At 38.5% G+C, this 66,258-nt stretch overlaps 2 non-coding genes across 2 annotated transcripts; both read right to left on the reverse strand.

The window, feature by feature from the left end:
- Positions 1-41,495: 41,495 nt before the first annotated feature.
- Positions 41,496-41,599, reverse strand: LOC130948748 (small nucleolar RNA R71). The gene has a single exon (XR_009073189.1). It is a non-coding gene; the product is annotated as a small nucleolar RNA R71 (small nucleolar RNA).
- Positions 41,600-50,141: 8,542 nt separating this feature from the next.
- Positions 50,142-50,245, reverse strand: LOC130948752 (small nucleolar RNA R71). The gene has a single exon (XR_009073197.1). It is a non-coding gene; the product is annotated as a small nucleolar RNA R71 (small nucleolar RNA).
- Positions 50,246-66,258: the final 16,013 nt, after the last annotated feature.

Below are 66,258 nucleotides of genomic sequence, written 5' to 3' on the forward strand. Positions count from 1 at the left end.
AAGGCTTTTCCATTTGCTTTATCTGGTTATATAATACAGTTGTTTGACTCTTTGCCTTCAGGTTCTATAAGTCAGTTTTTAGATATCACAAGATTTTCAACAAATTTTTTAGCCCACTTTACCACACGAAGGACTCAAGCTTAACATCCAATATTCCTCTTAGGTATTGAACAATGACAAGGTGAAACAATTCAAGAATACCTGGATCACATCAATAAAGCCTTGCAAGAAGTGAATACCTGAGTTCCTCTGGTGATTAGTTTGTGTCTTATAGTTGGTTTACAAGAGGGTGACTTTAGACGACACCTAACTTCTAAGGACTTGACTTCCATAGAGGAGATTCATCAAGTTGCCATAGAATATATGAGAGATGAGGATGTTAGTAAGGTAATCTCCTCGAAGAGAAAGAATGTTGTACAATTTCCAAAGGTGCGAGGATCCCAAAATTTGACACCTCAGTAACAACTTCCCTATCTGGGCAAGTTTAACAACTACACAACCTTGATAGCCCCTATAGTTGATGTCTACCAACAAATTTGTCAAAGAAGGTTCTTACAAAAGGTGCAAATGATCAAGCCCAGGCTGAACGTTAATCAAAACCTCTTCTGCAAATATCACAAAGCTCATGGCCTTGGAGCAAGTCGTTCACGAAGGGTAAATTGAATGAATTTGTCCAATATGTCAAACCTCCAAGGAGGCAATAGTGCACGAAATTGCAATCATACTTTTGCAACTCCGTACAACTAACCAGCAAGTGCACTGGGTCATCCAATTAATAAAACCTTACGCGAGTAAGGGTCGATCCCACAGAGATTGTCAGCTTGAAGCAAGCTATGGTCGTTCTGTAAATCTTAATCAGGCGAATTCAAATGGTTATGAGGTTTTGATAATTAAAAGATAAATAAAACATAAAACAAAATAAAGATACTTATGTAATTCATTGGTGGGAATTTCAGATAAGTGTTTTGAGATGCTTTGTTGCTTCTGAACCTCTGCTTTCCTATTGTCTTCTTCCAATCATGCGTGCTCCCTTCCATGGCAAGCTGTATGTTGGTGGATCACCATTGTCAATGGCTACCATCCGTCCTCTCAGTGAAAATGGTCCAGGTACGGTTTTCGCATGGCTAATCATCTGTCGGTTCTCACTTGTGTCGGAATAGGATCTCTCTATCCTTTTGCACACTGTCACTGTGCCCAACATTCGTGAGTTTGAAGCTCGTCACAGTCATCCCATCCCAGATCCTACTCGGAATACCACAAACAAGGTTTAGACTTTTCAGATCTCAAGAATGCTGCCAATTGGTTCTAGCCTATACCACGAAGGTTCTAATCTCACGGATTTGAATGCTCTGTTGTCAGGAGAGGCGAGTCAAATCCGTAGATCATAGACCCAAGAGATTATACTCCGGCTGTCGTCCAATGACTACGTTGAACATCATGTAGACCGCTTGTGGTTGTCAGGCACGCAGTTCTTGGCTAAGCGAGTAACGAAGATAGTGGGTGATTGTCACGAGTCACCCCTTCATTCTGACTTAACTGAATTAAGAATGAGAGTATATCTTGGAGAAGAAGTAGGCGTGAATTGAAAGAGAAACAATAGTACTTGCATTAATTCATGAAGAACAGCAGAGCTCCGCACCTTAATCTATGAGGTGTAGAAACTCCACCGTTGGAAAATACATAAGAGAAAAAGGTCTAGGAATGGCTGAATGGTCAGCCTTCCAAATGTGAAAAATGGCATAAGCCCCCTGATACAATAGTAAAAAGTGCTATTTATACTAAACTAGTTACTAGGGTTTACAAAAAATAAGTAACTAAGTGCAGATAGTGCAGAAATCCACTTCTGGGGCCCACTGGGTGTGTATTTGGACTGAGCTTTGAAGCTTTCACATGCATAGGCCATTCTTGGAGTTAAACGCTAGCTTGGATGCCAGGTTGGGCGTTTAACTCCAGTTCTGGTGCCAGTTTCGGCATTTAATGCCAGAAAGGGGTCTCTGGTGGGTGTTTGGACGCCAATGTGTGGGCCGTCAAATCTTGGGTAAAGTATGGACTATTAAACATTGTTGGAAAGCCCAAGATGTCTACTTTCCAAAGCAATTGAGAGCGCGCCAATTGAGCTTCTATAGCTCCAGAAAATCCACTTCGAGTGCAGGACAGTCAGAATCCAACAGCATCTGCAGTCCTTTCTCAGCCTCTGAATCAGACTTTTGCTCAGGTCCCTCAATTTCAGCCAGAAAATACCTGAAATTATAGAAAAACACACAAACTCATAGTAAAGTCTAGAAATATGATTTTTGCATAAAAACTAATAAAAATATACTAAAAACTACCTAAAAATAATGTCAAAAAGCGTATAAATTATCCACTCATCACAACACCAAACTTAAATTGTTGCTTGTCCCCAAGCAACCAAAAACAAAATAGGATAAAAAGAAGAGAATATACAATAAATTTCAAAATATCAATGAAGCTTAGTTCTAATTAGATGAGCGGGACTAGTAGCTTTTTGCTTTTGAACAGTTTTAGCATCTCACTTTATCTTTTGAAGTTCAGAATGATTGGCATCCATAGGAATTCAGAATTCAGATAGTGTTATTGATTCTCCTAGTTTAGTATGATGATTCTTGAACACAACTACTTATGAGTCTTGGCCGTGACCCTAAGCATCTTGTTTCCCAGTTAGAGGTTTCCAGAGTTCTTAAGCACATTCTTTTGCTTTGGATCACGACTTTAACCACTCAGTCCTAAGCTTTTCACTTGGACCTTCATGATATAAGCACATGGTTAGGGACAGCTTGATTTAGCCGCTTAGGCCATGATTTTATTCCTTTGGGCCATCCTATCCATTAATGCTCAAAGTCTTGGATCCTTTTTACCCTTGCCTTTTTGTTTAAAGGGTTACTGGCTTTTTGCTCTTGCCTTTTGGTTTAAAGAGCTATTGGCTTTTTCTGCTTGCTTTTTCTTTTTCTTTCTTTTTCTTTATTTTTCGCCATTTTTTCGCAAGCTTTGTGTTTTTCACTGCTTTTTCTTGCTTCAAGAATCAATTTTATGATTTTTCAAATTATCAATAATATTTCTCTTTTTTTCATTATTCTTTCAAGAGCCAACAATTTTAACATTCATAAACTTCACTATAAAAAATATGCACTGTTCAGGCATTCATTCAGAGGACAAAAAGTATTTCCACCACATCAAAATAATTAAACTATTTTCAAGATAGAATTCGAAATTCATGTACTTCTTGTTCTTTTGCAAATAGAAACATTTTTCATTTAAGAAAGGTAAAGGATTCATGGAACATTCATAGCTTTAAGACATAGCCTCTAAACACTAATGATCATGTAATAAAGACACAAACATAGACAAAATATCAAGCATAGGAAACGAAAAAATAGAAGAACAAATAACAAGAAAATTAAAGAACGGGTCCACCTTAGTGACGGCAGCTAGTTCTTCCTCTTGAAGATCATGTGGAGTGCTTTAGCTCCTGATGAGCGGATAATTTATACGCTTTTTGGCATTGTTTTTAGGTAGTTTTTAGTAAGTTCAAACTACTTTTAGGGATGTTTTCATTAGTTTTTATGTTAAATTCACATTTCTGGACTTTACTATGAGTTTGTGTGTTTTTCTGTGATTTTAGGTAAATTCTGGCTGAAATTGAGGGACTTGAGCAAAACTCTGAAAAAGGCTGACAAAAGGACTGCTGATGCTGTTGGAATCTGACCTCCCTGCACTCAAAATGGATTTTCTGGAGCTACAGAACTCCAAATGGCGCGCTCTTAACGGCGTTGGAAAGTAGACATCCAGAGCTTTCCAGCAATATATAATAGTGCATACTTTATTCGGAATTTGACGACGTAACTTGGCGTTGAACGCCAAGTACATGCTGCTGTCTGGAGTTAAACGCCAGAAAAACGTCATGATCCGGAGTTGAACGCCCAAAACACGTCATAACTTGGAGTTCAACTCCAAGAGAAGCCTCAGCTCGTGGATTGATCAAGCTCAGCCCAAGCATACACCAAGTGGGCCCCGGAAGTGAATTTATGCATCAATTACTTACTCATGTAAACCCTAGGAGCTAGTTTATTATAAATAGAACATTTTAACTATTGTATTATTCATCTTTTGACAGTTTAATCTCTTTGAATATTCGGTCACTTGATCATAGAGAGGGCTGGCCATTCGGCCATGCCTGAACCTCTTTTACTTATGTATTTTCAACGGTGGAGTTTCTGCACACCATAGATTAAGGGTGTGGAGCTCTGCTGTACCTCAAGTATTAATGAAATTCTACTTTCTTTTATTCAATTCCTCTTTTATTCTTATTCCAAGATATTCATTCGTACCCAAGAACATGATGAATGTGATGAGTTAGATAACCCTCATTATCATTCTCACTTATGAACGCGCGTGATTGACAACCACTTCCGTTCTACATGCAACCGAGCTTGAATGTATATCTCTTAGATTCCCCAACAGAATCTTCGTAGTAAAAGCTAGATAGATGGCGGCATTTATGAGGATCCAGAAAGTCTCACCTTGTCTGTGGTATTCCGAGTAGGATCCTGGAAATCCGGAAAGTCTCACCTTGTCTGTGGTATTCCGAGTAGGATTCCGGTAATGAATGACTGTGACGTGCTTCAAACTTGCAAGTGCTGGGCGTTAGTGACAGACGCAAAAGAATCAAGGGATTCTATTCCAGTAGGCGCAGGAACCAACCAGTGATTAGCCGTACTGTGACAGAGTGCGTGAGCATTAGTTTTCACTGCGAGGATGGGATGTAGCCATCAACCATGGGTGATGCCTCCAGACGATTAGCCGTGCGAGTGACAGCCGCATAGGATCATTTTCCCGAGAGGATTGAAAGTAGCCACCGCTGATGGTGAACCCCTAAACAAAGCTTGCCATGGAAAGGAGTAAGAAGGATTGAGTAGAAGCAGTAGGAGAGCAGGCGTCCTTGAGCCATACAGCATCTCCATCCACTTATCTGAAATTCTCACCAATGAATCGGCATAAGTATTCTATCCCTTTTATTATTTCTTCTTATTATTAATTTTCGAAACCATAAATCAATATTTAATCTGCCTGACTGAGATTTGCAAGGTGACCATAGCTTGCTTCATACCAACAATCTCTGTGGGATCGACCCTTACTCACGTAAGGTTTATTACTTGGACGACCCAGTATACTTGCTGGTTAGTTGAACGGAGTTGTGAATTTAACCAAGAGACACAATAGTTTTTGTGTACATACCAAAGAGCCAATATTGATGATCACAATTTCGTCCACCAAGTTTTTGGCGCCGTTGCCGGGGATTGTTCGAGTATGGACAACTAACGGTTCATCTTGTTGCTCAGATTAGGTAATTTTCTTTTTTATTTTCTTTTCAAAAAGTTTTCTAAAATCTTTCAAAAATATTTTTTTTATTATTTTCGTTTTTTTTAATATAATTTTCGAAAAAAATAATAAAAATACTAAAAATCATAAAATCATAAAAAACCAAAAATATTTTGTGTTTCTTGTTTGAGTCTTGAGTCAATTTTTAAGTTTGGTGTCAATTGCATGCTTTAAAAAAAAAATTTCTTGCATTTTTCAAAATTCCATGCATTCATAGTGTTCTTCATGATCTTCAAGTTGTTCTTGACAAGTCTTCTTGTTTGATCTTGATGATTTCTTGTTTTGTGTTGTTTGTTGTTTTTCATATGCATTTTTCGTTTGTTAGAGTCCATACATTAAAGATTTCTAAGTTTGGTGTCTTGCATGTTTTCTTTGCATCAAAATTTTTTTCAAAATTGTGTTCTTGATGTTCATCATGATTTTCAAAGTGTTCTTGGTGTTCATCTTGACATTCATAGTGTTCTTGCATGCATCTTGTATTTTGATCCAAAATTTTCATGTTTTGGGTCATTTTTGTGTTTTTCTCTCTCATCATTAAAAATTCAAAAATAAAAAAAAATAATAAAAATAAAAAAATATCTTTTCCTTATTTTTCTCCAAATTTTCAAAAATTTGAGTTGACCAAGTCAAAAATTTTTAAAATTAGTTGTTTCTTATGAGTTAAGTCAAATTTTCAATTTTAAAAAATCTTATCTTTTCAAAATCTTTTTCAAAAATCACATCTTTTTCATTTTTTTATAATATTCGAAATTTTTTTTTAAAATATTTTTCAAAATCTTTTTCTTATCTTTTACATCATATTTTCGAAAATACAATCAATAATTAATGTTTTGATTCAAAAATTTGAAGTTTGTTACTTTCTTGCTAAGAAAGGTTCAATCTTTAAGTTCTAGAATCTTATCTTGTAGTTTCTTGTTAGTGAAGTAAATAATTTCAAATTTTTAAATTAAATATTTTTTTTATCTCTTATCTTATCTTTTTCAAAAAAATAAAAAAAAAATTTTTTATCTTTTTATCTTATTTTTTTATTTCAAAATATCTTATCTAAACTTCTTATCTTCTTATCTTTTCAAATTTGATTTCAAATCTTTTTCAATCAACTAACTAACTTGTTGTTTGTTTCTTATCTTTTTCAAAACCACCTAACTACTTTTCCCTCTCTAATTTTCGAAAATATCTCACCTCTTTTTCAAAAATTCTTTTTGTTTTAAATTTTAATTTTAATCTTATCTTATCTTTAATTTTCAAAAATTACTAACCCCTTTTTCAAAATTATTTTCGAAAATTCTCCCTCTCTTTTCTTATTTTATTTAATTAATTATTTACTAACACTTCTTTTCGCCTCTCTTCATCTAAAAATCCGAATTCTTCTTCATTCTTCTACTCCCTTCTTTTTCTACTAACATAAAGGAATCTCTATACTGTGACATAGAGGATTTCTCTTTCTTTTCTTGTTTTCTTCTCTTTCATATGAGCAGGAACAGGGATAAAGGCTTTCCACCTCTGAGTCTTGGGAGATGGAAAGACTAATATAAAGCCATCATAGCTCAGTGGTAGAACATGTGGCTGCAAATCAAGAAATCCCTGAGATACCTCAGGGGATAAGTTGTCCTCCACACAAACATTGGAAGTAACTAAGGGTAGGAACACCAAAATTACTAGGAATGATTCAACAGAAGCAAGGAAGAGACATAGAGGAGCTCAAAGAGCACCATTGGACCTTCAAGAAGGCGCCACCCTCACTCAGGTGGACTCATTCCTTGTTCTTTATTTCTTTCTGCTTTTCGGTTTTTAATATTGTGTTTATCTATGTTTTGTGTCTTTATTTCATGATCATTAGTATGTAACCATGCCTTAAAGCTATGAATAAATTCCATTAATCCTTCACCTTTGTTAAAAGAAAAATGTTTTAATTCAAAAGAACAAGAAGTACATGAATTTCGAATTTATCCTTTAATTTAGTTTAATTATATTGATGTGGTGACAATACTTTTTGTTTTCTGAATGAATGCTTGAACAGTGCATATGTCTTTTGATCTTGTTGTTTATGAATGTTAAAATTGTTGGCTCTTGAAAGAATGATGAACAAAGAGAAATGTTATTGAGGATCTGAAAAATCATGAAATTGATTCTTGAAGCAAGAAAAAGCAGTGAAAAAGAAAGCTTGCGAAAAAAAAAAGAAAAAAAAAAGAAAAAAAATGGCGAAAAAAAAAATAGAAAAAAAAGAAAGAGCAGTAGAAAAAGCCAATAGCCCTTAAAACCAAAAGGCAAGGGTAAAAAGGATCCAAGGCTTTGAGCATCAATGGATAGGAGGGCCCAAGGAAATTAAATCCAGGCCTAAGCGGCTAAATCAAGCTGTCCCTAACCATGTGCTTGTGTCATGAAGGTCCAAGTGAAAAGCTTGAGACTGAGTGGTTAAAGTCGTGATCCAAAGCAAAAGAGTGTGCTTAAGAGCCCTGGACACCACTAACTTGGGGACTCTAGCAAAGCTGAGTCACAATCTGAAAAGGTTCACCCAGTTATGTGTCTGTGGCATTTATGTATCTGGTGGTAATACTGGAAAACAAAGTGCTTAGGGCCACGGCCAAGACTCATAAGTAGCTGTGTTCAAGAATCAACATGCCTAACTATGAAAGTCAATAACACTATCCGAAATTCTAAGTTCCTAGAGAAGCCAATCATTCATAAACTTCAAAGGAAAAAGTGAGATGCCAAAACTGTTCAGAAGCAAAAAGCTACAAGTCCCGCTCATCTAATTATAATTAATATTCATTGATATTCTGGAATTTATAGTATATTCTCTTCTTTTTATCCTATTTGATTTTCAGTTGCTTGGGGACAAGCAACAATTTAAGTTTGGTGTTGTGATGAGCGGATAATTTATACGCTTTTTGGCATTGTTTTTAGGTAGTTTTTAGTAAGTTCAAGCTACTTTTAGGGATGTTTTCATTAGTTTTTATGTTAAATTCACATTTCTGGACTTTACTATGAGTTTGTGTGTTTTTCTGTGATTTCAGGTAAATTCTGGCTGAAATTGAGGGACTTGAGCAAAACTCTGAAAAAGGCTGACAAAAGGACTGCTGATGCTGTTGGAATCTGACCTCCCTGCACTCAAAATGGATTTTCTGGAGCTACAGAACTCCAAATGGCGCGCTCTTAACGGCGTTGGAAAGTAGACATCCAGATCTTTCCAGCAATATATAATAGTCCATACTTTATTCGGAATTTGACGACGTAACTTGGCGTTGAACGCCAAGTACATGCTGCTGTCTGGAGTTAAACGCCAGAAAAACGTCATGATCCGGAGTTGAACGCCCAAAACACGTCATAACTTGGAGTTCAACTCCAAGAGAAGCCTCAGCTCGTGGATTGATCAAGCTCAGCCCAAGCATACACCAAGTGGGCCCCGGAAGTGAATTTATGCATCAATTACTTACTCATGTAAACCCTAGGAGCTAGTTTATTATAAATAGAACATTTTAACTATTGTATTATTCATCTTTTGACAGTTTAATCTCTTTGAATATTCGGTCACTTGATCATGGAGAGGGCTGGCCATTCGGCCATGCCTGAACCTCTTTTACTTATGTATTTTCAACGGTGGAGTTTCTGCACACCATAGATTAAGGGTGTGGAGCTCTGCTGTACCTCAAGTATTAATGAAATTCTACTTTCTTTTATTCAATTCCTCTTTTATTCTTATTCCAAGATATTCATTCGTACCCAAGAACATGATGAATGTGATGAGTTAGATAACCCTCATTATCATTCTCACTTATGAACGCGCGTGATTGACAACCACTTCCGTTCTACATGCAACCGAGCTTGAATGTATATCTCTTAGATTCCCCAACAGAATTTTCGTGGTAAAAGCTAGATAGATGGCGGCATTTATGAGGATCCGGAAAGTCTCACCTTGTCTGTGGTATTCCGAGTAGGATCCTGGGAATCCGGAAAGTCTCACCTTGTCTGTGGTATTCCGAGTAGGATTCCGGTAATGAATGACTGTGACGTGCTTCAAACTTGCAAGTGCTGGGCGTTAGTGACAGACGCAAAAGAATCAAGGGATTCTATTCCAGTAGGCGCAGGAACCAACCAGTGATTAGCCGTACTGTGACAGTGTGCGTGAGCATTAGTTTTCACTGCGAGGATGGGATGTAGCCATCAACCATGGGTGATGCCTCCAGACGATTAGCCGTGCGAGTGACAGCCGCATAGGATCATTTTCCCGAGAGGATTGAAAGTAGCCACCGCTGATGGTGAACCCCTAAACAAAGCTTGCCATGGAAAGGAGTAAGAAGGATTGAGTAGAAGCAGTAGGAGAGCAGGCGTCCTTGAGCCATACAGCATCTCCATCCACTTATCTGAAATTCTCACCAATGAATCGGCATAAGTATTCTATCCCTTTTATTATTTCTTCTTATTATTAATTTTCGAAACCATAAATCAATATTTAATCTGCCTGACTGAGATTTGCAAGGTGACCATAGCTTGCTTCATACCAACAATCTCTGTGGGATCGACCCTTACTCACGTAAGGTTTATTACTTGGACGACCCAGTACACTTGCTGGTTAGTTGAACGGAGTTGTGAATTTAACCAAGAGACACAATAGTTTTTGTGTACATACCAAAGAGCCAATATTGATGATCACAATTTCGTCCACCAAGTTTTTGGCGCCGTTGCCGGGGATTGTTCGAGTATGGACAACTAACGGTTCATCTTGTTGCTCAGATTAGGTAATTTTCTTTTTTATTTTCTTTTCAAAAAGTTTTCTAAAATCTTTCAAAAATATTTTTTTTATTATTTTCGTTTTTTTTAATATAATTTTCGAAAAAAATAATAAAAATACTAAAAATCATAAAATCATAAAAAACCAAAAATATTTTGTGTTTCTTGTTTGAGTCTTAAGTCAATTTTTAAGTTTGGTATCAATTGCATGCTTTAAAAAAAAAAATTTCTTGCATTTTTCAAAATTCCATGCATTCATAGTGTTCTTCATGATCTTCAAGTTGTTCTTGACAAGTCTTCTTGTTTGATCTTGATGATTTCTTGTTTTGTGTTGTTTGTTGTTTTTCATATGCATTTTTCGTTTGTTAGAGTCCATACATTAAAGATTTCTAAGTTTGGTGTCTTGCATGTTTTCTTTGCATCAAAATTTTTTTCAAAATTGTGTTCTTGATGTTCATCATGATCTTCAAAGTGTTCTTGGTGTTCATCTTGACATTCATAGTGTTCTTGCATGCATCTTGTATTTTGATCCAAAATTTTCATGTTTTGGGTCATTTTTGTGTTTTTCTCTCTCATCATTAAAAATTCAAAAATAAAAAAAAATAATAAAAATAAAAAAATATCTTTTCCTTATTTTTCTCCAAATTTTCAAAAATTTGAGTTGACCAAGTCAAAAATTTTTAAAATTAGTTGTTTCTTATGAGTTAAGTCAAATTTTCAATTTTAAAAAATCTTATCTTTTCAAAATCTTTTTCAAAAATCACATCTTTTTCATTTTTTTTTTATAATTTTCGAAATTTTTTTTTAAAATATTTTTCAAAATCTTTTTCTTATCTTTTACATCATATTTTCGAAAATACAATCAATAATTAATGTTTTGATTCAAAAATTTGAAGTTTGTTACTTTCTTGCTAAGAAAGGTTCAATCTTTAAGTTCTAGAATCTTATCTTGTAGTTTCTTGTTAGTGAAGTAAATAATTTCAAATTTTTAAATTAAATCTTTTTTTTTATCTCTTATCTTATCTTTTTCAAAAAAATAAAAAAATTTTTTTTTATCTTTTTATCTTATTTTTTTATTTCAAAATATCTTATCTAAACTTCTTATCTTCTTATCTTTTCAAATTTGATTTCAAATCTTTTTCAATCAACTAACTAACTTGTTGTTTGTTTCTTATCTTTTTCAAAACCACCTAACTACTTTTCCCTCTCTAATTTTCGAAAATATCTCACCTCTTTTTCAAAAATTCTTTTTGTTTTAAATTTTAATTTTAATCTTATCTTATCTTTAATTTTCAAAAATTACTAACCCCTTTTACAAAATTATGTTCGAAAATTCTCCCTCTCTTTTCTTATTTTATTTAATTAATTATTTACTAACACTTCTTTTCACCTCTCTTCATCTAAAAATCCGAATTCTTCTTCATTCTTCTACTCCCTTCTTTTTCTACTAACATAAAGGAATCTCTATACTGTGACATAGAGGATTCCTCTTTCTTTTCTTGTTTTCTTCTCTTTCATATGAGCAGGAACAGGGATAAAGGCTTTCCACCTCTGAGTCTTGGGAGATGGAAAGACTAATATAAAGCCATCATAGCTCAGTGGTAGAACATGTGGCTGCAAATCAAGAAATCCCTGAGATACCTCAGGGGATAAGTTGTCCTCCACACAAACATTGGAAGCAACTAAGGGTAGGAACACCAAAATTACTAGGAATGATTCAACAGAAGCAAGGAAGAGACATAGAGGAGCTCAAAGAGCACCATTGGACCTTCAAGAAGGCGCCACCCTCACTCAGGTGGACTCATTCCTTGTTCTTTATTTCTTTCTGCTTTTCGGTTTTTAATATTGTGTTTATCTATGTTTTGTGTCTTTATTTCATGATCATTAGTATGTAACCATGCCTTAAAGCTATGAATAAATTCCATTAATCCTTCACCTCTCTTAAAAGAAAAATGTTTTAATTCAAAAGAACAAGAAGTACATGAATTTCAAATTTATCCTTGAATTTAGTTTAATTATATTGATGTGGTGACAATACTTTTTGTTTTCTGAATGAATGCTTGAACAGTGCATATGTCTTTTGATCTTGTTGTTTATGAATGTTAAAATTGTTGGCTCTTGAAAGAATGATGAACAAAGAGAAATGTTATTGAGGATCTGAAAAATCATGAAATTGATTCTTGAAGCAAGAAAAAGCAGTGAAAAAGAAAGCTTGCGAAAAAAAAAAGAAAAAAAAAAGAAAAAAAATGGCGAAAAAAAATAGAAAAAAAAAAGAAGGAGCAGTAGAAAAAGCCAATAGCCCTTAAAACCAAAAGGCAAGGGTAAAAAGGATCCAAGGCTTTGAGCATCAATGGATAGGAGGGCCCAAGGAAATTAAATCCAGGCCTAAGCGGCTAAATCAAGCTGTCCCTAACCATGTGCTTGTGTCATGAAGGTCCAAGTGAAAAGCTTGAGACTGAGTGGTTAAAGTCGTGATCCAAAGCAAAAGAGTGTGCTTAAGAGCCCTGGACACCACTAACTTGGGGACTCTAGCAAAGCTGAGTCACAATCTGAAAAGGTTCACCTAGTTATGTGTCTGTGGCATTTATGTATCTGGTGGTAATACTGGAAAACAAAGTGCTTAGGGCCACGGCCAAGACTCATAAGTAGCTGTGTTCAAGAATCAACATGCCTAACTAGGAAAGTCAATAACACTATCCGAAATTCTAAGTTCCTAGAGAAGCCAATCATTCATAAACTTCAAAGGAAAAAGTGAGATGCCAAAACTGTTCAGAAGCAAAAAGCTACAAGTCCCGCTCATCTAATTATAATTAATATTCATTGATATTCTGGAATTTATAGTATATTCTCTTCTTTTTATCCTATTTGATTTTCAGTTGCTTGGGGACAAGCAACAATTTAAGTTTGGTGTTGTGATGAGCGGATAATTTATACGCTTTTTGGCATTGTTTTTAGGTAGTTTTTAGTAAGTTCAAGCTACTTTTAGGGATGTTTTCATTAGTTTTTATGTTAAATTCACATTTCTGGACTTTACTATGAGTTTGTGTGTTTTTCTGTGATTTCAGGTAAATTCTGGCTGAAATTGAGGGACTTGAGCAAAACTCTGAAAAAGGCTGACAAAAGGACTGCTGATGCTGTTGGAATCTGACCTCCCTGCACTCAAAATGGATTTTCTGGAGCTACAGAACTCCAAATGGCGCGCTCTTAACGGCGTTGGAAATTAGACATCTAGAGCTTTCCAGCAATATATAATAGTCCATACTTTATTCGGAATTTGACGACGTAACTTGGCGTTGAACGCCAAGTACATGCTGCTGTCTGGAGTTAAACGCCAGAAAAACGTCATGATCCGGAGTTGAACGCCCAAAACACGTCATAACTTGGAGTTCAACTCCAAGAGAAGCCTCAGCTCGTGGATTGATCAAGCTCAGCCCAAGCATACACCAAGTGGGCCCCGGAAGTGAATTTATGCATCAATTACTTACTCATGTAAACCCTAGGAGCTAGTTTATTATAAATAGAACATTTTAACTATTGTATTATTCATCTTTTGACAGTTTAATCTCTTTGAATATTCGGTCACTTGATCATGGAGAGGGCTGGCCATTCGGCCATGCCTGAACCTCTTTTACTTATGTATTTTCAACGGTGGAGTTTCTGCACACCATAGATTAAGGGTGTGGAGCTCTGCTGTACCTCAAGTATTAATGAAATTCTACTTTCTTTTATTCAATTCCTCTTTTATTCTTATTCCAAGATATTCATTCATACCCAAGAACATGATGAATGTGATGAGTTAGATAACCCTCATTATCATTCTCACTTATGAACACGCGTGATTGACAACCACTTCCGTTCTACATGCAACCGAGCTTGAATGTATATCTCTTAGATTCCCCAACAGAATCTTCGTGGTATAAGCTAGATAGATGGCGGCATTTATGAGGATCCGGAAAGTCTCACCTTGTCTGTGGTATTCCGAGTAGGATCCTGGGAATCCGGAAAGTCTCACCTTGTCTGTGGTATTCCGAGTAAGATTCCGGTAATGAATGACTGTGACGTGCTTCAAACTTGCAAGTGCTGGGCGTTAGTGACAGACACAAAAGAATCAAGGGATTCTATTCCAGTAGGCGCAGGAACCAACCAGTGATTAGCCGTACTGTGACAGTGTGCGTGAGCATTAGTTTTCACTGCGAGGATGGGATGTAGCCATCAACCATGGGTGATGCCTCCAGACGATTAGCCGTGCGAGTGACAGCCGCATAGGATCATTTTCCCGAGAGGATTGAAAGTAGCCACCGCTGATGGTGAACCCCTAAACAAAGCTTGCCATGGAAAGGAGTAAGAAGGATTGAGTAGAAGCAGTAGGAGAGCAGGCGTCCTTGAGCCATACAGCATCTCCATCCACTTATCTGAAATTCTCACCAATGAATCGGCATAAGTATTCTATCCCTTTTATTATTTCTTCTTATTATTAATTTTCGAAACCATAAATCAATATTTAATCTGCCTGACTGAGATTTGCAAGGTGACCATAGCTTGCTTCATACCAACAATCTCTGTGGGATCGACCCTTACTCACGTAAGGTTTATTACTTGGACGACCCAGTACACTTGCTGGTTAGTTGAACGGAGTTGTGAATTTAACCAAGAGACACAATAGTTTTTGTGTACATACCAAAGAGCCAATATTGATGATCACAATTTCGTCCACCAGCTCCTCAATATCTCTTCCTTGCCTTTGTTGCTCCTCCCTCATGGCTCTTTGGTCTTCTCTGATTTCATAGAGGATAATGGAGTGCTCTTGGTGCTCCATCCTCAGTTGCTCCATGTTAGAACTCAATTCTCCTAAAGAGGTGTTGAGTTGCTCCCAATAGTTGTGTGGAGGGAAATGCATCCATTGAGGTATCTCAAGAATTTCTTGATGAGGGGCTTCCTCATGCTCTTGTTGAGGTCCATGAGTGGGCTCTCTTATTTGCTCCATCCTCTTTCTAGTGATGGGCTTTTGAGATGAATCTCTCCATCTCCCATGACTCAGAGTTGGAAGCAACTGCCTTTCCTTTCCTCTTCCTAGAGGTTTCTTCGGCCTTAGGTGCCATTAATGGTTATGGAAAAACAAAAAGCAGAGCTTTTTTTCCACACCAAACTTTAAAGGTTTACTCGTTCTCGAGCAAAAAAAGAAAAAATGGATTAGAGGAAGAAGAGATGGAGGAGATGGAGGTCTGTGAATGGTTTGGCCAAGGGGGATTTTAGGTGGTTATGATGTGTGAAAAAAAGGTGGTAAGGAGGGGTATTTATAGGGTAAGAGAGAGAGAGGGGATCCGTGTGAGAATGGGTGGGTTTGGGAGGGAAGTGTTTTGAATTTGAATAGTGAGGTAGGTGGGGTTTTATGATGGGTTTTTTTGGGGAAGAGTGGATGGATGTGAGTGGTGGAGAGATTATGGGGAAGAGGGTAGGATTTGATATGTGAATGGTGTTTGGGAAAGAGTGTTATGAAAAGGTGTAAAGAGGAGAGAGAGTGAGTTGGGGTAAGTGGGGATCCGTGGGATCCACAGATCCTGAGGTGTCAAGAATTTCTCATCCTTGCACATTTATGGCGTTTAAACGCCCTCTGTGTGCCATATATGGTTTAACGCCCAGAATGCTGCCAGACTGGGCGTTAAATGCCCATTCTGCTATCCTTACTGGCGTTTAACACCAGCCAGGCACCAGACACCCTTTTTGGCATTAAACGCCAGTCTGTCTGCCCATTCTAGCGTTTAACGCCCAGAACGCTACCATTTTGGGTGTTAAACGCCCATTTTGCTATCCTTGCTGGTGTTTAAATGCCAGTAAGCTCGTTCTCCAAGGTGTGCTATTTTTTATGCTATTTTTTATTTCTGCTTTAATTCTGTAGCTATTTTTGTGACTCCACGTGATCATCAACCTAAAGAAAACATAAACTAATAATGGAAAAGTAAATAACATAGATAATTAAAAATTGGGTTGCCTCCTAACAAGTGCTTCTTTAATGTCAATAGCTTGACAGGAAGCTCTTACAGAGCTTCACAGATGCTCAGAGCATGATTGTGGCCTCCCAACACCAAACTTAGAGTTTGAATGTGGGGGCTCTGCTTGACTTTGTATGGAGAGAATTGGATGAAGCTTTTCATGCTTCTTCTCCATGTTTACAGAAGAAAATCCTTGAGCCTTAAACACAAGATAGTCCTCATTCAATTGAAGGACTAGCTCTCCTCTGTCCACATCAATCACAGCTCTTGCTGTGGCTAGGAAAAGTCTTCCAAGGATGATGGATGCATCCTCATCCTTTCTAGTGTCTAGGATTATGAAGTCAGCAGGGATGTAAAAGCCTTCAACCTTCACTAAGACATCCTCTACAAGTTCATAAGCCTGCTCATTGATTTGTCTACCATCTCTAGTGAGATTCTTGCACCTTGTACCTCAAAGATTCCTAGTTTCTCCATTACAGAGAGTGGCATGAGGTTTATACCTGACCCTAGGTCACATAGAGCCTTCTCAAAGTATCAGGGTTTATCTTGTATTGATTTTAGGAGATTTTAATACCTTTTACCCACATTTATTCAATGAATTAGCATGATTTTGTGATTGTCTCCTTATTTGTGCTTAGATGTGAAAACATGCTTTTTAGGCCTTTAACTTGATGATTTTAATCTCCCTTTGATTTCACTAGATGCCTTGATGTGTTTGTTAGTGATTTCAGGTTGAAAAGGCTAGGAATGGATCAAAGGAGTGAAGAGGAAAGCATGCAAAGTGGAGAAATCATGAAAAGCCAAAGAGTTGAACTCGCCCATGGACGCGCATGCGCACCAGGTGCTTACGCGCACCTGGCGAAATGGCCCATGGACGCGTACGCGTGCTGTGTGCGTACGCGTCAATGCTAATACTTGATTTTTAAGTGAATTCGCACCCAGCAAATTCTCAGGCATTGTGGGGCCCAATCCTAACCAACTTTGGAGCCAAAGATGCTATTTAAAGCCAACGATTGAAGAGCAAAGGGACTTTTGATCATTTTTACACATTAGGATTAGTTTAGAGTTAGTTTTAGAGAGAGAAGCTCTCACTTCTCTCTAGGATTAGGATTAGGATTAGGTTTAGTTCTTAGATCTAGGTTTAATTCATGCTTTGATTTACTTTTCCTTTTGTAATTCTTCTTCTCCTACATCTCTTCTCTCTAGTTTAACATTTAATTCTTGTAATTCTCTACTTTTATGTTGTTGCACTTTTGTTTCTTCTATTTTCATTTTATGAAATTTGAGGTAATTCATGTAGATCTTGTTCATTTGATTCGTTGTTGTTTAATTCCTTGCAATTGAATAGTGTAGATTTACTTTCCTTGCAATTTTACTATGCTTTCCTTTTATTTCCTTCCAAGTGTTTGATAAAATACTTGGTTAGATTTTAGAGTACAATTTTATGCTCTTGGCTTGGAAAGGTAACTTAGAACTTCTTGAGTTGCTAATGTCCAACTAATTGATGATTGGGATGCATTGACTCTAGTTCTTACAAATTGAATTAGTGGAGTGTTAGGACTTATGGACTAGGATTGATATAGCTTATTTGACTTTCCTTTACTAGTTAGAGGATGACTTAATGGGATTAATCCTTGCCAATTCTCATATTATGGTTAGTGATTAGGATAGAGATCCTTGACCACCAACCCTTGCCAAGACCTTTTTAGCTATTAGTCTACTTTCTTGTCATTTATTTTTCATGCCTCTTATCAAAACCTCAAAAATAACTCATAACCAATAACAATACACTTTATTGTAATTCCTAGGGAGAACGACCCGAGGTTTGTAATACCCTAACTACCAAAGCTCACGCTTCCGGCTGCGCTACTCTGATAGCTCGGACATTACGACGACTCTTATACTATTTATTACTAAAATATGAGCCTGTTTGAAACTTTAAACCGCAAATACCGTTCCCAAAAATACTTTCGTTCGATAACGTACATCCAAAGAAACCATACAACTTACGAAAACTCATAAAGAGTACATCCATATATATACATACATATATATAAATAATATTACAGACATTAACCAATACAATTCCTATCCCTCTTACAGAATATATCAAGATAAAGGCGAGGGTACAATAATTAATAATCTAAAGCAATACAGAACATCACAACAATAACTAAATAAATTCTTCTTAACTTCTGCGCCCATATCCTGAAAGGGGAAAAATGTAGGGGGTGAGAACATCATCCTCGAAAGGGTTCTCAGTAGAGGGTTTTTGGGAATTACTGTAATAGGATACATGCAGATAAACCGTACCAGTGATTAATAACCATCTTATGCCTCTTTTCAAAAACAACGGTTTACAAATAAAGTAAATAAAAAATCTTTTCTGAAAGAGGAACTGTTCAATTCTCAAAACATCAAAGCATTTCAAAAAGGTTTATCTATATTGAACCAAAATAACCTTTCATATCTTATTCCAAACCAGAACCACCAAACCGAAATCAACCATCGGTCCATCTCATTCAACCACGGCCCTAGACCCAAACAATCCAACCACAACCAATCCACCACAATCCAACAGAGTTCCAGATGCAAACACAAGTAGGAATATGCAAACACAAACAAACAGTTATTGCAAGTAGAACAATTAGCAGTTAATCACATAGGCAAACCAAGTACAATATGCATACCCAAACAATGTCACATAGATGCATATGATGCATGCCTGTCCCTAGTGGCTGATGATATCATCTGTCGGTTATATAGCCAACCCGACACATCCTGGTAGCAAACCATGGACAGAAACACCCATCGCGGAGCAAGTAAGTTTGAGCTACAACCCCCTTGCTACTACCCGCTCAACCCAGAGCCAGTGGAATAACCACTACTGTGGCTACTACCCAGGCGGGTGTTTAACAGCTCAACCTGGAGCGAGTGGATTCACCACTACTACCGCTACTACCCAGGCGTCACAGTCTCTGACCTGGAGCAAGTGGGACGAACCACAACCCTTGCTACTACCCAAGTACCTCAAGCATATATTCATTCAGTCCAGCCATGGATCAACATCCATTTCAGCCATTCGGCTTAAATTCATAATTCATAGTCAGCCATGCGGCCCATAACTCATTCGGCAATCAGTCATAAGTCAATATCATACACAGTCATTCCGGCTCACGGTTCAATCCAGAACCAGCCAATATTCATAATCATACACAGCCATTCCGGCCCATAACAAAACAGCACTTCCACACTCAACATCATCAAATTCATAAAACCGGCATTTAAGCCATAAATCACTTTTCTCAAGCCATTTCACTTTGAAATCAAATTTCAACTCTTTTCAGCCTTGGCTTTAAAGATCTCATTTCTCAAATCATTTCAGGCTCATAAGCCAAATTTACTCAAAGTGAGTTCCCTTTTTAAAACAAAGCCACTCTCGGCATTCTCTTTCCAAAACTTCCAAAACCATGGAAAGTTAAAGATTCATTTTGGGAACATTCAAAATCACCCATCCAACAATGGGATTTTAAAACAAAAGTTTCTTGCCAGAGTCCCAAGTCTTTAGGGAAGGTCAACTTATATAAATTCCTTAAAATTCATTGAAACTCTTAAAATCATAAATCCTCGGTTCAAGTAAATAAAACTGAATTTATTATAAAACCGATCATACAAAATCACAAGTTCCAACCCGGTCTAAAAATCAACTCATTTGAAACAGAACCGGTTCATTTGAATCAAACCACTTTCAGGTTTCTTTTTGGAACCCATTTTTCCAACTCTCCCAAAATGCCTCAAACTTGATTACTCAATCAAAAGTCTAGGTTCCTTTAAAAATCACTAAAAACTCCTTTTTATATTGAAATCAATATTAAAGCATCATTCTTTCCTTCAGTGATTCAAACAGTAAAAATAGTTCAGTTCTAAATAAGCCGAACTCAATGTATAAGGTTCATCAAATAAATTAAGCTTGAAAACATAAATATCCTTTTAATAAATCAAATAATACAATTTCTCAAATCCAACCCTTTTTAAATAACCTTACAAACAAGTGTAGGATTTTGTAGAAATTTCGGCAGCACCTCCCCTAAAACTTGGACTTTTGCCACCCGGTTCGGGTCCCAACTAAACCATTTCTCATTCCTTTTCAACAGCTCAAAACCAGAAATCAATTTAAAGCAAGCTAATCCAACAATCGCCTCAGTGGCGTATCTCAAGGATACCATTTCAAAATCAACTCAATATCGATCGATATAACTCATTTTCAAAGCTTTAAAGAAACGGTTCAATAACAAATCATTTGTCCAAAACCAAATCATTTAAAATAAACTAGGCTGAATTCAAAAGTGCATTCGACTTTTCACATCATCAAATAAATGACTCAAATCAAATCAATCCTCAACGGATTAAACTCAGATTTCAAATCTTTTAAAGAATCACTTCAAAACATTACTTTTCACAAAGCCGCACAACAATTCAGCCAAACCAACATCCATAATCATTCGAGTCAATCAAATAATACATAAGGCAGATACAATCACCAAATACACAATATCTCACATCAGTATCCATATGTAATAATTCCAATACATAAAACATAGTTTTTGGAAAGCGCCCCTACCTCAAAACGCAATTCCAATACCCAAACGCGTCACAGAGTCCTTTCTGCCTCAACCCGAAATCAACAACAACCGCAACCTCAGCTTCAAGCCACATTCGCAATAACCATAGCAACACTAATCGCAACATACAATAATCAGAACTCGACCCCACGCTATCAGAATTCATATTCATCAACTATACACAACAAAATACTAACGCGAGGCTTTTCGAAACATAATCTCTTACCGGAATAACAACACAAAGTAGCTGCGATTTTGAACTGGCCCCGGCAACAGCTCCGACGGCGGCCAGAAGCTCCGACGGATAAACTGGAAGAACCGTACAGCATCAAAACCATCTCAAAAACTAAAAAGGTAGAAACCTCAAATGAAACCCTTACCGGCAATTTTTCCGGCAATGGCAGAAGCAGCCAGAGGCTCCGACGGTGGTTCCGGTGGCCTCAAAACTCCGGCAGCGGCGCTGCCAGACTCCAACGGTATTTCAGAGCAGCTCCGGTGGCAGAAAGATTTTCTGGCGACCATGGCGGCAGTTCCAACGGAGGCAGCAGTAAAAGGCAGAACTGATGAGCCCTCCTCTTCTAGCGGCGGCGCTGTGGCAAGGAGCACAGCGGCGGTGTGTGAACCGGCGACGGCGGAAATGTGACGGCTCTCTCTCTCACGACGCGTCTCCCCCTCGCGTGACTGGTGACGGCGCAGGCTAGAGATGACGGCACGGTGAATAGTGGCGGCGACGGTGCCAGGATTTCCTCCGGCGACGCCCTTCCCTCACTGCGCTCTCGGATCTCGCTCTCTCTTCTGTCAAGGGCGGCGGCGACGAAGGAACGGTGATGGCACCTCGGCGGCGTCTCCTCCTTCCCGACACGACTCTCTCTCTCTTCGTGAAACGGCGGCAGCTAGCAGGGACGGCGACGACGCGATGGCAGTGGTGAAGCCTAGCGCGCCGACGCAGTTTTCCTCCCTCCTCTTCTCTTCCTCCTTCCACTGGTGGTGAAGCCCTCCCTCTCGGATCTCCCCTTTCCCGATCCCCCTTCCTTTCTTACTTTGTTTCTTTCTTTCTTTTGCAAGGAACGTGGTGTGTGTGTGTTAGCATAGGGGCTGCGCAGCTGCTGTTGAGTTAGGAAAAAGGAAGGGTTTCGGCTGCAGCTGGGGGACGGGAAGCAACGGGTAACTGGGTAGGGTTTTAGGGTTAGGGTTTTATTTTCAAAAATTAGGGTTAAGGGCATTATGGTAATTTCACATAAAATTGGGAATAATATAGTAATTGAAACCCCAAATTAAATCCAACACTATTTGTGCATAGAAAATACTATTTGCTCATCAATTTCACAAATTATTTTCAATAAAATGCCCAAATCTAAAAATTAGAAATGGTATACTTAATTTCTTCATTTTCCAAAATAGCAATAATAATATTTAAAATATTACTTATCTAATCCAAGTCATATAAAATCCTTATTATTTCACAACTATCAACTTTATACTTTAAATATAGAAAATAATCCAATAATTATAAAATTGGATAATAATCATAACTTATCTCAAATCCAATAAATCAAAACTTGCCTTAATTATCTATAATAAAATAATCTCTGAAATTAAGGCTATAAATAACTGTAGGATTTGAGACTTGCTCATAATAAGACTTTTCAAAGATTCTGGGCCTTACATTCTACCCACCTTATAAAAATTTTCGCCCTCGAAAATTGATACAAAATGAAAGAAATTCCATAACAGTTCACCCTTGAACACATTTAAGGAAGAAGCAAAAATATCTCAAAATATAATCATATATACGATTTTTAAATACTTTGATTGTCATAAGCTTAAGGATGTAAAGGTAGGAGTGTGATTGCAAAGCAAACGTTACAAGGTAGGCTCGATGCAAAAGTTAACATGGGTCAATCATGTGATGGAAGGGCAAAGCATTAAAGGCTATAAAACAGGATGGAGTTAAAACGACGTGCTTAACCTCTGCACACTAATCTCATATCAACCTCAAAGTTTCAACTTTCCAACCTCATCAGGCACTTTTCAATCCCCATAACCGATCATAAGCCTAACAACCACAAGTCCGTTCGCAAGGAACAAAACACCCACAACTTATAACATGGTACACCTACCATTTCTCCTTCCATATGCACATATCATGTCTTAAAGAACTAACGCATCACGTTACTACATCTACAGATCACACGTGATATCAAAACAATTCTCGAGTCTACTCAGAAGGATACAAGATTTAAAAAGGAGAGTCAAATGTCAAGGATAATACTCAAAGATTTGAGAGAATGTATCCAATTCTAAATAAACAAGGACACTCAAGCAATGAAGTTTGCTAGACTCAATTCAATCGACAACCTCAAAGATGACCCTTGAATCAAAGAAATCCAATAGGATCAATAAGAAGAAAACCAGCACATCAGTTTGAAACAAACTCAAGCTAAGTCGAGGAAGCATGATGTTTACAGAAGAAAATATTTCAAACCCAAGATAAAACTCATAAAACTCAAGAGCACGATTAAAAATACTCCCGGATACATTGTTCATAAAAGAATCGAAAACTTGCGGAAAAATCATTTCGCAGTCTAAAAGATAAGTTAAACAACAAACATCCTTCAAGAGAGTAACAAAAGCATAAACGTGGATTTACTTCGATACGATTTCATGTTGAAGTAGATTATGTAGAGTTCCAAAAACAAAATGCACACAACTTTGGCTAAGAGCTAAAATATTTCCTCAAATATTTTAGAAAGATAATTAGATGCACAACTTAACCAAAAGCAGTTCATAAAAACTCGGAAGTAATCAAATGCTTGTTCGAAATTCTCAGAATTTCATATTCAAACAAGCGTGTATAACATTTATAACAAGGACGAAAGAGGAAGTTAAATTCTCTTTAGAAAAGAAAATCCGAGGTAAAAATTTGCTTACAGTTGGTAAGGAAACAAGTGGTGCGTTACAAACGAACAGGTTTCCATTAAACAATAAAACTTTTCAAAACCTCATTTAAAATAGCGCATGTCAACTTTAAAACAATTTTTGTCAAAAATTGAATAATGGTTTCAATCCCAATCAAGCAACAGAAACTAAATTTCATTTAGAATTTCTTCAAAGAGACTTCAAAACTTCTTTAAAAGTTCAAAACAACTCCAAAGTGTTCTTGAAATCACCATCTCAGAAGGACATTCAAGGAGATTAGAACGTACTTAAAAGGAGTCAAGCCATAAAAGAAAGAATCTCAAATCAAAATAGTTAAAACAAGATCCACTAGGCGTGACACATCAAACCAGCTTTCAATTGACTCAAAAGAATACAAAAATCATAGAAAAAGACAACTTAATCATTAGTAACTTCTCAAGGATAAATCTTTGACTAAAAACTTTGTTAGAGACAATGAGAAGATAAACGATGCACTAATTTGAAACGAATCAAACTGATTCACATAAGGATGAAATTTACAAGAGAAGGAGAACCAAAACCAATGGTAATGTTCACAAGGTGCAAAAGATTAGTTAAAGACAAAGTCAAGTATGACGTCCGTAGAGATGAAAGGCTTAAGAGAGAATTTAGTCCGTTCATAAGAAGAAAGCTATGAGTCCAACATTTTCAAAAGAACAACAATGGCATAAATCATATAGCATGCTAAATCAAACTCAATTCAAAATATGTTAAGTAAAGCTTATCAAATGAGACTCAACTGGGGTAAAAGTGAAAAAGCTTTCCTTTCCAAATTTTTTTTTTTGAAAAATATCCAAATACCTAATCAAATGAAGATGTGCGTTGAAACCGTAGTAAAATTGCTAAAATGTCAAATTGTAATTTAAGGTAAATGCAGTTCCATAAACCAGTAAAAATACAGCCGAGGTATAAAAGATAGATAGTTGCTAAGCGGTATGAGAAATCTTCAAAATTTCATGTATAGATAAGTATATATCTATTAAATAGCAATCTTCATAAAATCTCAAAATCTCAAACTTGGCTGTAATCACTGTCAAATAAGAGAAGAACCGAATCAACAATTTCTATAAGAATGGACTCGAAATCCGGACTTAAAAAGGCACAGTGCATTAAGACAAGTTCAAAGCTATATCAAAGGATACGTGAATAAAAAAGAACTCAAGCAGAGAAAGATAGATACAACAAGGATCTCAAACAAGCATATGCACTTAGGATCAAACAAGAATGCATATGAATAAAGGAATAGAGTAGAAACATCAAACTACTTTTCAAGAGGAGTAGCAAACAAGAATTTCAAGTTAGGACATGAAAGAACAGGTCGACTCGAACAAAATCCAAAACACAGAACTGAATAGCCTCGAGAAATAGTTTCTAACGTTTCCAAAACCCGCGATTCACGTTGCTCAAAACTCGGATTTCATCTATGATAACTGATGAGCGGATAATTTATACGCTTTTTGGCATTGTTTTTAGGTAGTTTTTAGTAAGTTCAAGCTACTTTTAGGGATGTTTTCATTAGTTTTTATGTTAAATTCACATTTCTGGACTTTACTATGAGTTTGTGTGTTTTTCTGTGATTTCAGGTAATTTCTGGCTGAAATTAAGGGACTTGAGCAAAACTCTGAAAAAAGGCTGACAAAAAGGACTGCTGATGCTGTTGGAATCTGACCTCCCTACACTCAAAATGGATTTTCTGGAGCTACAGAACTCCAAATGGCGCGCTCTCAACGGCGTTGGAAAGTAGACATCCAGAGCTTTCCAGCAATATATAATAGTCCATACTTCATTCGGAAATTGATGACGTAACTTGGCGTTGAACGCCAAGTACATGCTGCTGTCTGGAGTTAAACGCCAGAAAAACGTCATGATCCGGAGTTGAACGCCCAAAACACGTCATAACTCAGAGTTCAACTCCAAGAGAAGCCTCAGCTAGTGGATAGATCAAGCTCAGCCCAAACATACACCAAGTGGGCCCCGGAAGTGGATTTATGCATCAATTACTTACTCTTGTAAACCCTAGGAGCTAGTTTATTATAAATAGAACTTTTTACTATCATAATCGCATCCTGGATTGTATTTTGAATCTTGTGATCACGTTTTGGGGGCTGGCCATTTGGCCATGCCTGAACCTTTTACTTATGTATTTTCAACGGTGGAGTTTCTGCACACCATAGATTAAGGGTGTGGAGCTCTGCTGTACCTCAAGTTTCAATACAATTACTATTACTTTTTATTCAATTCTATCTTATTCTTATTCCAAGATATTCAATCGCACCCAAGAACATGATGAATGTGATGATTATGTGACGCTCATCATCATTCTCACTATGAACGCGCGTGAATGACAACCACTTCCGTTCTACATGCAACCGAGCTTGAATGTGTATCTCTTAGATTCCCCAACAGAATCTTCGTGGTATAAGCTAGATAGATGGCGGCATTCATGAGGATCCGGAAAGTCTCACCTTGTCTGTAGTATTCCGAGTAGGATCCTGGGAATCCGGAAAGTCTAACCTTGTCTGTGGTATTCCGAGTAGGATTCCGGTAGTGAATGACTGTGACGTGCTTCAGACTTGCAAGTGCTGGGCGTTAGTGACAGACGCAAAAGAATCAAGGGATTCTATTCCAGCAGGAGCGGGAACCAACCAGTGATTAGCCGTGCTGTGACAGAGCGCGTGAGCGTAGTTTTCACTGCGAGGATGGAATGTAGCCTTCGGCCAGTGTGATGCCTCCAGACGATTAGCCATGCGAGTGACAGCGCAGAGGACCATTTTCCAGAGAGGATACAAAGTAGCCATCGTCGAACGGTGAACCCCTATACATAGCTTGCTATGGAAAGGAGTAAGAAGGATTGAGTTGAAGCAATAGGAAAGTAGGCGTTCTTGAGCCATACAGTATCTCCATTTGCTTATCTGAAATTCCCACCAATGAATCTGCATAAGTATTCTATCCCTTTTATTATTTCTATTTTATTATTAATTTTCAAAACCATAAACAAATTTAATCTGCCTAACTGAGATTTACAAGGTGACCATAGCTTGCTTCATACCATCAATCTCTGTGGGATCGACCCTTACTCACGTAAGGTTTATTACTTGGACGACCCAGTACACTTGCTGGTTAGTTGAACGGAGTTGTGTCCACTCGTGCCAATTTCAAATTCCATAAAAGTACAAGGAGTACAACTTAAAGAATATGGATCACAATTTCGTCCACCAAGTTTTTGGCGCCGTTGCCGGGGATTGTTCGAGTATGGACAACTGACGGTTCATCTTGTTGCTCAGATTAGGTAATTTTCTTTTCAAAAATCTTTTTCAAAAATTTTTCTTTTTCGTTTTTCCTAACATTATTTCCGAAAAAAAATTAATAAAAGTACAAAAAAAATTAGAAAATCATAAAAACTAAATATTTTGTGTTTCTTGTTTGAGTCTTGAGTCAATTTTTAAGTTTGGTGTCAATTGCATGCTTTAAAAATTTTTTCTTGCATTTTTTGAAAATTTCATGCATTCATGGTGTTCTTCATGATCTTCAAGTTGTTCTTGACAAGTCTTCTTGTTTGATCTTGATGTTTTCTTGTTTTGTGTTGTTTGTTGTTTTTCATATGCATTTTTTGTTTGTTAGAGTCCATGCATTAAAGATTTCTAAGTTTGGTGTCTTGCATGTTTTCTTTGCATCAAAAAATTTTCAAAATTATGTTCTTGATGTTCATCATGATCTTCAAAGTGTTCTTGATGTTCATCTTGATATTCATAGCATTCTTGCATGCATTCATTATTTTGATCTAAAAATTTCATGCATTGAGTATTTTTGTTGTTTTTCTCTCTCATAATTAAAAATTCAAAAATTCAAAAAAATATCTTTTCCTTATTTCCCTCCAAATTTTCGAAATTTTGGGTTGACTTGGTCAAAAATTTTTAAAAAAAAATTAGTTGTTTCTTACTAGTCAAGTCAAAATTTCAATTTTAAAAATCTTATCTTTTCAAAATCTTTTTCAAAAATCATATCTTTTTCATTTTTTTCTATTTTTTCGAAAAATTCAAAAATCTTTTTCAAAATATTTTCAAAATCTTTTTCTTATCTTTATATCATATTTTCAAAAAATTAGCTAACAATTAATGTGATTGGTTCAAAAATTTGAAGTTTGTTACTTTCTTGTTAAGAAAGGTTCAATCTTTAAATTCCAGAATCTTATCTTGTAGTTTCTTGTTAGCTAAGTCATTTTAAAAATTAAATCTTTTTCAAAATATCTTTTTATTAAAACTTTTATCTTATCTTTTTATCTTATCCTTTTCAAAATTTTATCTTTTTCAAAAATTGATTTCAAAATATCTTATCTAAATTCTTATCTTCTTATCTTTTTAAAATTTGATTTCCAATCTTTTTCAATCAACTAACTAACTTTTTGTTTGTTTCTTATCTTTTTCAAAACCACCTAACTACTTTTCCCTCTTCAATTTTCGAAAATACCTTTCTCTTTTTCAAAAACTATTTTTTTTAATTAATTAATTGTTTCAAATTTCAATTTCAATTATATTTTATCTCTAATTTTCGAAAATCACTAACCTCTTTTCAAAATTATTTTCGAAATCTCCCTTCTCCTTTTTTTTTCTTCTATTTAATTATTTAATTACTAACACTTCTCTTCACCTCTCTCCATCTAATTATCCGAATCCCCTCTTCCACATTCTTCTCCCCTTTCTTCTTCTACTAACATAAAGGAATCTCTATACTGTGACATAGAGGATTCCTCTTTTTTTCTTGTTTTCTTCTCTTTCATATGAGCAGGAACAGGGAAAAAGACACTCTTGTTGAAATTGATCCTGAACCTGAAAGGACTCTGAAGAGGAAATTAAGAGAAGCTAAATTAAATTATTCTAAAGGTAACCTTTCAGAAACATTGGAACAAGAGAAGGAGATGGCAGCCGAAAATAATAATAATGCAAGGAGAATGCTTGGTGACTTCACAAAGCCAACGTCCAAATTTGATGGAAGAAGCATCTCCATTCCTGCCATTGGAGCCAACAACTTTGAGCTGAAACCTCAGCTAGTTGCTTTAATGCAACAAAACTGCAAGTTTTATGGACTTCCATCTGAAGATCCTTACCAGTTTTTAACTGAGTTCTTGCAAATCTGTGAGACTGTAAAGACAAATGGAGTTGATCCTGAAGTCTACAGACTCATGCTTTTCCCTTTTGCTGTAAGAGACAGAGCTAGAATATGGTTGGATTCACAACCCAAAGATAGCCTGGACTCCTGGGATAAGCTGGTCACTGCCTTCCTGGATAAATTCTTTCCTCCTCAAAAGCTGAGCAAGCTGAGAGTGGATGTTCAAACCTTCAAACAAAAAGATGGTGAATCCCTCTATGAAGCTTGGGAAAGATACAAGCAGCTGACCAAAAGATGTCCATCTGACATGTTCTCAGAATGGACCATATTAGATATATTCTATTATGGTCTGTCTGAATTTTTGAAAATGTCATTGGACCATTCTGCAGGTGGATCTATTCACCTAAAGAAAACGCCTGAAGAGGCTCAAGAACTCATTGACATGGTTGCAAATAACCAGTTTATGTACACTTCTGAGAGGAACTCCGTGAATAATGGGATACCTCAAAAGAAAGGAGTTCTTGAAATTGATACTCTGAATGCCATATTGGCTCAGAACAAAGTGTTGACTCAACAGGTCAACATGATCTCTCAAAATCTGAATGGATGGCAACATGCATCCAACAGTACTAGAGAGGCAGCTTCTGAAGAAGCTTATGATCCTGAGAACCCTGCCATGGCAGAGGTTAATTACATGGGTGAACCTTATGGAAACACCTATAACTCATCATGGAGAAATCACCCAAATTTCTCATGGAAGGATCAACAAAAGCCTCAACAAGGCTTTAATAATGGTGGACGCAATAGGCTGAGCAATAGCAAGCCATATCCATCATCTTCTCAGCAACAGACAGAGAATTCTGAACAAAACACTTCTAATTTAGCCAATATAGTCTCTGATCTGTCAATGGCCACTTTCAGTTTCATGAGTGAAACAAGATCCTCCATTAGAAATCTGGAGGCACACGTGGGCCAGCTGAGTAAGAAAGTCATTGAAACTCCTCCCAGTATTCTCCCAAGCAATACAGAAGAGAATCCAAAAGGAGAGTGCAAAGCCATTGACATAGTCAATATGGCCGAATGCACAAGGGAGGAGGAGGACGAAAATCCTAGTGAGAAAGACCTCCTGGGACGTTCCTCAAGCAAGAAGGAGTTTCCTATTAAGGATCCAAAGGAATCTGAGGCTCATATAGAGACCATAGAGATTCCATTAAATCTCCTTCTGCCATTTATGAGCTCTGAAGACTATTCTTCCTCTGAAGAGGATGAAGATGTGACTGGAGAGCAAGTTGCTCAATATTTAGGAGCTATCATGAAGCTGAATGCCAAGTTATTTGGTAATGAGACTTGGGAAAGTGAACCCCCCTTGCTCATTAATGAACTGGATACTTGGATTCAGAAAATTCTACCTCAAAAGAAACAAGATCCTGGCAAGTTCTTAATACCCTGTACCATAGGCACCATGATCTTTGAAGAAGCTCTGTGTGATCTGGGGTCAGGGATAAATCTTATGCCACTCTCTGTAATGGAGAAGCTGGGGATCATTGAGGTACAACCTGCCTTGTTCTCATTACAACTGGCAGACAAGTCACTGAGACAAGCTTATGGAATAGTAGAGGACGTGTTGGTAAAGGTTGAAGGCCTTTACATCCCTGCTGATTTCATAATCTTAGACACTAGGAAGGAAGAGAATGATTGCATCATCCTTGGAAGACCTTTCCTAGCCACAGCAGGAGCTGTGATAGATGTCAACAGAAGTGAATTAGTCTTTCAATTAAATGGGGACTACCTTGTGTTTAAGGCACATGGCCATCCCTCTATGACAAAAGAGAGTAAGCATGAAGAGCTTCTCTCAGTTTAGAGTCAAGAAGAGCCCACACAGTCAAACTCTAAGTTTGGTGTTGTGAGGCCACAACCAAACTCTAAGTTTGGTGTTAAGACCCCATATCCAAACTCTAAGTTTGGTGTTGGCAACTATACAATATTGACCTGATCACCTTGTGGCTCCATGAGAGCCACTGTCAAGGTATTGACATTAAAGAAGCGCTTGTTGGGAGGCAACCCAATTTTATCTAATTTTTATTTTATTCTATATTATTGTTATTTTGTGTTTTATTAGGTACATGATCATGAGGAGTCACGAAAAAATCATAAAAATTAAAAACAGAATCAAAAATAGCAGAAGAAAAAATTTTCACCCTGGAGGACGCACAGGCTGGCGTTCAACGCCAATAAGATGCATCTGGCCGGCGTTCAACGCCAGAACAGAGCATCATTCTGGCGCTGAACGCCAGAAACAAGCAACATCCTGGCGCTGAACGCCAGGAAGGTGCCTAAAGAGGAAAAACTGGCGCTGAACGCCAGTAACAAGCATGGAACTGGCGTTCAACGCCAGAAACATGCTTTACATGGGCGTTGAACGCCCAGAATGTGCACCACACGGCGTTTAAACGCCAGAATGGTGTGCAAAGGCAATTTACATGCCTATTTGGTGCAGGGATGTAATTCCTTGACACCTCAGGACCTGTGGACCCCACAGGATCACCTCAGGATCTGTGGACCCCACAGGATCCCCACCTACCATATTCCCACCTTACCTCCTAATCCTAATCACACTCTCCTATTCCCCATGTCACACTTCCCAACAACTTTCACCAATCACCTCAATTCCTCTTCCCAATCAACACCTTCACCACTCACATCCATCCACTCTTCCCCATAAACCCCACCTACCTTCAAAAATTCAAAACCATTTTCCCACCCATTCCCACCCTAAATGGCCGAATACATACCCCCCTCTCCCTATAAATACCCTTCCATTCTACTTCATTTTTACACAAAAATACTCTCTACCATATTTTCTTCTTCTTCTTCTTCTTCTTCTCTTCTTTCTTCTTTTGCTCGAGGGTGAGCAATATTTTAAGTTTGGTGTGGTAAAAGCATAAGCTTTTTGTTTTTCCATTACCATTAATGGCACCTAAGGCCAGAGAAACCTCAAAGGGAAGACAAAAGCTCGCACCTCTGAGTCATGGGAGATGGAAAGACTCATATAAAGCCGTCATAGCTCAGTGGTAGAACATGTGGCTGCAAATCAAGAGATCCCTGAGATACCTCAGGGGATAAATTGTCCTCCACACAAATATTGGAAGCAACTAAGGGTAGAAACACCAAAATTACTATGAATCATTCAACAGAAGCAAGAAAGAGACATAGAGGAGCTCAAAGAGCACCATTGGACCTTCAAGAAGGCGCCACCCTCACTCAGGTGGATTCATTCCTTGTTCTTTATTTCTTTCTGTTTTTCGGTTTTTAATATTGTGTTTACCTATGTTTTGTGTCTTTACTTCATGGTCATTAGTATGTAACCATGCCTTAAAGCTATGAATAAAATCCATAAATCATTCACCTCTCTTAAATGAAAAATGTTTTAATTCAAAAGAACAAGAAGTACATGAATTTCGAATTTATCCTTGAATTTAATTTAATTATATTGATGTGGTGAAAATACTTTTTGTTTTCTAAATGAATGCTTGAACAGTGCATAAAATTTTGATATTGTTTTTTATGAATGTTAAAATTGTTGGCTCTTGAAAGAATGATGAACAAAGAAAAATGTTATTGATGATCTGAAAAATCATGAAATTGATTCTTGAAGCAAGAAAAAGCAGTGAACAAGAAGAAGCTTGCGAAAAAAAAATGGCGAAAAAAAATAGAAAGGAAAAGAAAAAGCAAGCAGAAAAAGCCAATAGCCCTTAAAACCAAAAGGCAAGGGTAAAAAGGATCCAAGGCTTTGAGCATCAATGGATAGGAGGGCCCAAGGAAATAAAATCCAGGCCTAAGCGGCTAAACCAAGCTGTCCCTAACCATGTGCTTGTGTCATGAAGGTCCAAGTGAAAAGCTTGAGACTGAGTGGTTAAAGTCGTGATCCAAAGAAAAAGAGTGTGCTTAAGAGCTCTGGACACCACTAACTGGGGACTCTAGCAAAGCTGAGTCACAATCTGAAAAGGTTCACCCAGTTATGTGTCTGTGGCATTTATGTATCCGGTGGTAATACTGGAAAACAAAATGCTTAGGGCCACGGCCAAGACTCATAAGTAGCTGTGTTCAAGAATCAACATGCTTAACTAGGAAAGTCAATAACACTATCCAAAATTCTAAGTTCCTAGAGAAGCCAATCATTCTAAACTTCAAAGAAAAAAGTGAGATGCCAAAACTGTTCAGAAGCAAAAAGCTACAAGTCCCGCTCATCTAATTATAATTAATATTCATTGATATTTTGGAATTTATAGTATATTCTCTTCTTTTTATCCTATTTTGATTTTCAGTTGCTTGGGGACAAGCAACAATTTAAGTTTGGTGTTGTGATGAGCGGATAATTTATACGCTTTTTGGCATTGTTTTTAGGTAGTTTTTAGTAAGTTCAAGCTACTTTTAGGGATGTTTTCATTAGTTTTTATGTTAAATTCACATTTCTGGACTTTACTATGAGTTTGTGTGTTTTTTTGTGATTTTAGGTAATTTCTGGCTGAAATTAAGGACTTGAGCAAAACTCTGAAAAAAGGCTGACAAAAAGGACTGCTGATGCTGTTGGAATCTGACCTCCCTCCACTCAAAATGGATTTTCTAGAGCTACAGAACTCCAAATGGCACGCTCTCAACGGCTTTGGAAAGTAGACATCCAGAGCTTTCCAGCAATATATAATAGCCTATACTTCATTCGGAAATGGACGACGTAACTTGGCGTTGAACGCCAAGTACATGCTGCTGTCTGGAGTTAAACGCCAGAAAAACGTCATGATCCGGAGTTGAACGCCCAAAACACGTCATAACTCAGAGTTCAACTCCAAGAGAAGCCTCAGCTCGTGGATAGATCAAGCTCAGCCCAAACATACACCAAGTGGGCCCCGGAAGTGGATTTATGCATCAATTACTTACTCATGTAAACCCTAGGAGCTAGTTTATTATAAATAGAACTTTTTACTATCATAATCGCATCCTGGATTGTATTTTGAATCTTGTGATCACGTTTTGGGGGCTGGCCATTTGGCCATGCCTGAACCTTTTACATATGTATTTACAACGGTGGAGTTTCTGCACACCATAGATTAAGGGTGTAGAGCTCTGCTGTACCTCAAGTTTCAATACAATTACTATTACTTCTTATTCAATTCTATCTTATTCTTATTCCAAGATATTCATTCGCACCCAAGAACATGATGAATGTGATGATTATGTGACGCTCATCATCATTCTCACCTATGAACGCGCGTGATTGACAACCACTTCCGTTCTACATGCAACCGAGCTTGAATGTGTATCTCTTAGATTCCCCAACAGAATCTTCGTGGTATAAGCTAGATAGATGGCGGCATTCATGAGGATCCGGAAAGTCTCACCTTGTCTGTGGTATTCCGAGTAGGATCTTGGGAATTCGGAAAGTCTAACCTTGTCTGTGGTATTCCGAGTAGGATTCCGGTAATGAATGACTGTGACGTGCTTCAGACTTGCAAGTGCTGGGCGTTAGTGACAGACGCAAAAGAATCAAGAGATTCTATTCCAGCAGGAGCGGGAACCAACCAGTGATTAGCCGTGCTATGACAGAGCGCGTGAGCGTAGTTTTCACTGCGAGGATGGGATGTAGCCTTCGGCCAGTGTGATGCCTCCAGACGATTAGCCATGCGAGTGACAGCGCAGAGGACCATTTTCCAGAGAGGATACAAAGTAGCCATCGTCGAACGGTGAACCCCTATACATAGCTTGCTATGGAAAGGAGTAAGAAGGATTGAGTTGAAGCAATAGGAAAGTAGGCGTTCTTGAGCCATACAGTATCTCCATTCGCTTATCTGAAATTCCCACCAATGAATCTGCATAAGTATTCTATCCCTTTTATTATTTCTATTTTATTATTAATTTTCGAAACCATAAACAAATTTAATCTGCCTAACTGAGATTTACAAGGCGACCATAGCTTGCTTCATACCAACAATCTCTGTGGGATCGACACTTACTCACGTAAGGTTTATTACTTGGACGACCCAGTACACTTGCTGGTTAGTTGAACGGAGTTGTGTCCACTCGTGCCAATTTCAAATTCCATAAAAGTACAAGGAGTACAACTTAAAGAATATGGATCACAATTTCGTCCACCAATAACCCATCAGTACTTTTATATACATAATTCACTAGTATTAAGCCGGCCAAACTTAATATTAGGAGTTATGCAATGCAAGACTAACAGCGTTAAATCAATAGATCGTCATGTGCATAAAGCTCTAATTCTCGTCATTCGACGAGACCTAATACATGACAAACACTCAGAGTATGCAATTGAAGCATAGTCAGTCCATTCCTCAGGCTCTACAGGAAGAACTGCTCTGATAGCATAATGTAATACCCTAACTACCAAAGCTCACGCTTCCGGCTGCGCTACTCTGATAGCTCGGACATTACGACGACTCTTATACTATTTATTACTAAAATATGAGCATGTTTGAAACTTTAAACCGCAAATACCGTTTCCAAAAATACTTTCGTTCGATAACGTACATCCAAAGAAACCATACAACTTACGAAAACTCATAAAGAGTACATCCATATATATACATACATATATATAAATAATATTACAGACATTAACCAATACAATTCCTATCCCTCTTACAGAATATATCAAGATAAAGGCGAGGGTACAATAATTAATAATCTAAAGTAATACAGAACATCACAACAGTAACTAAATAAATTCTTCTTAACTTCTGCGCCCATATCCTGAAAGGGGAAAAATGTAGGGGGTGAGAACATCATCCTCGAAAGGGTTCTCAGTAGAGGGTTTTTGGGAATTACTATAATAGGATACATGCAGATAAACCGTACCAGTGATTAATAACCATCTTATGCCTCTTTTCAAAAACAACGGTTTACAAATAAAGTAAAGTCAAAAATCTTTTCTGAAAGAGGAACTGTTCAATTCTCAAAACATCAAAGCATTTCAAAAAGGTTTATCTATACTGAACCAAAATAACCTTTCATATCTTATTCCAAACCAGAACCACCAAACCGAAATCAACCATCGGTCCATCTCATTCAACCACGGCCCTAGGCCCAAACAATCCAACCACAACCAATCCACCACAATCCAACAGAGTTCCAGATGCAAACACAAACAAACAGTTATTGCAAGTAGAACAATTAGCAGTTAATCACATAGGCAAACCAAGTACAATATGCATACCCAAACAATGTCACATAGATGCATATGATGCATGCTTGTCCCTAGTGGCTGATGATATCATCTGTCGATTATATAGCCAACCCGACACGTCCTGGTAGCTAACCATGGACAGAAACACCCATCGCGGAGCAAGTAAGTTTGAGCTACAACCCCCTTGCTACTACCCACTCAACCCAGAGCCAGTGGAATAACCACTACTGCGGCTACTACCCAGGCGGGTGTTTAACAGCTCAACCTGGAGCGAGTGGATTCACCACTACTACCGCTACTACCCAGGCGTCACAGTCTCTGACCTGGAGCAAGTGGGACGAACCACAACCCTTGCTACTACCCAGGTACCTCAAGCATATATTCATTCAGTCCAGCCATGGATCAACATCCATTTCAGCCATTCGGCTTAAATTCATAATTCATAGTCAGCCATGCGGCCCATAACTCATTCAGCAATCAGTCATAAGTCAATATCATACACAGTCATTCCGGCTCACTGTTCAATCCAGAACCAGCCAATATTCATAATCATACACAGCCATTCCGGCCCATAACAAAACAGCACTTCCACACTCAACATCATCAAATTCATAAAACCGGCATTTAAGCCATAAATCACTTTTCTCAAGCCATTTCACTTTGAAATCAAATTTCAACTCTTTTCAGCCTTGGCTTTAAAGATCTCATTTCTCAAATCATCTCAGGCTCATAAGCCAAATTTACTCAAAGTGAGTTCCCTTTTTAAAACAAAGCCACTCTCGGCATTCTCTTTCCAAAACTTCCAAAACCATGGAAAGTTAAAGATTCATTTTGGGAACATTCAAAATCACCCATCCAACAATGGGATTTTAAAACAAAAGTTTCTTGCCAGAGTCCCAAGTCTTTAGGGAAGGTCAGCTTATATAAATTCCTTAAAATTCATTGAAACTCTTAAAATCATAAATCCTCGGTTCAAGTAAATAAAACTGAATTTATTATAAAACCGATCATACAAAATCACAAGTTCCAACCCGGTCCAAAAATCAACTCATTTGAAACAGAACCGGTTCATTTGAATCAAACCACTTTCAGGTTTCTTTTTGGAACCCATTTTTCCAACTCTCCCAAAATGCCTCAAACTTGATTACTCAATCAAAAGTCTAGGTTCCTTTAAAAATCACTAAAAACTCCTTTTTATATTGAAATCAATATTAAAGCATCATTCTTTCCTTCAGTGATTCAAACAGTAAAAATAGTTCAGTTCTAAATAAGCCGAACTCAATGTATAAGGTTCATCAAATAAATTAAGCTTGAAAACATAAATATCCTTTTAATAAATCAAATAATACAATTTCTCAAATCCAACCCTTTTTAAATAACCTTACAAACAAGTGTAGGATTTTGTAGAAATTTCGGCAGCACCTCCCCTAAAACTTGGACTTTTGCCACCCGGTTCGGGTCCCAACTAAACCATTTCTCATTCCTTTTCAACAGCTCAAAACCAGAAATCAATTTAAAGCAAGCTAATCCAACAATCGCCTCAGTGGCGTATTGATGAGCGGATAATTTGTATACTTTTTGGCATTGTTTTTAGTATGTTTTTGATATGATATAGTTAGTTTTTAGTATATTTTTATTAGTTTTTAATTAAAATTCACTTTTCTGGACTTTACTATGAGTTTGTGTGTTTTTCTGTGATTTCAGGTATTTTCTGGCTGAAATTGAGGGACCTGAGCAAAAATCTGATTCTGAGACCAAAAAGGACTGCAGATGCTGTTGGATTCTGACCTCCCTGCATTCGAAGTGAATTTTCTGGAGCTACAGAAGCCCAATTGGCGCGCTCTCAACGGCGTTGGAAAGTAGACATCCTGGGCTTTCCAGCAATATATAATAGTCCATACTTTGCCCAAGATTTGATGGCCCAAACCGGCGTTCAAAGTCACCTCAAAGAATCCCAGCGTTAAACGCTGGAACTGGCACCCAAATGGGAGTTAAACGCCCAAACTGGCACCAAAGCTGGCGTTTAACTCCAAGAAGAGTCTCTACACGAAATTTCTTCATTGCTCAGCCCAAGCACACACCAAGTGGGCCCGGAAGAGGATTTTTATGTCATTTACTCATTTCTGTACACCCTAGGCTACTAGTTTCTTATAAGTAGGACCTTTTACTATTGTATGGAAATCTTTTGATCACTTTTAGATCTCTAGATCATCTTTGGACATTTTAGTTCTTAGATCATTGGGAGGCTGGCCATTCGGCCATGCCTAGACCTTATGCTTATGTATTTTCAACGGTGGAGTTTCTACACACCATAGATTAAGGTGTGGAGCTCTGCTGTACCTCGAGTATTAATGCAATTACTATTGTTCTTTCATTCAAATTCCGCTTGTTCTTTATCCAAGATATCACTTGTTCTTCAACATGATGAAGGTGATGATTGACGCCCATCACCATTCTCACTCATGAACAAAGTGACTGACAACCACTCTTGTTCTACAAGCATTTGAGGCTTGGTGAATATCTCTTGGATTCTTTAAAAGGAATCTTCGTGGTATAGGCAGGACCTGATGGCGGCATTCAAGAGAATCCGGAAGGTCTAACCTTGTCTGTGGTATTCTGAGTAGGATTCAATGATTGAATGACTGTGACGTGCTTCAAACCTGTAACCTACTGGGCGTTAGTGACAGACGCAAAAGAGTTATTCTATTCCGGTAGGGGAGGGAACCGAACCGGTGATTGGCCGTACTGTGACAGAGTATTGAGCATTAGCTTTCACTGCGAGGATGGGAGGTAGCTGCTGACAACAGTGAGACCCTATACGAGCTTGCCATGGAAAGGAGTAAGAAGGGTTGGATGAAGACAGTAGGAAAGCAGAGAGACGGAAGGGAAGGCATCTTCATGCGCTTATCTGAAGTTCCTACCAATGAATTACATAAGTATCACTATCTTTATCTTTTATGTTATTTTCGTTCATCACCATATACATCTGAGTTTGCCTGACTAAGATTTACAAGATGACCATAGCTTGCTTCAATACTAACAATCTCCGTGGGATCGACCCTTACTCACGTAAGGTTTATTACTTGGACGACCCAGTGCACTTGCTGGTTAGTTGTGCGAAGTTGTGTAATGCCATGGTATTGAGCGCACCAAGTTTTTGGAGCCATTACCAGGGATTATGAGAGTTGTGAAAAATATAGTTCACAATTTCGCGCACCAAGTTTTTGGCGCCGTTGCCGGGGATTGTTCTAGTTTTGAGCAAGCCTTTGGTAACATCAGTGCCAAGATCCGGCAACAACATCAAATTTTTGGTGTTATTGCCCGGGATTGTTCAGGCTGGACAACTGACGGTTCATCTTGTTGCTTAGATTAGGTATTTTTTTTCGAAATTCTTGAAGATGAATTCTAGAGTTTCATGATGATTTGTTGAAATCTGGCTGGCTGAGAAGCCATGTCTAATCTGATTGGACCGAGGTTTCAACTTATCACCACAAGAGCTTGTTGATTTCGTATCAATCTTGCTTTTGGAGCAGTGATTTGCTAAGGCTTGGCTGACCTTTGGTCATGTCTAGTGTTTTGGACCGAAGCTTTCTTTGGAAGCTTGGCTGGCTGTGAAGCCATGTCTAATTCCTGGACCGGAGTCTTAGACTAGCATTGCACTGATTCCTGGAATTCTCATTAAGAATTCTGATACCTTCTTTTTCCACTTAATTTTCGAAAAACACAAAAAAATTAAAAAATTAAAAAATCAAAAAAAATTCAAAAATATTTCTTGTTTGAGTCTAGTGTCTCATCCTAAGTTTGGTGTCAAATGCATGCATTCATATGTCTTAGTGATCTTCAAGATGTTCTTGATGATTCATTTGCTCTGATCTTTGAATTCTATTGACTTGAGTATTTTGTGTGTCTCATACGCATTTTCAGTTCATTAGTGTCAGTAGTATACAAACTGCTAAGTTTGGTGTCTTGCATGCATTGTTATTTGATTCTTGTTGCATTCTAATTATTAAAAACCCAAAAATATTTTTAATTTGTGTCTTTTCAAGTCAATGATACAAGGGATTGAAGATTCAGAACACACTGCAGAGGAATTATACAGAAAAAGCTGAGCATTCAAAAATGCCCAGTGAAGAAGGCAGACTGGCGTTTAAACGCCAGCCAGGGCACCTGGTTGGGCGTTTAACGCCCAAAGAGGTAGCATTTTGGGCGTTAAACGCCAGAATGTATACCATTCTGGGCGTTTAACGCCAGGATGGTGCTAGGGGGAAGATTTTGTTTTCAAATCAATTTTTTTTTTCAAGTTTTTCAAAACCAAATCTTTTCCAAATCATATCTTTTCAATCAAATGTTTTCAAAATCAATTTCTTTCCTTTTTCAAAGATACTTACTAACAATTAATGATTTGATTGAACATTTTTGCCTTTTCTGTTAAGGAAGGTTTTATGTTTGAATCATATCTTTCTTGTTAGGCAAGTCACTAATTTTCCAAATCAAATCTTTTAAAATAATTTTCAAAACATATCTTTTAAAATGGTTTTCAAATCATATCTTCTCAATCACATCTTTTTAAGACAATAACCTTTCAATCATATTTTTTATCATATCTTTTCAAATTAGTTTTCAATCAAATCTTTTTAATTTCTAATTTCAAAATTTTTTCAAAAATCACTTGATTTCTCTTCCACTTTCAATTTTCGAAAATTATCAATCAAATTTTCAAAATGTTTTCAAAATCTTTTAATTGAATTTTCGAAAATTCTTCCCTCCTTCCCACATCCTTCTATTTATGGAGTACCACTCCTTCTAAATGCACAATTCGAACCTTATCTAATTAAAGTTCGAATTCTTCTTCTCCTTCTTCTTTCTATTTCTCTTTTCCTCTGACATTTCAAGGAATCTCTATACTGTGACATAGAGGATTCCACATTTTCTTTTCTCTTCTCTTTCATATGAGCAGGAGCAGAGACAAAGGCATTCTTGTTGAAGCTGATCCTGAACCCGAAAGGACCTTGAAGAGAAAGCTAAGAGAAGCCAAAGCACAACTCTTTAGAGGACCTGACCGAATTCTTCAAAGAAGAAGAACCCATGGCAGCCGAAAACAACAACAATGCCAACAATGCAAGGAAGGTGCTGGGTGACTTCACTGCACCTACTCCCGACTTCTATGGGAGAAGCATCTCTATCCCTGCCATTGGAGCAAACAACTTTGAGCTTAAGCCTCAATTAGTTTCTCTAATGCAACAGAATTGCAAGTTCCATGGACTTCCAATGGAAGATCCTCATCAGTTCTTAGCTGAATTCTTGCAAATCTGTGACACAGTCAAGACTAATGGGGTTAACCCTGAGGTCTATAGACTGATGCTATTCCCTTTTGCTGTAAGAGACAGAGCTAGAATATGGTTGGATTCTCAACCTAAAGAAAGCCTGGACTCTTGGGAAAAGCTAGTCAATGCCTTCTTGGCAAAGTTCTTTCCACCACAAAGATGGAGTAAGCTTAGAGTGGAAGTCCAAACCTTCAGACAGAAGGATGGAGAATCCCTCTATGAAGCTTGGGAAAGATACAAACAATTGATCAGAAAATGTCCATCTGACATGCTTTCTGAATGGAGCATCATAGGTATTTTCTATGATGGTCTCTCTGAACTATCCAAGATGTCCTTGGATAGCTCTGCTGGAGGATCTCTTCATCTGAAGAAGACGCCTGCAGAAGCTCAAGAATTGATTGAAATGGTTGCAAATAACCAATTCATGTACACTTCTGAAAGGAATCCTGTGAACAATGGGACTAGTCAGAAGAAAGGAGTTCTTGAGATTGACACTCTGAATGCCATATTGGCTCAGAATAAAATATTGACTCAACAAGTCGATTTGATTTCTCAAAGTCTGTCTGGAATGCAAAATGCACCAAACAGTACTAAGGATGCTTCATCTGAGGAAGAAGCTTATGATCCTGAGAACCCTTCCATGGAAGAGGTGAATTACCTAGGAGAACCCTATGGAAATACCTACAATTCTTCATGGAGAAATCACCCAAATCTCTCATGGAAGAATCAAGAGAGACCTCAACAAGGTTTCAATAACAATAATGGTGGAAGAAACAGGTTTAGCAATGGCAAGCCTTTTCCATCATCTTCTCAGCAACAGACAGAGAGTTCTAAGCAGAATACTTCTGACTTAGCAACAATGGTCTCTGATCTAATAAAGACCACTCAAAGTTTCATGAATGAAACAAGGTCCTCCATCAGAAATTTGGAAGGACAAGTGGGTCAGCTGAGCAAGAAAGTTACTGAACTCCCTCCTAGCACTCTCCCAAGTAATACAGAAGAAAATCCAAAAGAAGAGTGCAAGGCCATCAACATGGCCGAATATGGAGAGGAAAGAGAGGAAGAAGACGCCACTGAGAAAGACCTCAGTGGGCGTGCACCACTCTCCTCTGAGTTCCTCAATGAGGAACCTTGGGAATCTGAGGCTCAAAATGAGACCATAGAGATTCCATTGGACTTACTTCTGCCATTCATGAGCTCTGATGAGTATTCTTCCTCTGAAGAGGATGAGTATGTCACTGAAGAGCAAGTGCTAAATACCTTGGAGCAATCATGAAACTAAATGACAAGTTATTTGGAAATGAGACTTGGGAGGATGAACCTCCCTTGCTCACCAAAGAACTGGATGACTTGTCTAGGCAGAAACTGCCTCAAAAGAGGCAGGATCCTGGGAAGTTTCTATACCTTGTACCATAGGCACCATGACCTTCAAGAAGGCCTTGTGTGACTTAGGGTCAAGTGTGAACCTCATGCCCCTCTGTAATGGAGAAATTAGGGATCCTTGAGGTGCAAGCTGCAAAGATCTCACTAGAGATGGCAGACAACTCAAGAAAACAAGCCCATGGACTTGTAGAGGATGTTCTGGTTAAAGTTGAAGACCAGTACATTCCTACTGATTTCATAGTCCTAGAGACTGGGAAGTGCATGGATGAATCCATCATCCTTGGCAGACCCTTCCTAGCCACAGCAAAGGCTGTGATTGATGTTGACAGAGGAGAGTTAATCATTCAAGTGAATGAAAAATCTTTGGTGTTTAAGACCCAAGGATATCCCCCTGTCATCAGGGAGAGGAAGCATGAAGAGCTTCTCTCAAAACAGAGCCAAACAGAGCCCCCACAGTCAAACTCTAAGTTTGGTGTTGGGAGGCTACAACCAAACTCTAAGTTTGGTGTTGAAACCCCACATTCAAACTCTAAGTTTGGTGTTGGGAGGTTTCAACACGGTTCTGAGCATTTCTGAGGCTCCATGAGAGCCCTCTGTCAAGCTAATGACATTAAAGAAGCGCTTGTTGGGAGGCAACCCAATGTTTTATAATTAATTATTTTCTTTTGTTATTTTATCTTTTTTGTAGGTTGATGATCATAAGAAGTCACAAAAACAATGAAAAAAGCAAAAACAGAATGAAAAACAGGAAGAAAAACAGCACACCCTGGAGGAGAAGAAGCTGGCGTTCAAACGCCAGTAATGCTAGCTGTTGGGCGTTTAACGCCCAGTCTGGCACCATTCTGGGCGTTTAACGCCAGAAAGGGGCACCAGACTGGCGTTAAACGCCAGTAAAGGGCAACAACCTGGCGTTAAACGCCAGGAATGGGCATCAGCCCGGCGTTTAACGCCAGAAATGGCTCAAAACGTGATTTTGAGCAACATTTGGTGCAGGGATGACTTTTCCTTGACACCACAGGATCTGTGGACCCCACAGGACCCCACCATCACTCTCTCTCTTCTCCCCCATTCACCAATCACCTCAATACCTCTTCCCCAAAAACCCTTCACCTATCAAATCCCATCTTTCTCTTCACCACTCACATCCATCCTTCATAAATCCCCACCAACCTCACCCTTCAATTTTAAACCACTTTCCCTCCCAAAACCCATCCCTAATGGCCGAACCTTTACCCCCCTCTCTCCTATAAATACCCTTCTTCAACTCTTCATTTTCACACAACCTAAACACCCTTTCCTACCCTTCTTGGCCGAACACACTACCATCTCCCTTCTTCCTCATTTCTTCTTCTTCTACTCTCTTCTTTCTTCTTTTGCTCGAGGACGAGCAAACATTTTAAGTTTGGTGTGGTAAAAGCGTTGCTTTTTCGTTTTTCCATAACCATTTATGGCATCCAAGGCCGGAGAAACCTCTAGAAAGAGGAAAGGGAAGGCAAAAGCTTCCACTCCGAGTCATGGGAGATGGATAGATTCCTCTCAAGGGTGCATCAAGACCACTTCTATGAAGTTGTGGCCTTGAAGAAGGTGATCTCCGAGGTCCCCTTTTCACTCAAAAAGGGTGAATATCCGGAGATCCGCCATGAGATCCGAAGAAGAGGTTGGGAAGTACTTACCAACCCCATTCAACAAGTCGGAATCTTGATGGTTCAAGAGTTCTATGCCAATGCATGGATCACAAAGAACCATGACCAAAGTGTGAACCCGAATCCAAAGAATTATCTCACTATGGTTCGGGGGAAATACTTGGATTTTAGTCCGGAGAGTGTGAGGGTGGCGTTCAACTTGCCTATGATGCAAGGAGATGAGCATCTTTACACTAGAAGGGTCAACTTTGATCAAAGGTTGGACCAAGTCCTCACAACCATATGTGAAGAGGGCGCACAATGGAAGCAAGATTCAAGAGGGAAGCCGGTCTAATTGAGAAGGCATGACCTCAAGCCCGTGGCTAGAGGATGGTTAGAGTTCATACAACGCTCAATCATCCCCACTAGCAACCGGTCCGAAGTTACCATAGACCGGGCCATCATGATCCATAGTATCATGATTGGAGAAGAAATAGAAGTTCATGAGGTTATAGCCCAAGAACTCTATAAGGTGGCGGACAAGACCTCCACCTTGGCAAGGTTAGCCTTTCCTCATCTCATTTGTCACCTCTGTTATTCAGTTGGAGTTGACATAGAGGGAGACATTCCCATTGATGAGGACAAGCCCATCACCAAGAAAAGGATGGAGTACACAAGAGATCTCACTCATCATGAGATCCCTGAGATTCCTCAAGGGATGAATTTTCCTCCACAAAACTATTGGGAGCAACTAAACACCTCCCTAGGAGAACTAAGTTCCAACATGGGACAACTGAGGGTGGAGCATCAAGAACACTCCGTCATCCTTCATGAAATTAGAGAAGATCAAAGAATCATGAGGGAGGAGCAACAAAGACAAGGAAGAGACATTGAGGAGCTCAAGCACTCCATAGGATCTTCAAGAGCAAGAAAGAGCCGCCATCACTAAGGTGGACCCGTTCTTTGATTTCCTTGTTATTGTTCTTCTGTTTTTCGAATTTTAATGCTTATGTTTATCCATGTTTGTGTCTTATGATCATTAGTGTCTTAGTGTCTATGCCTTAAAGTTATGAATGTCCTATGAATCCATCACCTTTCTTCAATAAAAACGTGCCTAATTGATAAAAGAAAGAATTGCATGAATTTTGAATTTTATAATAGTTTAATTATTTTGATGTGGTGGCAATATTTTTGCTCTCTGAATGTATGCTTAAACAGTGCATATGTCTTTTGAATTTGTGGTTCATGAATGTTGGCTCTTGAAAGAATGATGAAAAAGGAGACATGTTACTGAGGATCTGAAAAATCAATAAAATGATTCTTGAAGCAAGAAAAAGCATTTCAAAAACCGAAAAAAAAAAACGAAAAAAAAAAGAGAAAGAGAAAAAAAAAAGAAAAAAGAGAGGAATAAGAGTTGTGATCCAAGGCAATAAGAGTGTGCTTAAGAACCCTGGACACCTCTGATTGGGGACTTTAGCAAAGCTGAGTCACAATCTGAAAAGGTTCACCCAATTATGTGTCTGTGGCATGTATGTATCCGGTGGTAATACTGGAAGACAGAGTGCTTTGGGCCACAGCCAAGACTCAATAAATAGCTATGTTCAAGAATCATCATACTTTACTAAGAGAATCATTAACACTATCTGGATTCTAAGTTCCTAAAGAAGCCAACCATTCTGGATTTCAAGGGATAGAGTGAGATGCCAAAACTGTTCGGAGGCAAAAAGTTAAAAACCCCGCTCATCTGATTAATACTGATCTTCACAGATGTTTTTGGAATTCATTGCATATTCTCTTCTTTTTATCTTATTTGATTTTCAGTTGCTTGAGGACAAGCAACAATTTAAGTTTGGTGTTGTGATGAGCGGATAATTTGTATACTTTTTGGCATTGTTTTTAGTATGTTTTTGATATGATATAGTTAGTTTTTAGTATATTTTTATTAGTTTTTAATTAAAATTCACTTTTCTGGACTTTACTATTAGTTTGTGTGTTTTTTTGTGATTTCAGGTATTTTCTGGCTGAAATTGAGGGACCTGAGCAAAAATCTGATTCTGAGACCAAAAAGGACTGCAGATGCTGTTGGATTCTGACCTCCCTGCATTCGAAGTGGATTTTCTGGAGCTACAGAAGCCCAATTGGCGCGCTCTCAACGGCGTTGGAAAGTAGACATCCTGGGCTTTCCAGCAATATATAATAGTCCATACTTTGCCCAAGATTTGATGGCCCAAACCGGCGTTCAAAGTCACCTCAAAGAATCCCAGCGTTAAACGCTGGAACTGGCACCCAAATGGGAGTTAAACGCCCAAACTGGCACCAAAGCTGGCGTTTAACTCCAAGAAGAGTCTCTACACGAAATTTCTTCATTGCTCAGCCCAAGCACACACCAAGTGGGCCCGGAAGAGGATTTTTATGTCATTTACTCATTTCTGTACACCCTAGGCTACTAGTTTCTTATAAGTAGGACCTTTTACTATTGTATGGAAATCTTTTGATCACTTTTAGATCTCTAGATCATCTTTGGACATTTTAGTTCTTAGATCATTGGGAGGCTGGCCATTCGGCCATGCCTAGACCTTATGCTTATGTATTTTCAACGGTGGAGTTTCTACACACCATAGATTAAGGTGTGGAGCTCTGCTGTACCTCGAGTATTAATGCAATTACTATTGTTCTTTCATTCAAATTCCGCTTGTTCTTTATCCAAGATATCACTTGTTCTTCAACATGATGAAGGTGATGATTGACGCCCATCACCATTCTCACTCATGAACAAAGTGACTGACAACCACTCTTGTTCTACAAGCATTTGAGGCTTGGTGAATATCTCTTGGATTCTTTAAAAGGAATCTTCGTGGTATAGGCAGGACCTGATGGCGGCATTCAAGAGAATCCGGAAGGTCTAACCTTGTCTGTGGTATTCTGAGTAGGATTCAATGATTGAATGACTGTGACGTGCTTCAAACCTGTAACCTACTGGGCGTTAGTGACAGACGCAAAAGAGTTATTCTATTCCGGTAGGGGAGGGAACCGAACCGGTGATTGGCCGTACTGTGACAGAGTATTGAGCATTAGCTTTCACTGCGAGGATGGGAGGTAGCTGCTGACAACAGTGAGACCCTATACGAGCTTGCCATGGAAAGGAGTAAGAAGGGTTGGATGAAGACAGTAGGAAAGCAGAGAGACGGAAGGGAAGGCATCTTCATGCGCTTATCTGAAGTTCCTACCAATGAATTACATAAGTATCACTATCTTTATCTTTTATGTTATTTTCGTTCATCACCATATACATCTGAGTTTGCCTGACTAAGATTTACAAGATGACCATAGCTTGCTTCAATACTAACAATCTCCGTGGGATCGACCCTTACTCACGTAAGGTTTATTACTTGGACGACCCAGTGCACTTGCTGGTTAGTTGTGTGAAGTTGTGTAATGCCATGGTATTGAGCGCACCAAGTTTTTGGAGCCATTACCAGGGATTATGAGAGTTGTGAAAAATATAGTTCACAATTTCGCGCACCAAGTTTTGGCGCCGTTGCCGGGGATTGTTCTAGTTTTGAGCAAGCCTTTGGTAACATCAGTGCCAAGATCCGGCAACAACATCAAATTTTTGGTGTTATTGCCCGGGATTGTTCAGGCTGGACAACTGACGGTTCATCTTGTTGCTTAGATTAGGTATTTTTTTTTTCGAAATTCTTGAAGATGAATTCTAGAGTTTCATGATGATTTGTTGAAATCTGGCTGGCTGAGAAGCCATGTCTAATCTGATTGGACCGAGGTTTCAACTTATAACCACAAGAGCTTGTTGATTTCGTATCAATCTTGCTTTTGGAGCAGTGATTTGCTAAGGCTTGGCTGACCTTTGGTCATGTCTAGTGTTTTGGACCGAAGCTTTCTTTGGAAGCTTGGCTGGCTGTGAAGCCATGTCTAATTCCTGGACCGGAGTCTTAGACTAGCATTGCACTGATTCCTGGAATTCTCATTAAGAATTTTGATACCTTCTTTTTCCACTTAATTTTCGAAAAACACAAAAAAATTTAAAAATTAAAAAATAAAAAAAAATTCAAAAATATTTCTTGTTTGAGTCTAGTGTCTCATCCTAAGTTTGGTGTCAAGTGCATGCATTCATATGTCTTAGTGATCTTCAAGATGTTCTTGATGATTCATTTGCTCTGATCTTTGAATTCTATTGACTTGAGTATTTTGTGTGTCTCATACGCATTTTCAGTTCATTAGTGTCAGTAGTATACAAACTGCTAAGTTTGGTGTCTTGCATGCATTGTTATTTGATTCTTGTTGCATTCTAATTATTAAAAACCCAAAAATATTTTTAATTTGTGTCTTTTCAAGTCAATGATACAAGGGATTGAAGATTCAGAACACACTGCAGAGGAATTATACAGAAAAAGCTGAGCATTCAAAAATGCCCAGTGAAGAAGGCAGACTGGCGTTTAAACGCCAGCCAGGGCACCTGGTTGGGCGTTTAACGCCCAAAGAGGTAGCATTTTGGGCGTTAAACGCCAGAATGTATACCATTCTGGGCGTTTAACGCCAGGATGGTGCTAGGGGGAAGATTTTGTTTTCAAATCAATTTTTTTTTTTCAAGTTTTTCAAAACCAAATCTTTTCCAAATCATATCTTTTCAATCAAATGTTTTCAAAATCAATTTCTTTCCTTTTTCAAAGATACTTACTAACAATTAATGATTTGATTGAACATTTTTTGCCTTTTCTGTTAAGGAAGGTTTTATGTTTGAATCATATCTTTTCTTGTTAGGCAAGTCACTAATTTTCCAAATCAAATCTTTTAAAATAATTTTCAAAACATATCTTTTAAAATGGTTTTCAAATCATATCTTCTCAATCACATCTTTTTAAGACAATAACCTTTCAATCATATTTTTTATCATATCTTTTTCAAATTAGTTTTCAATCAAATCTTTTTAATTTCTAATTTCAAAATTTTTTTCAAAAATCACTTGATTTCTCTTCCACTTTCAATTTTCGAAAATTATCAATCAAATTTTCAAAATGTTTTCAAAATCTTTTAATTGAATTTTCGAAAATTCTCTTCCCTCCTTCCCACATCCTTCTATTTATGGAGTACCACTCCTTCTAAATGCACAATTCGAACCTTATCTAATTAAAGTTCGAATTCTTCTTCTCCTTCTTCTTTCTATTTCTCTTTTCCTCTGACATTTCAAGGAATCTCTATACTGTGACATAGAGGATTCCACATTTTCTTTTTCTCTTCTCTTTCATATGAGCAGGAGCAGAGACAAAGGCATTCTTGTTGAAGCTGATCCTGAACCCGAAAGGACCTTGAAGAGAAAGCTAAGAGAAGCCAAAGCACAACTCTCTTTAGAGGACCTGACCGAATTCTTCAAAGAAGAAGAACCCATGGCAGCCGAAAACAACAACAATGCCAACAATGCAAGGAAGGTGCTGGGTGACTTCACTGCACCTACTCCCGACTTCTATGGGAGAAGCATCTCTATCCCTGCCATTGGAGCAAACAACTTTGAGCTTAAGCCTCAATTAGTTTCTCTAATGCAACAGAATTGCAAGTTCCATGGACTTCCAATGGAAGATCCTCATCAGTTCTTAGCTGAATTCTTGCAAATCTGTGACACAGTCAAGACTAATGGGGTTAACCCTGAGGTCTATAGACTGATGCTATTCCCTTTTGCTGTAAGAGACAGAGCTAGAATATGGTTGGATTCTCAACCTAAAGAAAGCCTGGACTCTTGGAAAAAGCTAGTCAATGCCTTCTTGGCAAAGTTCTTTCCACCACAAAGATGGAGTAAGCTTAGAGTGGAAGTCCAAACCTTCAGACAGAAGGATGGAGAATCCCTCTATGAAGCTTGGGAAAGATACAAACAATTGATCAGAAAATGTCCATCTGACATGCTTTCTGAATGGAGCATCATAGGTATTTTCTATGATGGTCTCTCTGAACTATCCAAGATGTCCTTGGATAGCTCTGCTGGAGGATCTCTTCATCTGAAGAAGACGCCTGCAGAAGCTCAAGAATTGATTGAAATGGTTGCAAATAACCAATTCATGTACACTTCTGAAAGGAATCCTGTGAACAATGGGACTAGTCAGAAGAAAGGAGTTCTTGAGATTGACACTCTGAATGCCATATTGGCTCAGAATAAATATTGACTCAACAAGTCGATTTGATTTCTCAAAGTCTGTCTGGAATGCAAAATGCACCAAACAGTACTAAGGATGCTTCATCTGAGGAAGAAGCTTATGATCCTGAGAACCCTTCCATGGAAGAGGTGAATTACCTAGGAGAACCCTATGGAAATACCTACAATTCTTCATGGAGAAATCACCCAAATCTCTCATGGAAGAATCAAGAGAGACCTCAACAAGGTTTCAATAACAATAATGGTGGAAGAAACAGGTTTAGCAATGGCAAGCCTTTTCCATCATCTTCTCAGCAACAGACAGAGAGTTCTAAGCAGAATACTTCTGACTTAGCAACAATGGTCTCTGATCTAATAAAGACCACTCAAAGTTTCATGAATGAAACAAGGTCCTCCATCAGAAATTTGGAAGGACAAGTGGGTCAGCTGAGCAAGAAAGTTACTGAACTCCCTCCTAGCACTCTCCCAAGTAATACAGAAGAAAATCCAAAAGAAGAGTGCAAGGCCATCAACATGGCCGAATATGGAGAGGAAAGAGAGGAAGAAGACGCCACTGAGAAAGACCTCAGTGGGCGTGCACCACTCTCCTCTGAGTTCCTCAATGAGGAACCTTGGGAATCTGAGGCTCAAAATGAGACCATAGAGATTCCATTGGACTTACTTCTGCCATTCATGAGCTCTGATGAGTATTCTTCCTCTGAAGAGGATGAGTATGTCACTGAAGAGCAAGTTGCTAAATACCTTGGAGCAATCATGAAACTAAATGACAAGTTATTTGGAAATGAGACTTGGGAGGATGAACCTCCCTTGCTCACCAAAGAACTGGATGACTTGTCTAGGCAGAAACTGCCTCAAAAGAGGCAGGATCCTGGGAAGTTTTCTATACCTTGTACCATAGGCACCATGACCTTCAAGAAGGCCTTGTGTGACTTAGGATCAAGTGTGAACCTCATGCCCCTCTCTGTAATGGAGAAATTAGGGATCCTTGAGGTGCAAGCTGCAAAGATCTCACTAGAGATGGCAGACAACTCAAGAAAACAAGCCCATGGACTTGTAGAGGATGTTCTGGTTAAAGTTGAAGACCAGTACATTCCTACTGATTTCATAGTCCTAGAGACTGGGAAGTGCATGGATGAATCCATCATCCTTGGCAGACCCTTCCTAGCCACAGCAAAGGCTGTGATTGATGTTGACAGAGGAGAGTTAATCATTCAAGTGAATGAAAAATCTTTGGTGTTTAAGACCCAAGGATATCCCCCTGTCATCAGGGAGAGGAAGCATGAAGAGCTTCTCTCAAAACAGAGCCAAACAGAGCCCCCACAGTCAAACTCTAAGTTTGGTGTTGGGAGGCTACAACCAAACTCTAAGTTTGGTGTTGAAACCCCACATTCAAACTCTAAGTTTGGTGTTGGGAGGTTTCAACACGGTTCTGAGCATTTCTGAGGCTCCATGAGAGCCCTCTGTCAAGCTAATGACATTAAAGAAGCGCTTGTTGGGAGGCAACCCAATGTTTTATAATTAATTATTTTCTTTTGTTATTTTATCTTTTTTGTAGGTTGATGATCATAAGAAGTCACAAAAACAATGAAAAAAGCAAAAACAGAATGAAAAACAGGAAGAAAAACAGCACACCCTGGAGGAGAAGAAGCTGGCGTTCAAACGCCAGTAATGCTAGCTGTTGGGCGTTTAACGCCCAGTCTGGCACCATTCTGGGCGTTTAACGCCAGAAAGGGGCACCAGACTGGCGTTAAACGCCAGTAAAGGGCAACAACCTGGCGTTAAACGCCAGGAATGGGCATCAGCCCGGCGTTTAACGCCAGAAATGGCTCAAAACGTGATTTTGAGCAACATTTGGTGCAGGGATGACTTTTCCTTGACACCACAGGATCTGTGGACCCCACAGGACCCCACCATCACTCTCTCTCTTCTTCCCCCATTCACCAATCACCTCAATACCTCTTCCCCAAAAACCCTTCACCTATCAAATCCCATCTTTCTCTTCACCACTCACATCCATCCTTCATAAATCCCCACCAACCTCACCCTTCAATTTCAAACCACTTTCCCTCCCAAAACCCATCCCTAATGGCCGAACCTTTACCCCCCTCTCTCCTATAAATACCCTTCTTCAACTCTTCATTTTCACACAACCTAAACACCCTTTCCTACCCTTCTTGGCCGAACACACTACCATCTCCTTTCTTCCTCATTTCTTCTTCTTCTACTCTCTTCTTTCTTCTTTTGCTCGAGGACGAGCAAACATTTTAAGTTTGGTGTGGTAAAAGCGTTGCTTTTTCGTTTTTCCATAACCATTTATGGCATCCAAGGCCGGAGAAACCTCTAGAAAGAGGAAAGGGAAGGCAAAAGCTTCCACCTCCGAGTCATGGGAGATGGATAGATTCCTCTCAAGGGTGCATCAAGACCACTTCTATGAAGTTGTGGCCTTGAAGAAGGTGATCTCCGAGGTCCCCTTTTCACTCAAAAAGGGTGAATATCCGGAGATCCGCCATGAGATCCGAAGAAGAGGTTGGGAAGTACTTACCAACCCCATTCAACAAGTCGGAATCTTGATGGTTCAAGAGTTCTATGCCAATGCATGGATCACAAAGAACCATGACCAAAGTGTGAACCCGAATCCAAAGAATTATCTCACTATGGTTCGGGGGAAATACTTGGATTTTAGTCCGGAGAGTGTGAGGGTGGCGTTCAACTTGCCTATGATGCAAGGAGATGAGCATCCTTACACTAGAAGGGTCAACTTTGATCAAAGGTTGGACCAAGTCCTCACAACCATATGTGAAGAGGGCGCACAATGGAAGCAAGATTCAAGAGGGAAGACGGTCCAATTGAGAAGGCATGACCTCAAGCCCGTGGCTAGAGGATGGTTAGAGTTCATACAACGCTCAATCATCCCCACTAGCAACCGGTCCGAAGTTACCATAGACCGGGCCATCATGATCCATAGTATCATGATTGGAGAAGAAATAGAAGTTCATGAGGTTATAGCCCAAGAACTCTATAAGGTGGCGGACAAGACCTCCACCTTGGCAAGGTTAGCCTTTCCTCATCTCATTTGTCACCTCTGTTATTCAGTTGGAGTTGACATAGAGGGAGACATTCCCATTGATGAGGACAAGCCCATCACCAAGAAAAGGATGGAGTACACAAGAGATCTCACTCATCATGAGATCCCTGAGATTCCTCAAGGGATGAATTTTCCTCCACAAAACTATTGGGAGCAACTAAACACCTCCCTAGGAGAACTAAGTTCCAACATGGGACAACTGAGGGTGGAGCATCAAGAACACTCCGTCATCCTTCATGAAATTAGAGAAGATCAAAGAATCATGAGGGAGGAGCAACAAAGACAAGGAAGAGACATTGAGGAGCTCAAGCACTCCATAGGATCTTCAAGAGCAAGAAAGAGCCGCCATCACTAAGGTGGACCCGTTCTTTGATTTCCTTGTTATTGTTCTTCTGTTTTTCGAATTTTAATGCTTATGTTTATCCATGTTTGTGTCTTATGATCATTAGTGTCTTAGTGTCTATGCCTTAAAGTTATGAATGTCCTATGAATCCATCACCTTTCTTCAATAAAAACGTGCCTAATTGATAAAAGAAAGAATTGCATGAATTTTGAATTTTATAATAGTTTAATTATTTTAATGTGGTGGCAATATTTTTGCTCTCTGAATGTATGCTTAAACAGTGCATATGTCTTTTGAATTTGTGGTTCATGAATGTTGGCTCTTGAAAGAATGATGAAAAAGGAGACATGTTACTGAGGATCTGAAAAATCAATAAAATGATTCTTGAAGCAAGAAAAAGCATTTCAAAAACCGAAAAAAAAAACGAAAAAAAAAGAGAAAGAGAAAAAAAAAGAAAAAAGAGAGGAATAAGAGTTGTGATCCAAGGCAATAAGAGTGTGCTTAAGAACCCTGGACACCTCTGATTGGGGACTTTAGCAAAGCTGAGTCACAATCTGAAAAGGTTCACCCAATTATGTGTCTGTGGCATGTATGTATCCGGTGGTAATACTGGAAGACAGAGTGCTTTGGGCCACAGCCAAGACTCAATAAATAGCTATGTTCAAGAATCATCATACTTTACTAAGAGAATCATTAACACTATCTGGATTCTAAGTTCCTAAAGAAGCCAACCATTCTGGATTTCAAGGGATAGAGTGAGATGCCAAAACTGTTCGGAGGCAAAAAGTTAAAAGCCCCGCTCATCTGATTAATACTGATCTTCACAGATGTTTTTGGAATTCATTGCATATTCTCTTCTTTTTATCTTATTTGATTTTCAGTTGCTTGAGGACAAGCAACAATTTAAGTTTGGTGTTGTGATGAGCGGATAATTTGTATACTTTTTGGCATTGTTTTTAGTATGTTTTTGATATGATATAGTTAGTTTTTAGTATATTTTTATTAGTTTTTAATTAAAATTCACTTTTCTGGACTTTACTATGAGTTTGTGTGTTTTTCTGTGATTTCAGGTATTTTCTGGCTGAAATTGAGGGACCTGAGCAAAAATCTGATTCTGAGACCAAAAAGGACTGCAGATGCTGTTGGATTCTGACCTCCCTGCATTCGAAGTGGATTTTCTGGAGCTACAGAAGCCCAATTGGCGCGCTCTCAACGGCGTTGGAAAGTAGACATCCTGGGCTTTCCAGCAATATATAATAGTCCATACTTTGCCCAAGATTTGATGGCCCAAACCGGTGTTCAAAGTCACCTCAAAGAATCCCAGCGTTAAACGCTGGAACTGGCACCCAAATGGGAGTTAAACGCCCAAACTGGCACCAAAGCTGGCGTTTAACTCCAAGAAGAGTCTCTACACGAAATTTCTTCATTGCTCAGTCCAAGCACACACCAAGTGGGCCCGGAAGAGGATTTTTATGTCATTTACTCATTTCTGTACACCCTAGGCTACTAGTTTCTTATAAGTAGGACCTTTTACTATTGTATGGAAATCTTTTGATCACTTTTAGATCTCTAGATCATCTTTGGACATTTTAGTTCTTAGATCATTGGGAGGCTGGCCATTCGGCCATGCCTAGACCTTATGCTTATGTATTTTCAACGGTGGAGTTTCTACACACCATAGATTAAGGTGTGGAGCTCTGCTGTACCTCGAGTATTAATGCAATTACTATTGTTCTTTCATTCAAATTCCGCTTGTTCTTTATCCAAGATATCACTTGTTCTTCAACATGATGAAGGTGATGATTGACGCCCATCACCATTCTCACTCATGAACAAAGTGACTGACAACCACTCTTGTTCTACAAGCATTTGAGGCTTGGTGAATATCTCTTGGATTCTTTAAAAGGAATCTTCGTGGTATAGGCAGGACCTGATGGCGGCATTCAAGAGAATTCGGAAGGTCTAACCTTGTCTGTGGTATTCTGAGTAGGATTCAATGATTGAATGACTGTGACGTGCTTCAAACCTGTAACCTACTGGGCGTTAGTGACAGATGCAAAAGAGTTATTCTATTCCGGTAGGGGAGGGAACCGAACCGGTGATTGGCCGTACTGTGACAGAGTATTGAGCATTAGCTTTCACTGCGAGGATGGGAGGTAGCTGCTGACAACAGTGAGACCCTATACGAGCTTGCCATGGAAAGGAGTAAGAAGGGTTGGATGAAGACAGTAGGAAAGCAGAGAGACGGAAGGGAAGGCATCTTCATGCGCTTATCTGAAGTTCCTACCAATGAATTACATAAGTATCACTATCTTTATCTTTTATGTTATTTTCGTTCATCACCATATACATCTGAGTTTGCCTGACTAAGATTTACAAGATGACCATAGCTTGCTTCAATACTAACAATCTCCGTGGGATCGACCCTTACTCACGTAAGGTTTATTACTTGGACGACCCAGTGCACTTGCTGGTTAGTTGTGCGAAGTTGTGTAATGCCATGGTATTGAGCGCACCAAGTTTTTGGAGCCATTACCAGGGATTATGAGAGTTGTGAAAAATATAGTTCACAATTTCGCGCACCACGTATCTCAAGGATACCATTTCAAAATCAACTCAATATCGATCGATATAACTCATTTTCAAAGCTTTAAAGAAACGGTTCAATAACAAATCATTTGTCCAAAACAAAATCATTTAAAATAAACTAGGCTGAATTCAAAAGTGCATTCGACTTTTCACATCATCAAATAAATGACTCAAATCAAATCAATCCTCAACGGATTAAACTCAGATTTCAAATCTTTTAAAGAATCACTTCAAAACATTACTTTTCACAAAGCCGCACAACAATTCAGCCAAACCAACATCCATAATCATTCGAGTCAATCAAATAACACATAAGGCAGATACAATCACCAAATACACAATATCTCACATCAGTATCCATATGTAATAATTCCAATACATAAAACATAGTTTTTGGAAAGCGCCCCTACCTCAAAACGCAATTCCATAACCCAAACGCGTCACAGAGTCCTTTCCGCCTCAACCCGAAATCAACAACAACCGCAACCTCAGCTTCAAGCCACATTCGCAATAACCATAGCAACACTAATCGCAACATACAATAATCAGAACTCGACCCCATGCTATCAGAATTCATATTCATCAACTATACACAACAAAATACTAACGCGAGGCTTTTCGAAACATAATCTCTTACCGGAATAACAACACAAAGCAGCTGCAATTTTGAACTGGCCCCGGCAACAGCTCCGACGGCGGCCGGAAGCTCCGATGGATAAACTGGAAGAACCGTACAGCATCAAAACCATCTCAAAAACTAAAAAGGTAGAAACCTCAAATGAAACCCTTATCGGCAACTTTTCCGGCAATGGCAGAAGCAGCCAGAGGCTCCGACGGTGGTTCCGGTGGCCTCAAAACTCCGGCAGCGGCGCTGCCAGACTCCAACGGTGTTTCAGGGCAGCTCCGGTGGCAGAAAAATTTTCTGACGACCATGGCGGCAGTTCCAACGGAGGCAGCAGTAAGAGGCAGAACTGATGAGCCCTCCTCTTCCAGCGGCGGCGCTGTGGCAAGGAGCACAGCGGCGGTGTGTGAACCGGCGACGGTGAAAATGTGACGGCTCTCTCTCTCACGGCGCGTGTCCCCCTCGCGTGACTGGCGACGGCGCAGGCTAGAGATGACGGCACGGTGAATAGTGGCGGCGACGGTGCCAGGCTTTCCTCCGGCGACGCCCTTCCCTCACTGCGTTCTCGGATCTCGCTCTCTCTTCTGTCAAGGGCGGTGGCGACGAAGGAACGGCGATGGCACCTCGGCGGCGTCTCCTCCTTCCCGACACGACTCTCTCTCTTCGTGAAACGGCGGCAGCTAGCAGGGACGGCGACGACGCGATGGCGGTGGTGAAGCCCAGCGCGCCGACGCAGTTTTCCTCCCTCCTCTTCTCTTCCTCCTTCCATTGGTGGTGAAGCCCTCCCTCTCGGATCTCCCCTTTCCCGATCCCCCTTCCTTTCTTACTTTGTTTCTTTCTTTCTTTTGCAAGGAACGTGGTGTGTGTGTGTGTTAGCATAGGGGCTGCGCAGCTGCTGTTGAGTTAGGAAAAAGGAAGGGTTTCAGCTGCAGCTGGGGGATGGGAAGCAACGGGTAACTGGGTAGGGTTTTAGGGTTAGGGTTTTATTTTAAAAAATTAGGGTTAAGGGCATTATGGTAATTTCACATAAAATTAGGAATAATATAGTAATTGAAACCCCAAATTAAATCCAACACTATTTGTACATAGAAAATACTATTTGCTCATCAATTTCACAAATTATTTTCAATAAAATGCCCAAATCTAAAAATTAGAAATGGTATACTTAATTTCTTCATTTTCCAAAATAGCAGTAATAATATTTAAAATATTACTTATCTAATCCAAGTCATATAAAATCCTTATTATTTCACAACTATCAACTTTATACTTTAAATATAGAAAATAATCCAATAATTATAAAATTGGATAATAATCATAACTTATCTCAAATCCAATAAATCAAAACTTGCCTTAATTATCTATAATAAAATAATCTCTGAAATTAAGGCTATAAATAACTGTAGGATTTGAGACTTGCTCATAATAAGACTTTTCAAAGATTCTGGGCCTTACAAGGTTCAATACTTCGGTTTATAAATTTAGGGGTTTGTTTTAGTGACAAACAATCTTTTGTATGAAAGGATTATTATTGGTTTAGAAACTATAATTGCAACAAGAATTCATTTGTGAAATTCTATACCATCAAAAAATCCATTCATCAAAATGGCGCTGTTACCGGGGAATTGCAATGGTGTTAGGTTATTGGTTATTGTACATATGTGAATAGTGTGAATATCTTGCTTTTTGCTTTATTTGCTAGTTGTAGAATTTTGTTTCTCTCGTTTTCTATTTTCTTTTGATTTTTGTTTTCTCTTTCCATTATGAATTCTCGCTTTGGCTATGAGTGTGATTACAACTATGTTGTAGGTGATGAGAACTTCAATGAGAATGTGTATCAAGGATGGGACAATCAAAAGTGGGAGGAGCCATATGCATATGACCAATCCTCATGGCAACAACCTCTACCAATTCACTATAAAGAATAGCCATTCTATGATGCATACCAATCCAATGGCTTTGGTGAATCTCCTTGTGACTTTCAAGAACCACCACCATATGCCTATGAGTCATATCCTCAACATGAACCATACTCACAAGCCCTCTACCACCAAGCACCTCCATATGACCCCAATCTATATCCACCATACCAACCACCTTTTGAGCCATATGAGCCCTACGTGGAACCACCATTCCAATATCAATACTCCCAAGAGCCACCTCAATATACACTACCACATCCTTACCAAGAAGAACCACCTTCCTATTATGAACCCTCTCTCCAAGACAATGAACCCTCCTATCTACCCCAATCCTCAATGGATGAAATTCTTAGCCTTATACTTCAAGGGCAAGGAGAAATGCAAAGGGAGACACTAGAATTTGTGGCTACTTTGACCAAGGTAGTAAGCACCTTAGCCTCCCAATATTTGAGCACTCAAAGCACTCCCATGGTCACATGTGGAGAATCAATTAAAGAGCAAAGCATGAAGGAGAGGTTGGAAACTCTGGTGGAGAAAGAGGATGGCCACTTTGTGTTAGAACAATTGGAGGAGCCTATGATCATCGAAGAAGAGGAAGAAGTGGTTGAAGACTTAGGAGATGCGGAACCTCCATGGGAACCTCGAGTTGAAGAGAACCTCTCTAAGAAGATTGAATTTGATGTTGAGGAGGAGAGTGCACAACCTCCAAAATAATTTTTGAATGAAGTCTTGGAAGGAATGAAGCAAGAAGTAAGTTTCCTTGGTGATGAACATCATGCATCCAACTTTCTTGGTGGGGAATCCTTTGAATTTGAAGAACCTTCTCCCAATGAGATGGAAAGCAATATGGAGGTAGATTTCTCTCAATCTCCCATTTATGATTTGAGTGATGGGGAAGAGTTAGATGAAAATGATGAACAAAGGATTGAAAATGAAGTTTATGAAGAGGTGGAAGTGATTAAGGAAGAATATAAGGGAGTAGAGCTTGCAAGGACATTGGAGATACCTCTCCCCAAGCCACCACCATCTATTCTTTCATTCAAGTGGGTAAATTCCTTATACTCAAGCTTTATTATTCCCCTTGAATATGGTTTACTTGAGACGGATGGTCAACTTAGATATATTTGTGGCTTTAAGAGTAAAAGGGAGATGGTTAGTGGTTGGAAACATCATTCTAGGTTCATTATGGTTGTATGCTCAAAGCTTAATTGCAAGGTTTGGTATAGAGCTAGATTGTTTGGGTCTAGGATGTTGTTTGGTTGCTTAAATGAGAATTCCAAGGCTATGCCACCCAAATGGAATAATGATAATCAACTTAAAGATGGGTGTAGAAACAAGATATGGGATCCCGGCATACATGAGGATCAACTTTGGGAGCCCATGGTTTGCGAGGAATTCCACCCAAGCTTAGAGTTATTAATTTTGAAGAATGGTGTTTATTGGAGACTCAAGCATTGGTGGATGTTCCAAGATGAGTTCAAGCACAATCCACCTTGAGAGGAGCTCCCCATAAGTCCAACTTAAGGACAATAAACAAAAGTGCTAGGTGGGAGACACCCCACCATGGTAACTTCTTTTCATTTTCTCTTTTTGTACGTATTGGTAATTAGTTTAAATTCGTGTTTTGATTAGTTTGTTGAGTATAATTGGTAGTTTAGTATGTTAAATAAGGTTTCATGGTGTTTTGGCAGCTGTTTGGAGGTTTGGAATGCTTGGATTGGTGCAAAAACATAGAAAATTTTTTGAAAATTTGAGCACCATCCACACGTACACTATGCGCGTACGCGTGCATCAAGCATTTTGGACCATCCACGCGCGCGCGCCATGCGTGCATACGCGTGGATTGCAAAATTTCATGCCTCCATACATTGACCCGAGAGTTATGCCCGCACTGTACGCGCACTGTGCCCGAGGCACAAACCAACTCGCGCGTACGCGCACCCTGGCGCGTACGCACCACTCTCGAAATAAGACATCGATGCAGACGCGCCAGGTGCGCGTACGCGTCGCGTCCATTACACCACCATCCGCGCGCACGCGCCATGTGCGCGTACGCGTGGATGCCTTCCTTCCACCAACTTCTTTTCTTCTCCTCTTTCCATTTCTTTCATTCTCCGTTCTTCTTCTCTTCTTCTACCCCTCATCCAACACTCCCAAATACCATTGATAACTATTTATTTTAGTTAGTAATTAGTGAGTTAGTTAGTTGTTAGTTAGTTACTTAGTCTAGTCCTCATCTTCTTTTCTCTTTTTCATTGTAAGTGTTGGATTATTATTCTTGTTTACCACTAATTGGTGTTGATTATTAAAAAGGGATGTTATCTTAACATCATTATGATTATAATCTTTGTTGGATTATATTGTTGAGGTTATATTTTGCTACTTGGTTTTAAGTTTTTCATGCTTACCTTTTAAGAATAGCAAGTGATGAGAAATGCCTTCAAGCATATTTAATCTTTTTGAATTGCATGATTTGGCCACCATGTGATTTGAACCTTATTCTTTGATTAGGCAACCTCTTGATGGATGATGTTGTGTATTTACCTTAATGCATTGTGGTTCATGATCATATGCATCCATATGTTTATAACTTGAATGCTTTCATGCTTCTTCAATGCTTGGTTCACCTTACAAGTTCACTTAAAGCATCTTAAGCACACTAGGATAAGTGACATGCATGCTTCTTTTGTGACATAACTTTTATGCTAATGTGTGTTCTAAACCGCGTAATTTAGAATTCACACACTTATTTGTCATTAATGTCACACTAATTCACTCACTCAATTCTAGTGATTAGTACCTCATTCCAACAATTATGCTTCCTTGCTTTTGTTCTCTCATCTTATGGTGTTATATTTTTGTTTTTCATGAATAATGCACCGCAAGCAAAAATGGAAGCGGAAGAAAGAACACGCAGCAATCCGGAGATTCGCTGTACCCTCTTGCTCATCTCTGAGTGCACCGAGGACGGTGCAAACTTTTAAGTGTGGGGAGGTCGTCCGACCGATCGACGATTTTGGGTGACAAGTTTCTAATTCTGACACTTTTGCATTTCATTCTAGGATTTTAGGATTTTTACTTGCATTTTCTTATTTTTGCATATGTATACACAATAAGCTTAGTCAAAATACTGAAATTTTTCAAGGATTTCTATCTATAGGGCACCAATTGATTTGAGTGAAAACTTTTCATAGAACTTGCTTGAATTATATATCTTGTGAATCATGTTTTTGAGCTAAGAACACAAGCTTGTGAGATTTGAGCCAAATGGTGTGGTTACATCTTATAACCACTTAGTTTTCCTTCTTGTGTGCATTATTCTCTTTCTATGATTGTAATCTTTGATTTGTTTAATTCTTTATGTCCATTACTTTGTGTATTCATGCATTTATATGATTGAGGCCATCTTTCATTTAGCCCACTTACCCAAATAGCCTTACCTCTTATCATCCATTGTTAGCCAATTTGAGCCTACGTTTAACCCACTTGTTCTTAATTTAGCACATTACAAGCCTTAAAGCGAAAAACAATAAATGTCCTTATTTGGATCTTTAATTAGCTTAGGCTAGTGTGTGTGTAACGTTCAAATGTGGGAAATCTTGGGACATTGGGTGAATAAAAGGGTAGTTTTGTATTGTTATTGAAAATATTGGGAATTGGGTACATACTCATGTATTGATCAAATGTAAAACCTTATGCATTGATGCTCTTATATATAGAAAGAAAAAATGAGAAAAACAAAAGAAAAAGAAAAGAAAAAAAAGGATGAAAAAATGTAGATATCAAAAAGAAAAGAAGAAAGAAAATAGAAAAGAAAGAAACAAAGAAAAAGAAAGAAATAAAAAGGGGACAAAATACCCCAAAGCAAAGTGAAGCTCAATAAAATCAATGCATATGCGTTGTGAAATGAAAAAAAAAATACATGAGTATGTGAAAAAGTAAAAAATAGGTAGTTAGGTTAGAACTTAATTGTATAGGATGTCATAGGTTAGATGGGAAGTTTAAGCTTATCAAAGATTCAAATTTCAAGCTCACTTGACCATATATGCATCCTACTTTGACCCTAGCCCCATTACAACCAATGATAAGACCTCACGATATGTGTATGCATGCATGAAATGTATGTTGATTGTTAGAAGAAAAAAATAAATCTTAGAAAGCATGAAATAGAGGAGAATTGAGAGAATCAACCCTAAACACTTGAGCGAATAGATTACAAACACATCCGGTGAGGGTTTGATTGCTCGATTACATGTTTCCACCTATAAGTATCACTTTTCATGCAAGTTTGTAAAAATATTTAATAACTCAACCCAATTGTGGATTAGACTTGCTAGTCCTTGGCCCTTGTGCATATATGCTTCTTGGAAATTGATTTATTTTGACCAAGCAATTGCATTCATTTAGATAGTTGCATCTAGGTAGATTGCATTTAGTTAGTTTCCATTGAATAAATGCTATGCCCTTTACTTCATTCTTAGTTTAAGCATGAGAACATGCTTGGTTTAAGTATGGGGAGGTTGATAAACCCCATTTGTATGGTTTATCTTGTATTGATTTTAGGAGATTTTAATACCTTTTACCCACATTAATTCAATGAATTAGCATGATTTTGTGATTGTCTCCTTATTTGTGCTTAGATGTGAAAACATGCTTTTTAGGCCTTTAACTTGATGATTTTAATCTCCCTTTGATTCCACTAGATGCCTTGATGTGTTTGTTAGTGATTTCAGGTTGAAAAGGCTAGGAATGGATCAAAGGAGTGAAGAGGAAAGCATGCAAAGTGGAGAAATCATGAAAAGCCAAAGAGTTGAACTCGCCCATGGACGCGCGCGCGCACCAGGCGCTTACGCGCACCTGGCGAAATGGCAACACGCGTACGCGTCAATGGTGATACTTGATTTTTAAGTGAATTCGCACCCAGAAAATTCTCAGGAGTTGTGGGGTCCAATCCCAACCAACTTTGGCGCCAAAGATGCTATTTAAAGTCAAGGATTGAAGAGCAAAGGAACTTTTGATCATTTTTACACATTAGGATTAGTTTAGAGTTAGTTTTAGAGAGAGAAGCTCTCACTTCTCTCTAGGATTAGGATTAGGATTAGGTTTAGTTCTTAGATCTAGGTTTAATTCATGCTTTGATTTACTTTTCCTTTTGTAATTCTTCTTCTCCTACATCTCTTCTCTCTAGTTTAGCATTTAATTCTTGTAATTATCTACTTTTATGTTGATGCACTTTTGTTTCTTCTATTTTCCTTTTATAAAATTCGAGGTAATTCATGTAGATCTTGTTCATTTGATTCGTTGTTGTTTAATTCCTTGCAATTGAGTAGTGTAGGTTTACTTTCTTTGCAATTTTACTATGCTTTCCTTTTATTGCCTTCCAAATGTTTGATAAAATGCTTGGTTGGATTTTAGAGTAGAACTTTATGCTCTTGGCTTGGAAAGGTAACTTAGGACTTCTTGAGTTGCTAATATCCAACTAATTGATAATTGGGATCCATTGACTCTAGTTCTCACTAATTGAATTAGTAGAGAGTTAGGACTTATGGACTAGGATTGATATAGCTCATTTGACTTTCCTTTACTAGTTAGAGGATGACTTAATGGGATTAATCCTTGCCAATTCTCATATTGTGGTTAGTGATTAGGATAGAGATCCTTGACCACCAACCCTTGCGAAGACCTTTTTAGCTATTAGTCTACTTCCTTGTCATTTATCTTTCATGCCTCTTATCAAAACCCCAAAAATAACTCATAACCAATAACAAGACACTTTATTGTAATTCCTAGGGAGAACGACCCGAGGTTCAATACTTCGGTTTATAAATTTAGGGGTTTGTTTTAGTGACAAACAATCTTTTGTATGAAAGGATTATTGTCGGTTTAGAAACTATACTTGCAACGAGAATTCATTTGTGAAATTCTATACCATCAAAAATCCATTCATCAGGACATCTAGTGAGGTCTTCCTCACTGGAGATCACTGCCTCTTCCTCCTCTGTAGGTTCGGTCATTTTGGTTATATTGATGGCCTTGCACTCTCTCTTTGGATTTTCTTCTATATTGCTTGGGAAAGTACTAGGAGGAGTTTCAATAACTCTTTTACTCAGCTGACCCACTTGTGCCTCCAAATTTCTGATGGAGGACCTTGTTTCAGTCATGAAACTAAGAGTGGCCTTAGATAGATCGGAGACTATGTTTGCTAAGCCAGGGCGACTCTGCTCAAAATTTTCTGTCTGTTGCTGAGAAGATGATGGAAAAGGCTTGCTATTGCCAAACCTATTTCTCCCACCATTATTGTTATTGAAGCCTTGTTGAGGCTTCTGTTGATCCTTCCATGAGAAATTTGGATGATTCCTCCATGAAGGATTATAGGTGTTTCCATAGGGTTCTCTCATATAATTCACCTCTTCCATTGTAAGATTCTCAGGGTCATAAGCTTCTCCTTCAGAGGAGGCTTCTTTAGCACTGCCGGATGCAGCTTACAATCCAGTCAGATTCTGAGAAATCATATTGACTTGCTGAGTCAATATTTTGTTCTGAGCCAATATGGCATTCAGAGTATCAAGCTCAAGAACTCTTTTCTTCTGAGTTATCCCATTATTCACAAAATTTCTTTCAGAAGTGTACATGAACTGGTTATTTGAAACCATCTCAATGAGTTCTTGGGCTTCTACAGGTGTTTTCAGATGAAGAGATCCACCAATAGAATGGTCCAATGACATCTTGGTCAATTCAGACAGACCATCATAGAATATACATATGATGCTCCATTCTGGAAGCATGTCAGAAGGACACCTTTTGGTCAACTGCTTCTATCTTTCCCAAGCTTTATAGAGAGATTCACCTTCCTTCTGTTTGAAGATTTGGACTTCCACTCTAAGCTTGCTCATCTTCTGAGGTGGAAAGAATTTGGTCAAGAAAGCATTGACCAACTTGTCCCAAGAGTTTAGGCTTTCTCTAGGTTGTGAGTCTAACCATATCCTAGCTCTGTCTCTTATAGCAAAAGGAAAAAACATAAGTCTGTAGACCTTGAGATCAACCCCATTGGTCTTAACGGTATCACAGATATGCAAGAATTCAGCTAAGAACTAATGAGGATCTTCCGATGGAAGTCCATAAAACTTGCAATTTTGCTGCATTAGAGAAACTAATTGAGGCTTAAGCTCAAAGTTGTTTGCTCCAATGGTAGGAATTGAGATG

The sequence above is a fragment of the Arachis stenosperma genome, chromosome 1 (assembly GCF_014773155.1).
Source record: "Arachis stenosperma cultivar V10309 chromosome 1, arast.V10309.gnm1.PFL2, whole genome shotgun sequence".
NCBI lineage: Eukaryota > Viridiplantae > Streptophyta > Magnoliopsida > Fabales > Fabaceae > Arachis > Arachis stenosperma.